The sequence below is a fragment of the Myxine glutinosa genome, chromosome 14 (genome assembly GCF_964187855.1).
Source record: "Myxine glutinosa chromosome 14, kmMyxGlut1.1, whole genome shotgun sequence".
NCBI lineage: Eukaryota > Metazoa > Chordata > Myxini > Myxiniformes > Myxinidae > Myxine > Myxine glutinosa.
The window spans coordinates 72,704,411-72,776,499 of record NC_136274.1 but is presented as its reverse complement, the minus strand read 5'-3'; the positions used below and the strand labels follow the sequence as shown (position 1 = coordinate 72,776,499).

Here is a 72,089-nt window from a genome sequence, read left to right as displayed (position 1 = left end):
CAGCTCCCGTTTATTGGTGCCAGTCAGCGAGATGAATAATGAATTACCAGGGTCAGACTCTGATGGTCGTTTTGGACAAGAGACAAAATCTCGTCTGTGTCTTCTTCGAGGTTAATACTACAGACAAAAAAAAGAGAAATTACCTCGTTGAAGGAAGCCAGACAAAACATGGCACATTCAAGGTAGCCTCATTTAACATCTTGTATCATACCTTAAACATGAATCTTCCAATCCCGTGTTCAGTTCGTGGTGAAACTTTTGTGGAACAACTTGAAATTCTGCCAGGACCTCATGAAAGTCATTCACAATATTTGAATTGCTGTAATGAAGAGGAAAATATATCATGAGTCATAAAATGAATCACATACAAAGCTCCCATTAACAGTTTAATTCCGAATGAACTTACCAATGTCCTGGCGAGTTGATATAATCTTCATCAGAGTAAAGACTGGAATAAGACAAGCTCATCCTCGTTCGCAATGTTTAAAACGGCACGGCAACATGGCTTAAATAAATGAACAAAATGTATTTCGGGGAAGTGAACAGCCTGTCAGCATTTGGGAAACTGAGGGCGTGTGAAAAACAGGAAACAAAACAATGAGAACTTCTGGGAAGTTATCCAAGTGAAACAACATGTCATTTCTCAAAAGTGAGCGATTAATTAGAAAAGGTTCGAGTATGGTAGCCTTCGTTTAAAAATGGTAAACATAATGAATGTGAAAAAATATCTAAAAAGTTAATGTTAATGTTAAAAAAAGTAAAAAGTAAAAAAAAAAAATTAATGTAAAAATTAAATTCTTTCCCATGCATAAACAAATATTTGTAGGATCATTGTTTGAGTGGTCTACTAGGGATATTAAGAGGGTGAGAGGGAGCAAATATTCGTAGGATCATTGGTTGAGTGGTCTAATGAACAACATTGAGGACAAGAGTAGGTTATCTTTTGCTATAGCTAGTATGTCAAAAGGCCAAAAGGTTCGTAAAGATCAGGGTGGCAGAAATAGAGGTGTTAAGGGGAGATGAGGGAAAGTGAGGATGAGAGGAAAATTTACATGTAAGTGAATGAAGAAATAGGGGTGGTCCAGGAACAACATTTTTCCTCTACTCAGGTCATTGGGAATCCGTGCTCCTGTATATAGGTACTCCTGGATATAGGTAAGCCAGGTCACTGGGAATCCGTGCTCCTGTGTTTAGGTAAGGCAGGTCATTGGGAATCCGTGCTCCTGTAGATAGGTAAGCCAGGTCACTGGGAATCCGTGCTCCTGTATATAGGTAAGCCATGTCACTGTGAATCCGTGCTCCTGGATATAGGTAAGGCAGGTCATTGGGAATCCGTGCTCCTGGATATAGGTAAGGCAGGTCATTGGGAATCCATGCTCCTGGATATAGGTAAGGCAGGTCATTGGGAATCCATGCTCCTGGATAAAGGTAAGGCAGGTCACTGGGAATCCGTGCTCCTGGATATAGGTAAGGCAGGCCATTGGGAATCCGTGCTCCTATATATATGTAAGCCAGGTCATTGGGAATCCGTGCTCCTGGATATCGGTAAGGCAGGTCACTTGGAATCCATGCTCCTGGATATAGGTAAGGCAGGTCACTGGGAATCCATGCTCCAATATATAGGTTAGCCAGGTCATTGGGAATCCACGCTCCTGTATATAGGTAAGCCAGGTCATTGGGAATCCGTGCTCCTGGATGTAGGTAAGGCAGGTCACTGAGAATTCGTGCTCCTATATATAAGTAAGGCAGGTCATTGGGAATCCGTGCTCCTGGATATAGGTGAGGCAGGTCATTGGGAATCCGTGCTCCTGGATATAGGTAAGGCAGGTCATTGGGAATCCGTGCTCCTGTATATAGGTAAGGCAGGTCACTGGGAATCCGTGCTCCTGTATATAGGTAAGTCAGGTCACTTGGAATCCGTGCTCCTGTATATAGGTAAGGCAGGTCACTGGGAATCCGTGCTCCTGTAGATAGTTAAGCGATGCGTCTGGCAATCCATCCTCCTGTATATAGGTAAGCCAGGTTACTTGGAATCCGTGCTCCTGTATATAGGTAAGCAATCCGTCTGGGAATCCGTGCTCCTGGATATAGGTAAGCCAGGTCATTGGGAATCTGTGCTCCTGTAGATAGGTGAGCAATGCACCTGGGAATCCGTGCTCCTGTATATAGGTAAGCCAGGTCACTTGGAATCTGTGCTCTTGTATATAGGTAAGGCAGGTCACTGGGAATCCGTGCTCCTGTGGATAGGGAAGGCAGTTCACTGGGAATCCGTGGTCCTGTGGATAGGTAAGGCAGGTCATTGGGAATCCATGCGCCTGTATTATAGGTTAGGGGAATCTGTGCTCGTGCATATAGGAAATGAGGTCAGCTGCTCAATGATGACAAAATGCACCTGTCTCAATAGCAGCACAATTTGAATTTCGATCCAGTGTAGCAACCTTGAGCTGGGAATGCCTTGGCTTTTATAAATGAGGAGGGGTTGGGGTTTGTGTTTGGAATGCCTTGGCTTTTATAAATGAGTAGGGGTTAGGGTTTGTGTTTGGAATGTCTTGGCTCTTTATAAATGAGGAGGGAATAGGGTTTGTGTTTGGAATGTTTTGGCTCTTTATAAATGAGGAGGGGTTAGGGTTTGTGTTTGGAATGTCTTGGCTCTTTATAAATGAGGAGTGGTTCGGGTTTGTGTTCGGAATGTCTTGGCTCTTTATAAATGTGGAGGGGTTCGGGTTTGTGTTTGGAATGTCTTGGCTCTTTATAAATGTGGAGGGGTTCGGGTTTGTGTTCGGAATGCCTTGGCTTTTATAAATGAGGAGGGGTTCGGGTTTGTGTTCGGAATGTCTTGGCTCTTTATACATGAGGAGGGGTTAGGGTTTGTGTTTGGAATGCATTGGCTTTTATAAATGAGGAGGGGTTTGGGTTTGTGTTCGGAATGTCTTTGCTCTTTATAAATGAGGAGGGGTTCGGGTTTGTCTTTGGAATGTCTTGGCTCTTTATAAACGAGGAGGGGTTCGGGTTTGTGTTTGGAATGTCTTGGCTCTTTATAAATGAGGAGGGGTTCGGGTTTGTGTTCGGAATGTCTTGGCTCTTTATAAATGAGGAGGGGTTAGGGTTTGTGTTTGGAATGTCTTGGCTCTTTATAAATGAGGAGGGGTTAGGGTTTGTGTTTGGAATGCCTTGGCTCTTTATAAATGAGGAGGGGTTAGGGTTTGTGTTTGGAATGCCTTGGCTCTTTATAAATGAGGAGGGGTTAGGGTTTGTGTTTGAAATGCCTTGGCTCTTTATAAATGAGGAGGGGTTAGGGTTTGTGTTTGGAATGTCTTGGCTCTTTATAAATGAGGAGGGGTTCGGGTTTGTGTTTGGAATGTCTTGGCTCTTTATAAATGAGGAGGGGTTCGGGTTTGTGTTCGGCATGTCTTGGCTCTTTATAAATGAGGAGGGGTTCGGGTTTGTGTTTGGAATGCATTGGCTTTTATAAATATGGAGGGGTTTGGGTTTGTGTTCGGAATGCCTTGGCTTTTATAATTGTGGAGGGGTTAGGGTTTGTGTTCGGAATGTCTTGGCTTTTATAAATGAGGAGGGGTTAGGGTTTGTGTTTGGAATGTTTTGGCTCTTTATAAATGAGGAGGGGTTAGGGTTTGTGTTTGGAATGTTTTGGCTCTTTATAAATGAGGAGGGGTTATGGTTTGTGTTTGGAATGTTTTGGCTCTTTATAAATGAGGAGGGGTTAGGGTTTGTGTTTGGAATGTTTTGGCTCTTTATAAATGAGGAGGGGTTAGGGTTTGTGTTTGGAATGTCTTGGCTCTTTATAAATGAGGAGGGGTTAGGGTTTGTGTTTGGAATGTCTTGGCTCTTTATAAATGAGGAGCGGTTAGGGTTTGTGTTTGGAATGTCTTGGCTCTTTATAAATGAGGAGGGGTTAGGGTTTGTGTTTGGAATGTTTTGGCTCTTTATAAATGAGGAGGGGTTAGGGTTTGTGTTTGGAATGTCTTGGCTCTTTATAAATGAGGAGGGGTTAGGGTTTGTGTTTGGAATGTCTTGGCTCTTTATAAATGAGGAGGGGTTATGGTTTGTGTTTGGAATGTTTTGGCTCTTTATAAATGAGGAGGGGTTAGGGTTTGTGTTTGGAATGTCTTGGCTCTTTATAAATGAGGAGGGGTTAGGGTTTGTGTTTGGAATGTTTTGGCTCTTTATAAATGAGGAGGGGTTATGGTTTGTGTTTGGAATGTTTTGGCTCTTTATAAATGAGGAGGGGTTAGGGTTTGTGTTTGGAATGTTTTGGCTCTTTATAAATGAGGAGGGGTTAGGGTTTGTGTTTGGAATGTTTTGGCTCTTTATAAATGAGGAGGGGTTAGGGTTTGTGTTTGGAATGTTTTGGCTCTTTATAAATGAGGAGGGGTTAGGGTTTGTGCTTGGAATGTTTTGGCTCTTTATAAATGAGGAGGGGTTAGGGTTTGTGTTTGGAATGTTTTGGCTCTTTATAAATGAGGAGGGGTTAGGGTTTGTGTTTGGAATGTTTTGGCTCTTTATAAATGAGGAGGGGTTAGGGTTTGTGTTTGGAATGTTTTGGCTCTTTATAAATGAGGAGGGGTTAGGGTTTGTGTTTGGAATGTCTTGGCTCTTTATAAATGAGGAGGGGTTAGGGTTTGTGTTTGGAATGTCTTGGCTCTTTATAAATGAGGAGCGGTTAGGGTTTGTGTTTGGAATGTCTTGGCTCTTTATAAATGAGGAGGGGTTAGGGTTTGTGTTTGGAATGTTTTGGCTCTTTATAAATGAGGAGGGGTTAGGGTTTGTGTTTGGAATGTCTTGGCTCTTTATAAATGAGGAGGGGTTAGGGTTTGTGTTTGGAATGTCTTGGCTCTTTATAAATGAGGAGGGGTTATGGTTTGTGTTTGGAATGTTTTGGCTCTTTATAAATGAGGAGGGGTTAGGGTTTGTGTTTGGAATGTCTTGGCTCTTTATAAATGAGGAGGGGTTAGGGTTTGTGTTTGGAATGTTTTGGCTCTTTATAAATGAGGAGGGGTTATGGTTTGTGTTTGGAATGTCTTGGCTCTTTATAAATGAGGAGGGGTTAGGGTTTGTGTTTGGAATGTCTTGACTCTTTATAAATGAGGAGGGGTTAGGGTTTGTGTTTGGAATGTTTTGGCTCTTTATAAATGAGGAGGGGTTAGGGTTTGTGTTTGGAATGTCTTGGCTCTTTATAAATGAGGAGGGGTTAGGGTTTGTGTTTGGAATGTCTTGGCTCTTTATAAATGTGGAGGGGTTAGGGTTTGTGTTTGGAATGTCTTGGCTCTTTATAAATGAGGAGGGGTTAGGGTTTGTGTTTGGAATGTCTTTGCTCTTTATAAATGAGGAGGGGTTAGGGTTTGTGTTTGGAATGTCTTGGCTCTTTATAAATGAGGAGGGGTTAGGGTTTGTGTTTGGAATGTCTTGGCTCTTTATAAATGAGGAGGGGTTCGGGTTTGTGTTCGGAATGTCTTGGCTCTTTATAAATGTGGAGGGGTTAGGGTTTGTGTTTGGAATGTCTTGGCTCTTTATAAATGAGGAGGGGTTAGGGTTTGTGTTTGGAATGTCTTTCCTCTTTATAAATGAGGAGGGGTTAGGGTTTGTGTTTGGAATGTCTTGGCTCTTTATAAATGAGGAGGGGTTAGGGTTTGTGTTCGGAATGTCTTGGCTTTTATAAATGTGGAGGGGTTAGGGTTTGTGTTTGGAATGTCTTGGCTCTTTATAAATGAGGAGGGGTTAGGGTTTGTGTTTGGAATGTCTTGGCTCTTTATAAATGAGGAGGGGTTAGGGTTTGTGTTTGGAATGTCTTGGCTCTTTATAAATGAGGAGGGGTTAGGGTTTGTGTTTGGAATGTTTTGGCTCTTTATAAATGAGGAGGGGTTAGGGTTTGTGTTTGGAATGTCTTGGCTCTTTATAAATGAGGAGGGGTTAGGGTTTGTGTTTGGAATGTTTTGGCTCTTTATAAATGAGGAGGGGTTATGGTTTGTGTTTGGAATGTTTTGGCTCTTTATAAATGAGGAGGGGTTCGGGTTTGTGTTCGGAATGTCTTTGCTCTTTATAAATGAGGAGGAGTTAGGGTTTGTGTTTGGAATGCCTTGGCTCTTTATAAACGAGGAGGGGTTCGGGTTTGTCTTCGGAATGCCTTGGCTCTTTATAAATGAGGAGGGGTTCGGATTTGTGTTTGGAATGTCTTGGCTTTTATAAATGAGGAGGGGTTCGGGTTTGTGTTTGGAATGTCTTGGGGCTTTATAAATGAGGAGGGGTTAGGGTTTGTGTTTGGAATGCCTTGGCTTTTATAAATGAGGAGGGGTTAGGGTTTGTGTTTGGAATGTCTTGGCTCTTTATAAATGAGGAGGGGTTAGGGTTTGTGTTTGGAATGCCTTGGCTTTTATAAATGAGGAGGGGTTAGGGTTTGTGTTTGGAATGCCTTGGCTCTTTATAAATGAGGAGGGGTTAGGGTTTGTGTTCGGAATGTCTTGGCTCTTTATAAATGAGGAGGAGTTCGGGTTTGTGTTTGGAATGTCTTGGCTCTTTATAAATGAGGAGGGGTTAGGGTTTGTGTTTGGAATGCCTTGGCTTTTATAAATGAGGAGGGGTTAGGGTTTGTGTTTGGAATGCCTTGGCTCTTTATAAATGAGGAGGGGTTAGGGTTTGTGTTCGGAATGTCTTGGCTCTTTATAAATGAGGAGGGGTTCGGGTTTGTGTTTGGAATGCCTTGGCTCTTTATAAATGAGGAGGGGTTCGGGTTTGTGTTTGGAATGCCTTGGCTCTTTATAAATGAGGAGGGGTTCGGGTTTGTGTTTGGAATGTCTTGGCTCTTTATAAATGAGGAGGGGTTCGGGTTTGTGTTCGGAATGCCTTGGCTTTTATAAATGAGGAGGGGTTCGGGTTTGTGTTCGGAATGCCTTGGCTTTTATAAATGAGGAGAGGTTCGGGTTTGTGTTCGGAATGCCTTGGCTTTTATAAATGAGGAGGGGTTAGGGTTTGTGTTTGGAATGTCTTGGCTTTTATAAATGAGGAGGGGTTCGGGTTTGTGTTTGGAATGTCTTGGCTCTTTATAAATGAGGAGTGGTTAGGCTTTGTGTTTGGAATGCCTTGGCTTTTATAAATGAGGAGGGGTTAGGGTTTGTGTTTGGAATGTCTTGGCTCTTTATAAATGAGGAGGGGTTAGGGTTTGTGTTTGGAATGCCTTGGCTTTTATAAATGAGGAGGGGTTAGGGTTTGTGTTTGGAATGCCTTGGCTCTTTATAAATGAGGAGGGGTTAGGGTTTGTGTTCGGAATGTCTTGGCTCTTTATAAATGAGGAGGGGTTCGGGTTTGTGTTTGGAATGTCTTGGCTCTTTATAAATGAGGAGGGGTTAGGGTTTGTGTTTGGAATGCCTTGGCTTTTATAAATGAGGAGGGGTTAGGGTTTGTGTTTGGAATGCCTTGGCTCTTTATAAATGAGGAGGGGTTAGGGTTTGTGTTCGGAATGTCTTGGCTCTTTATAAATGAGGAGGGGTTCGGGTTTGTGTTTGGAATGCCTTGGCTCTTTATAAATGAGGAGGGGTTCGGGTTTGTGTTTGGAATGTCTTGGCTCTTTATAAATGAGGAGGGGTTCGGGTTTGTGTTTGGAATGTCTTGGCTCTTTATAAATGAGGAGGGGTTCGGGTTTGTGTTTGGAATGTCTTGGCTTTTATAAATGAGGAGGGGTTAGGGTTTGTGTTTGGAATGCCTTGGCTTTTATAAATGAGGAGGGGTTCGGGTTTGTGTTTGGAATGTCTTGGCTCTTTATAAATGAGGAGGGGTTCGGGTTTGTGTTTGGAATGTCTTGGCTCTTTATAAATGAGGAGGGGTTAGGGTTTGTGTTTGGAATGTCTTGGCTCTTTATAAATGTGGAGGGGTTCGGGTTTGTGTTTGGAATGCCTTGGCTTTTATAAATGAGGAGGGGTTAGGGTTTGTGTTTGGAATGCCTTGGCTTTTATAAATGAGGAGGGGTTCGGGTTTGTGTTTGGAATGTCTTGGCTCTTTATAAATGAGGAGGGGTTCGGGTTTGTGTTTGGAATGTCTTGGCTCTTTATAAATGAGGAGGGGTTAGGGTTTGTGTTTGGAATGTCTTGGCTCTTTATAAATGAGGAGGGGTTAGGGTTTGTGTTTGGAATGTCTTGGCTCTTTATAAATGAGGAGGGGTTAGGGTTTGTGTTCGGAATGTCTTTGCTCTTTATAAATGAGGAGGGGTTAGGGTTTGTGTTTGGAATGCCTTGGCTTTTATAAATGAGGAGGGGTTAGGGTTTGTGTTTGGAATGTCTTGGCTCTTTATAAATGAGGAGGGGTTAGGGTTTGTGTTTGGAATGTTTTGGCTCTTTATAAATGAGGAGGGGTTGGGGTTTGTGTTCGGAATGTCTTGGCTCTTTATAAATGAGGAGGGGTTAGGGTTTGTGTTTGGAATGTCTTGGCTTTTATAAATGAGGAGGGGTTAGGGTTTGTGTTTGGAATGCCTTGGCTTTTATAAATGAGGAGGGGTTAGGGTTTGTGTTTGGAATGTCTTGGCTCTTTATAAATGTGGAGGGGTTCGGGTTTGTGTTTGGAATGCCTTGGCTTTTATAAATGAGGAGGGGTTAGGGTTTGTGTTTGGAATGTCTTGGCTTTTATAATTGAGGAGGGGTTAGGGTTTGTGTTTGGAATGTCTTGGCTCTTTATAAATGAGGAGGGGTTCGGGTTTGTGTTTGGAATGCCTTGGCTCTTTATAAATGAGGAGGGGTTAGGGTTTGTGTTTGGAATGTCTTGGCTCTTTATAAATGAGGAGGGGTTAGGGTTTGTGTTTGGAATGTCTTGGCTCTTTATAAATGAGGAGGGGTTGGGGTTTGTGTTTGGAATGCCTTGGCTCTTTATAAATGAGGAGGGGTTTGGGTTTGTGTTCGGAATGCCTTGGCTTTTATAAATGAGGAGGGGTTCGGGTTTGTGTTTGGAATGCCTTGGCTCTTTATAAATGAGGAGGGGTTGGGGTTTGTGTTTGGAATGCCTTGGCTCTTTATAAATGAGGAGGGGTTAGGGTTTGTGTTTGGAATGCCTTGGCTCTTTATAAATGAGGAGGGGTTAGGGTTTGTGTTCGGAATGTCTTGGCTCTTTATAAATGAGGAGGGGTTGGGGTTTGTGTTCGGAATGTCTTGGCTCTTTATAAATGAGGAGGGGTTCGGGTTTGTGTTTGGAATGTCTTGGCTCTTTATAAATGAGGAGGGGTTAGGGTTTGTGTTTGGAATGCCTTGGCTTTTATAAATGAGGAGGGGTTAGGGTTTGTGTTTGGAATGCCTTGGCTCTTTATAAATGAGGAGGGGTTAGGGTTTGTGTTTGGAATGTCTTGGCTCTTTATAAATGAGGAGGGGTTGGGGTTTGTGTTTGGAATGCCTTGGCTCTTTATAAATGAGGAGGGGTTAGGGTTTGTGTTTGGAATGTCTTGGCTCTTTATAAATGAGGAGGGGTTGGGGTTTGTGTTTGGAATGCCTTGGCTCTTTATAAATGAGGAGGGGTTAGGGTTTGTGTTTGGAATGTCTTGGCTTTTATAAATGAGGAGGGGTTAGGGTTTGTGTTTGGAATGCCTTGGCTTTTATAAATGAGGAGGGGTTAGGGTTTGTGTTTGGAATGTCTTGGCTCTTTATAAATGTGGAGGGGTTCGGGTTTGTGTTTGGAATGCCTTGGCTTTTATAAATGAGGAGGGGTTAGGGTTTGTGTTTGGAATGTCTTGGCTTTTATAATTGAGGAGGGGTTAGGGTTTGTGTTTGGAATGTCTTGGCTCTTTATAAATGAGGAGGGGTTCGGGTTTGTGTTTGGAATGCCTTGGCTCTTTATAAATGAGGAGGGGTTAGGGTTTGTGTTTGGAATGTCTTGGCTCTTTATAAATGAGGAGGGGTTAGGGTTTGTGTTTGGAATGTCTTGGCTCTTTATAAATGAGGAGGGGTTGGGGTTTGTGTTTGGAATGCCTTGGCTCTTTATAAATGAGGAGGGGTTTGGGTTTGTGTTCGGAATGCCTTGGCTTTTATAAATGAGGAGGGGTTCGGGTTTGTGTTTGGAATGCCTTGGCTCTTTATAAATGAGGAGGGGTTGGGGTTTGTGTTTGGAATGCCTTGGCTCTTTATAAATGAGGAGGGGTTAGGGTTTGTGTTTGGAATGCCTTGGCTCTTTATAAATGAGGAGGGGTTAGGGTTTGTGTTCGGAATGTCTTGGCTCTTTATAAATGAGGAGGGGTTGGGGTTTGTGTTCGGAATGTCTTGGCTCTTTATAAATGAGGAGGGGTTCGGGTTTGTGTTTGGAATGTCTTGGCTCTTTATAAATGAGGAGGGGTTAGGGTTTGTGTTTGGAATGCCTTGGCTTTTATAAATGAGGAGGGGTTAGGGTTTGTGTTTGGAATGCCTTGGCTCTTTATAAATGAGGAGGGGTTAGGGTTTGTGTTTGGAATGTCTTGGCTCTTTATAAATGAGGAGGGGTTGGGGTTTGTGTTTGGAATGCCTTGGCTCTTTATAAATGAGGAGGGGTTAGGGTTTGTGTTTGGAATGTCTTGGCTCTTTATAAATGAGGAGGGGTTGGGGTTTGTGTTTGGAATGCCTTGGCTCTTTATAAATGAGGAGGGGTTGGGGTTTGTGTTTGGAATGCCTTGGCTCTTTATAAATGAGGAGGGGTTCGGGTTTGTGTTTGGAATGCCTTGGCTTTTATAAATGAGGAGGGGTTGGGGTTTGTGTTTGGAATGCCTTGGCTCTTTATAAATGAGGAGGGGTTGGGGTTTGTGTTCAGAATGTCTTGGCTCTTTATAAATGTGGAGGGGTTAGGGTTTGTGTTCGGAATGTCTTGGCTATTTATAAATGTGGAGGGGTTAGGGTTTGGAATGCCTTGGCTCTTTATAAATGAGGAGGGGTTGGGGTTTGTGTTTGGAATGCCTTGGCTCTTTATAAATGAGGAGGGGTTAGGGTTTGTGTTTGGAATGCCTTGGCTCTTTATAAATGAGGAGGGGTTAGGGTTTGTGTTTGGAATGCCTTTGCTCTTTATAAATGAGGAGGGGTTGGGGTTTGTGTTTGGAATGCCTTGGCTCTTTATAAATGAGGAGGGGTTGGGGTTTGTGTTTGGAATGCCTTGGCTCTTTATAAATGAGGAGGGGTTAGGGTTTGTGTTTGGAATGCCTTGGCTCTTTATAAATGAGGAGGGGTTAGGGTTTGTGTTTGGAATGTCTTGGCTCTTTATAAATGAGGAGGGGTTGGGGTTTGTGTTTGGAATGCCTTGGCTCTTTATAAATGTGGAGGGGTTAGGGTTTGTGTTTGGAATGCCTTGGCTCTTTATAAATGAGGAGGGGTTAGGGTTTGTGTTCGGAATGTCTTTGCTCTTTATAAATGAGGAGGGGTTAGGGTTTGTGTTTGGAACGCCTTGGCTCTTTATAAATGAGGAGGGGTTCGGGTTTGTGTTTGGAACGCCTTGGCTCTTTATAAATGAGGAGGGGTTCGGGTTTGTGTTCGGAATGTCTTTGCTCTTTATAAATGAGGAGGGGTTCGGGTTTGTGTTTGGAACGCCTTGGCTTTTATAAATGAGGAGGGGTTTGGGTTTGTGTTTGGAACGCCTTTGCTCTTTATAAATGAGGAGGGGTTCGGGTTTGTGTTTGGAACGCCTTGGCTCTTTATAAATGAGGAGGGGTTCGGGTTTGTGTTTGGAATGTCTTGGTTCTTTATAAATGAGGAGGGGTTAGGGTTTGTGTTCGGAATGTCTTTGCTCTTTATACATGAGGAGGGGTTTGGGTTTGTGTTTGGAATGTCTTGGCTCTTTATAAATGAGGAGGGGTTAGGGTTTGTGTTCGGAATGTCTTGGCTCTTTATAAATGAGGAGGGGTTAGGGTTTGTGTTTGGAATGTCTTGGTTCTTTATAAATGAGGAGGGGTTAGGGTTTGTGTTTGGAATGTCTTGGCTCTTTATAAATGAGGAGGGGTTAGGGTTTGTGTTTGGAATGTCTTGGTTCTTTATAAATGAGGAGGGGTTAGGGTTTGTGTTTGGAATGTCTTGGCTCTTTATAAATGAGGAGGGGTTAGGGTTTGTGTTCGGAATGTCTTGGCTCTTTATAAATGAGGAGGGGTTAGGGTTTGTGTTTGGAATGTCTTGGCTCTTTATAAATGAGGAGGGGTTAGGGTTTGTGTTTGGAATGTCTTGGCTTTTATAAATGAGGAGGGGTTAGGGTTTGTGTTTGGAATGTCTTGGCTCTTTATAAATGAGGAGGGGTTAGGGTTTGTGTTTGGAACGCCTTGGCTTTTATAAATGAGGAGGGGTTCAGGTTTGTGTCCGGTTGGAATGGAGGAGGGTGGCTACGTGAGCAGCGCCAAATTGACACCTTTTGGCAAGAGAAAATATTTTATGTAGAAATCACTCACAAATTACCGAAGTCGATCCCAGATCCTAGATCAGGAAGGGTCTACACCTTCTGGAGTCATTCCTGGGCCAATTTGGTCAGTCGTGCTGGATTGAAACCTTAACAAAAGGAAGTCCAATTGGAGGATTTCATCATATAAACACCTTTTTTAATCAAGATTTTTTTTATACAAGGGTCGAGGCTCATGGAGAAGCGAAACGACCAAGGTAACTCGGGTTACAAACTACCAATGTTCCATAACCGTCTCTCAGGGTGCTGGAGATAGCTCACCTACCCTTCACCAAGTACACCATGCGATATTTAACGTCCACCAACTAATGTCGACAGACGGGACACCTAGTTTAACGTCCAACCCAGGGACCGCACACACATTGATGAATCACCATACCTGTAAAACACTGGGATGGCAGTTTATAGCTCGGTAGGGATTCAAACCCAGGTTAGTCAGCTCAGAGGTGAGTGTGTGTACCTCGAGGCCATTCTACCAGCCCGTGTACGTCATCCAGTCAACAATATTGCATTTCGAAATCCAGCAGAGGCATAACTTTCTTAACAAGCTTTTAGTGTTGATAGTATCGATTAAAGGATCTATAGTCGAGTGAGTCCATTTTGTGACGTAAGAAGCCGTTAAAGTAGTATGGTATTAAAGCTTCATAAGTGGTGAGCATCGTCTCATGCAAAGACGTTAGACACTGACATGTGGAATGTATCCGTGACATCGATTCATCCTTTCACATCGCCAAACAATTGCAGAACAAGATGGGAGATAGTGTGTGTGCCAATTACACATCACCTGTTATTAATTTGCACGGGGCAGGAAAAGGGTGGCCTCGCGGAAAATTGCGGAAAAACTAGGAAAACTAGAACGCCACTCAGTAGAGCGCATACTCCCGCCGTGGGTTTAGTTGGAATGATACGTTTTGTTTAACATCCCCTCTCCCCAAAACAATAAATGAAGTAGAAAGTAAGCCCTAACTGTCAGATAATTTATTTTGATATATCTCGGAATTAGAGGAGAAAAACATCATTTAAGAATAAGAATAAAAGCTTTAATGCAGTAAAACAGAAAAAATCTTTCCCTAAAAAATTTCCAAAATAAATTCCTGGATCACCAAAAACTAATCAATTCTTCCTTATCCCAAGGGCAATCATCCCACCAACTTTCATCCAAATCCGTTTAGAACTTTTCAGATATCTTGTTCACAAACACACGAACATACGAACACACACACACACACACGGACGGACACGATCGAATGCGTTACTCCCTGGTGGGAGTAATAAACCTGAAAATCGCAGAGCCAGAACCAGAATTATTTATTTGGTCTGGGAAGCCCATGCGAGGTTTCTTCTTCTTCAGCTCTCACAACCCTGGGTGAATATGCGATCTTTTTTTTTTTAAAGTTGGAATTTTGCCAAATCTGTTTTATTCGTTTGTTAATAGCCGGCGAAGCCGGTGTTGTCAATAAACGCGTACGTATTATGTCGAAAACCAGATTATGCCTTGGCTTGAGAATTCCGAAGCTCAATGGAGGCCGCCATCTTGCGGATGCGGAAGTATGCATAACAAATTGAAAAACGTTCAATAGGAGTTTCTTTCACCCGTCTTTGTTTGATTCACAATCTTATGCACCTCTAATTTAGAATTAAAATACTTTAAGACCAACCTCAGCCCGCACGGGCCTGGTTATCTTCAACGAAAAGCGTCACCAAACACCGGAACCAATGAGATTCGAGCATTTGAAAAAATATTTCAAAAACCAAATCGCTCAATGGAGGCCGCCATCAACCTGATGCGGAAGTTTGCATAAGACAATTGTGAAAAAGTTCAATAGGAGTTTGTTTCACCCGTCTTTCTTTGATTCACAATCTAATGCACCTCTAATTTGTAATTAAAATACGTTAAGACCAACCTCGTTATCTTCAATGAAAATCGTCACCAAACACCAGAACCAATGAGATTCGAGCATTTGAAAAATATTTTTTTAAAGCTTATTACGCGTTTCGGACGCTGAAAACGGCGTCAAATAATCTAAAATTGATGAAGAATTATTTTTTAGAAATCTCGCGGCCGTAGGGGATAGTTTTTCATGGCCAGAAATGCGGTATAAGCACTTTACATAAAGAAAGAAAGCTCGGTTTGATTAACGACAGTCACACATTGCCGGTGAAACAGCGCTATCGTCTGATCTGTCGGCACTGATCTTACTGCAAGCTAACTTCTTCTGGTGGAGGAAGCTGCCGTGCCCGGAGAGAACCAGCCCTGACAGCGACTGAAGTTATAAGACGACACACATACTGTGAAAACGTATGTTAAGCCCAGTTAAAATTTCTTAAAATAGGCCTTAAGCGAGCACATCGTATAGTTACTTCCTTAAGCTTCTTGTGACATTTATTGTATGTAGGTATTGGGGAGGACTGTCTGCTCTTCTCTTTTACCAAGTCTTACCAGGTTCGGTATCTACACCGACCTACTATCAACTACCTAACCTACTGATGCCATTGTGATGGGTAAAATAGTGGCAAGAGGCTTTGGCTTCGCTGGCTCATTGCGGCTTTGCAGTCGGGTACTTGTAGCCGGCGAAGCCAGTGTTGTCAATAAACGCGTACGTGTTATGTCGAAAACCAGATTATGCTGTATCCCTTGGCTTGAGAATTCCGAAGCGCAATGGAGGCCGCCATCTTGCGGATGCGGAAGTATGCATAACAAATTGAAAAACGTTCAATAGGAGTTTCTTTCACCCATCTTTGTTTGATTCACAATCTTATGCACCTCTAATTTAGAATTAAAATACTTTAAGACCAACCTCTGCCCGCACGGACCTGGTTATCTTCAACGAAAAGCGTCACCAAACACCGGAACCAATGAGATTCGAGCATTTGAAAAAATATTTCTAAAACCAAATCACGCAATGGAGGCCGCTATCGACCGGATGCGGAAGTTTGCATAAAACAATTGCGAAAAAGTTCAATAGGAGTTTGTTTCACCCGTCTTTGTTTGATTCACAATCTAATGCACCTCTAATTTGTAATTAAAATACGTTAAGACCAACCTCGTTATGTTCAACGAAAATCGTCACCAAACACCGGAACCAATGAGATTCGAGCATTTGACTGCATAACTCAATTGCGAAAAAGTTCAATAGGAGTTTGTTTCACCCGTCTTTGTTTGATTCACAATCTAATGCACCTCTAATTTGTAATTAAAATACGTTAAGACCAACCTCATTATCTTCAACGAAAATCGTCACCAAACACCGGAACCAATGAGATTCGAGCATTTGAAAAATATTTTTTTAAAGCTTATTACGCGTTTCGGAGGGTGAAAACGGCGTCAAATATTCTAAAATTGACGAAGAATTATTTTTTTGAAATCTCGCGGCCGTCGGGGATAGTTTTTCACGGCCGGAAATATCCGAAGTTGAGACGGAATTCACCGAATTAATCAAGAAGTAAATTTTATCAATTTTAATCTCATCCAGAATGCAAATAGTACCTACTACACCTACTACACCTACTACACCTACTACACCTTCTACACCTACTACACCTACTACACCGACGGTACCTACTACACCTACCTACTACCAACTACCTAACCTACTGATGCCATAGTGATGGGTAAAATAGTGGCAAGAGGCTTTGGCTTCGCCAGCTCATTGCGGCTTTGCAGTCGGGTACTAGTATACCTCAGCCATTGACAAATCTGGAACTAAGTCTTTATAAGTTCATCAAATACTGACACCGCGAATGTCTTTCGCTGAGCTAAATGTTGATATCTCTTCTGAGGTTAAAAAAAAACAAAAAAAAACAGTTTTGAAGCATTATACGTATCAAACGATACATTTTATTCAACGGGGAACCCTAATACACACTTTGGTGGTTTTAAAATGACAGAATATGTCTTTATTAGAAGAAAAAAAATGAACATTGAAGACGACATTGCTAAAAAAAATACACCGCTCTAACGCATAACCACGAGTTTAAACTATATTTACAACAAATATGAAAACTATTTTCATATCACAATGTTAAATATAGAATATATAGAAGATAATGTTTAAAAAAATGAGCGCTATCTTCCAATGGTAAAAAAATCCTTCAAAAAATTCCTGTATCGGGAATAATATCCTGAGCTTCACCAAAAACGAATCGATTCTTCCTTATCCCAAGGGCAATCATCCCACCAACTTTCATCCAAATCCGTTCAGAACTTTTCCAGATATCTTGTTCACGAACACACACACACACACGGACATGGGTGAATGTGTTGGAACCCATCTGTGGATCGGTCCCATCGGCCGATGGGTCTGACCCATCTGTGGATGCCTATGGGTCTGCCGATGGGTCTGCATTGTCATTTCTCGTGCATCCACAGATGGGTCAGACCCATCGGCCGATGGGACCGATCCACAGATGGGTTCCAACAAATGCATTACTCCCTGGCAGGAGTAACTAGAAAAGCAAACACCGAAATTGAGGAAAAACTAGAAAGAATCTGAAAATTCAAAGTCCATCCGCGTCCGCTTTGTATTCAGACTTATTATTCTTCTGTATGTGAAACATACCATAAACAGCTACACAACATATGTATAAAATTGACCATTTTAGGTGACCTTGACCCCTTGACCTCAAAAGCAGTTGGCTTCATTGACCCAATATACAACCCCTGATCAAATTTCAAGTCAATCAGATGAAAATTAAAAAAAAAATTATGAAAACTTCACCTTTGACCTTTTGATTTAAAAAAAGGAATCAACTTCTAGCTTTTGATTGGTTGACTAATTTATTGACGCAATATGCAAATTATGAAAATTTCAGGTCAATCGGATGAAAATTGACAATTTTAGGTGATGCTGACCTTTGACCTTTTGACCAAATTATTAACCTGTATTCTTCCATGTTCTCATAATGAAGCTGCATTAAAAATTTGATGACAAATCTCAAATGGTAAATTTCAATTTCAGGTATATTGGATGAAAATTGATTTTTAGGTGACACTGACCTTTTGACCTTTTGACCAAATTATTAATTTATCTTCCCCATATTATCATAATAAAGGTTTGTTGAAAATTTGATGACAAAGTTCAAATGTTAAAAAAGTTACAGCATGGGCAGACACACAGGAGTGATTGTTAAACCCGTCTCCTGCGCACGTGGGTTGGCCACTATATTTGAGGAAAGGAAGGGGAAAAAATAGGACCACTGGACATGTAGCTTATCTGGGCCCTCACCTAATGTTGCAACCCAAATTTGGTAGCACTCTGACTAGTGGGTCACATGACCAAAACGATCTTGGCAATCCCTGATACCAGTCAGGAGCAGAACCTTGCTGCCAAATTTCAGCCGGATCGGCCCAGCGGTTTGGCAGGAGAAGTTGAAATAGGAGACGGACGGACGGACGGACGGACGGACGGACGGACGGCGCACGATGACAATACCTTGTCTGGAATTCCAATTCCAGATAAGCTAATCAGTGCCCTTAGAGGAGGGAAATTTTTGCAACATCTAGGTAGGCAGGCCTGTTTCTGTTCCCACTCTAGCTCAGCATATAACGAAAGAACCCAAGTTCAAATCCCACACACCATGTATTTGTTCATTGTCTACTCGTGTCTTCCTTTTTCATTTGAAGGTACAGTAATCAGATATCTAGTGATGTCTTTGTGCTCTTAAAAATATATACACATATACATAAAAACATATACGTGTTGAAAAATAAAAATAAGACGCATGGAAAACACACACACACACACACACACACACACACACACCCTTCTGCTTCCACATACATTATTTCACCAAAGATCAATCAATTTTTGTTCAAGGGTTATAATTCTGTCCCATTAATAATTTCCATGTACTTTCGTCTCGGTCAATAACAATGACATGTTTCACGTTGCAAGCCGTTAGTGATGTACAGTCAGGACTGAGAGAGAGGATGGATCTACCTGCAGCTCTGTTATACAAGCTTACATGACTATTTCACAATACCTTATTAGTACCTGTATTTAGCGATACATTAGCGACCATCAATATGTTACATACGCATGGTGGCACAATCTTTACCTCTGCCACAGAAGGTGGACGCACGTTGTGTCCCCCCCCCCCCTCCCCCTTGTCTGTTTGTCTGTTTGGTACTTGAAAAATCTTCGACTTGGGGGTTATTCTGTCTGTTTGTTTGTCTGTTTGGCTGTCTGTATGTCAGTCAATCGCCTACAGGTCAATTTTGAACCGATCTTCACGAAACTTCACCAAATGGTAGATTTGGTCACTAGCCTATTTATTTTGAGGTTAAAGGTAATCTTGAGGTCACATCATCATACTAAAATATGCAGTTTCGCATCTGTCTGTCTGTCTGATGATTTTTTGACCCTGATACATTCCGTCGTTACTTATCCAATCTCAACCAAACTTGACAAGATGACAAAGGGTTACACAATGAAGGTTGTAGCGTATTCATTTGCCTCCCCTCCCCAAGGGGGTTTTCTCCCCCGAGTGGGTTGTCCCTGCCTTTGCCGTCAATGGGGTTGAGTGTTGAGGTGTATATCGATGTTAAGTTAGCTTTATCGTGGCGTTTTTCCAAGGCCGCGTCTAATAACAAAACTAACGATAATAGCATAAAATTTATGTTATTACAAAACAATATTAATATTAATAGCCGGGGAAGCCGGTGTTGTGAATGAACGCGTACGACGTACGTATTATGTTGAAAAGCCAGATTTTGCTGGATTCCTTGAGAATTTCGAAGCTTTGACGCACCAAATCGCTCAATGGAGGCCGCCATCTTGCGGATGCGAAAGTATGCATAAACAATTGCGAAAAAGTTCAATAGGAGTTTGTTTCACCCGTCTTTGTTTGATTCACAATCCTATGCACCTCTAATTTGTAATTAAAATAATTTAAGACCAACCTCGTTCCCCGGGCCCACGTGGGCCCTGGTTATCTTCAACGAAAATCGTCACCAAACACCGGAACCAATGAGATTCGAGTATTTGAATTTTTTTTTCAAAAACCAAATCACTCAATGGAGGCCGCCATCTTCCGGATGCACAAGTATGCATTAAAAAATTGCGAAAAAGTTGAATAGGAGTTTGTTTCACCCGTCTTTGTTTGATTCACAATCTTATGCACCTCTAATTTGTAATTAAAATACTTTAAGACCAACCTCGTTCCCCGGGCCCACACGGGCCCTGGTTATCTTCAACGAAAATCGTCACCAATTACCGGAACCATTGAGATTCGAGCATTTAAAAAAATATTTCAAAAAAGCTTTTTACCACATTTCGGAGGCTGAAAACGGCGTCAAATATTCTAAAATTGACGAAGAATTATTTTTTTGAAATCTCGCGGCCGTAGGAAATAGTTTTTCACGGCCGGAAATATCCAAAGTTGAGACGGAATTCACCGAATTAATCATGAAGGAAATTTTATAAATTTTAATCTCATCCAGAATGCAAATGGTGTCATTTTGAACTAGTTACGGTACCTACTACACCTACCTACTACCAACTACCTAACCTACTGATGCCATAGTGATGGGTAAAATAGTGGCAAGAGGCTTTGGCTTCGCCGGCTCATTGCGGGCTTTGCAGTAGGGTTGTGGGAGCTGTGCTCGCATGATAAAATCGGACAAAATGGACGACGCCAGGAATTAAGTTTCTCTGAGCTATTTATTCCAAGCTCACTCAAACGAACTCAAAAGCACTGAATCAGCCCATCAGACGGGCAGCAATATATATCAGAAACTCAACACACAAAAGCCACGCCTCTCAGGCGGGGCCTGGTATGCAAATAGATAAGCCACGCCTCTCAACGGGGCGTGGTATGCAAGGCAAGCGTTCGCCCGGTAAAGGCAAGTCTGAACACCCCCGGGCGAGTCCAGACACGTGACCGCTCGCCGGTCGCGTCATCGGCCGGTGCAAGGTAATTGTGTCATGCTACCGGTAACCGCTACATGCGCCCCCCCAGAATTAACATGCACCGGGAGAGTCAGTTTGAGGGGGGTCTTGATGACCCGGCCGAAACGACTCATGGCGATTCGTGTGGGGGTGGTCGGTGGCGTGGCGGTGCATGGTCGGGCGGGGGGCCTGGTTGATGGGGGACGGCCCCGTCGTGGAGGAATGGCCAGCCGTGGAGGTTGGTCGAGGTTCAAATGGGCCGGCTTGAGGCGGTCCACGGAGATGCGGTCCGGCTTGCCGCCGATGTCGATGGTGAACGACTTGTCGTCCCTCTTCAGGACCAGGAAAGGTCCATCGTACGGCGGCCGGAGCGGTCCCCGGTGTGCGTCGTGCCGGATAAAAACGTACTCCGCAGTGCGAAGTGCTGGGGGGACGTGGGGTTGGGGGCAGCCGTGGTGGGCACGGGGGCAAATCTCCTGGCGGCCTCCTGGAGGACCGAGCGTTGGCGAGCCGCGGACCAGGGGCCGGTGGCATCAGGGATGAATTCGCCCAGCACGCGCAGTGGCTGGCCGTAGACCAGCCCGGCGGTGGAAGCCTGGAGGTCCTCTTTAGGGGCCGTTCGGAGGCCCAATAGGACCCACGGGAGCCTGTCGGCCCAACTGTCATCCTGGAGGCTGGCCCTGAGAGCGGCATTCATCGAGCAGTGGAACCGCTCGAACAAGCCGTTGGCTTGGGGATGGTAGGTCGTTGTGCGGTGAAGCTTGACCCCCAAGGCCTGGGCGATGGCGCCCCAAAGCTTGGAGGTGAATTGCGGGCCTCTATCGGAGGAGATGTCTGAGGGGGCGCCGAAACGGGCAATCCAGGTGCCAATGAAGGCCTGTGCCATGTCGGCGGATGTTGTTGATGCCAGCGGGACGGCCTCCGGCCACCTGGTGGTCCTGTCCACCATTGTGAGGAGGTGGGTGAAGCCCCGCGAGGAGGGAAGGGGTCCCACCAGGTCCACATTGACGTGGTCGAAGCGCCGCGCGGGCACGTCGAATGGTGCCAACGGGGCCTGGGTGTGCCGGTGGACCTTCACACGCTGGCAGGCGACACAGGCATTGGCCCAGTCGCGGACGTCTTTATGGAGCCCGTGCGAGACGAATTTCGCTGCCACGAGCTTCTGTGATGCTTTCCGGCCCGGGTGGGAAAGGCCGTGGAGGGCGTCAAAAATGTGCCGCCGACATCCGGTGGGCACGATGGGGCGAGGTTGGCCCAGGGAGACGTCGCACAGGAGAACTGTGCCTGTGTCCTCGAAGGGGACGTCGGCCAACCGCAGGCCTGTGTCCGCTGTCCGGAGGGCTTGTACTGTGGGGTCGGCGGTCTGGTCGGCCGCCATGCAGGCGAAGTCCACACCCAGGTGGACGGCGTTCGCACCGGACCGGGAGAGGCAATCGGCCACAGCGTTGTCCTTGCCCGCCACGTGCCGGATGTCCGTCGTAAATTCGGACACGGCGGAGAGGTGGCGCTGCTGGCGGGCCGACCATGGCTCCATAACCTTGACCATGGCGAAGACCAGGGTTTTGTGGTCCACAAACGCCGTGAATGGGCGGCCCTCCAAAAGATGGCGGAAGTGGCGAACAGCCAGGTAAAGGCCGAGGAGCTCGCAGTCGAAAGCGCTATACTTGCGCTCGTTAGGGCGAAGCTGCCGGCTGAAGAAGGCCAGCGGTTGTCAAGCTCCGTTCACCCACTGTTCATGCACGGTGCCCACCGCGTAGTCAGAAGCGTCCATGGTGAGGGCGATGGGTGCGTCGAGCGCTGGGTGCGCCAGCATGGTCGCGTTGGCGAGGGCCAGCTTAGCGCCCGTGAATGCCACGTCCATCTCTGTGGTCCAGGCGATGTCGTGCTTGGCCAGCTTGCCCCGGAGGGCTTCGTACAGGGGGCGCATGAGATGGGCGGCGCGAGGCACGAACCGGTGGTAGAAATTTACCATCCCCAAAAATTCCTGTAGGGCCTTGATGGAGCGAGGGCGCGGGAAACTTGTGACTGCCTCCACCTTGGTAGGCAGCCGGACGGCCACGCGCTTTGTGATGTGGTGCCCCAGGAAGTCGACGGCCGTTACGCCAAACTGGCATTTTGCCGGGTTGATGATGAGGCCGTGCTGGCCGAGGCGCTCAAAAAGCTTGCGCAGGTGGACGAGGTGCTCCGCCCGGGAAGTGCTGGCGATGAGAATGTCATCCAGGTAGACGAACAGAAAGTTGAGATCGCGCAGCACACTGTCCATCAGCTGCTGGAAGGCCTGGGCCACGTTCTTAAGGCCGAACAGCATTCGGAGGAACTCGAGGAGGCCAAAAAGTGTAATTACAGCCATCTTCGGAACGTCGGCCGGCCGGACAGGTACCTGATGGTAGCCCCGAATCAGGTCGACCTTGGAGAAGATCACCCGCCCCGCCAAACGGGCGCAAAAGTCCTGTATGTGTGGTATCGGGTACCGGTCGTGGGTAGTGGCGTCGTTGAGGTGGCGGTAATCGCCGCATGGTCGCCATCCCCCACCCTGTTTGGGCACGATGGGGCGAGGCCCACGCGCTATTCGAGCGCCGCACAATTCCCAATCGCTCCAGCGCGTCGAATTCCGCCTTCGCTACGGCGAGTTTGGCCGGGTTGAGGCGGCGAGCCCTGGCATAGACCAGTGGACCTGTGGTCGGAATGTGGTGTTCGACGCCATGCTTGACGGCGACGGCCAAAAACGTCGGCTGCGTGAGGGCGGGAAACTCGGCGAGTAGGCGGGTGAAATCGTCCATGGCCAGGAGCGTGCAGGCTAGCTTTGTCGGAGCGGAGCCGCTCAATGAGCAAGCGAGCGAGCTGAAGGTCTCCACGTTGATGAGCCGACGCCATTTGACGTCGACCAAAAGCCCATGCGCGCAAATAAAATCTGCACCCAGCAAGGCCTTGGGCACCATGTTCGCCGTGATGAAGTCCCACCTGAAGCACTGGCCCCCGAAGCAGAATGCGACACTGCGCGAACCGAAGGTGCGGATGGAGGAACCATTTGCGGCGACCAAGGTGGGGCCGCAAAGCGCGGCCTGTTTGTCCTCCACCGAGGCGGGTATCACGCTCAGCTGAGCGCCGGTGTCACACAAAAAACGCTGCCCGGTCTCCGTGTCCATGATAAACAGAAGGCTGCCTGAATGGCCGACGCTCATGGCAGGCAGCGAGCGCCGGCCTGGTCGTTTCCCGACCCGCCGAAAGTGCATGGTGGGCGGCACGTTCTGGCCTTCTGCCCGAACCTGGCATGGTAATAGCACATGGTCCGCTCTGGTGGAGGCTCCGACGGTCGCGTCGGGTTCGGTCGACGGGGCGTCGCGGCGGCCGCAGCCGTCAGTGGCGTGGACTCGGCCGGTGGAGGCGCCGGTCGTGGCGCAGGCATTGCCTCGGTCGGCCCAGGGTCCCAGGCGGCCGCTGCGACGTGTCGCCTGGCTGAGAAAAATTTATCGGCCTCCTTGGCCAGGGCGCGAGGGTCCGTGATGGGCGAATTAGCCAAAGCTAAGCGTACCTGCCCGGGTAGCCGCTGGAGGAACAGCTCGCGAAAGAGGAAGTCCGGGCTGTGGTCACCGAGAAGAGCAAGCATGTGGTCCATGCTTTCGGACGGACGGGCCTCGCCCAGCTCCGGGAGGTGTAGTAGTTGTCGTGCGCGTTCGGTCTCCGTGAGTCCAAACGCACCGAGGAGTAGGCCTTTGAGCGCGCCGTATTTGTCGGCATCCGGCGGGTGCTGTAGGAAGCTCAGGACCCGGGCCGTGGCGGAGGTGTTGAGCGTGGAGACCACGTGGTGGTAGCGCGTCGTGTCCTCCGTAATGTTCCACAGGGCGAATTGAGAATCCGCTTGAGCAAACCAAACGGCCGCGTGAGATTCCCAAAAGCCCGGGAGCTTCAAAGCTACAGCTGACTCCATCGCCGTGTTCGTAGAAAGGGGTCACCAATTGTGGGAGCTGTGCTCGCACGATAAAATCGGACAAAATGGACGACGCCAGGAATTAAGTTTCTCTGAGCTATTTATTCCAAGCTCACTCAAACGAACTCAAAAGCACTGAATCAGCCCATCGAATGGGCGGCAATATATATCAGAAACTCAACACACAAAAGCCACGCCTCTCAGGCGGGGCGTGGTATGCAAATAGATAAGCCATGCCTCTCAACGGGGCGTGGTATGCAAGGCAAGCGTTCGCCCGGTAAAGGCAAGTCTGAACACGCCCGGGCGAGTCCGGAAACGCGACCGCTCGCCGGTTGCGTCATCGGCTGGTGCAAGGTAATTGTGTCATGCTACCGGTAACCGCTACAGGGTACTAGTCATGTCCCACCTCCCCAAGGGGGTTTTTCTCCTTGAACAAAAGTTGAGTCAATGTTTATAAATATCTTATCATGGCGTTTCCATGGGAGCAACGGCCAAACGTCCTCCACCAGAGGTAAAAAAAATATTATAAACCGCAAACACACATGATTAGCTTTTTTAACAGCCGCTAATGCAGTTTATAACACTAAACAAAGGAATTTGAAGGATTCGTGACATCCGTGGGGTAGGTTTTACTAACAGAACTGAGTGAAGATCTACTGTACTCTATATACCCCACAAGGGTTGGGTAAATAACATGACCCTTCCTGCCTCTTATGTGGCGTTTTCCGTAGTGAACTTTTGAAATTTGCTTCTGCTGTTTAACACAAAACTGAAAGGGAGGAAGCCCAGGTTGTGCTCCTTTCCCAAGCAGCTAGCTAGCAATTGCCAAGCCAGCCGTTCCTTCACGGTTTTGAATGGAGTGCTTGCTCAAATGCTTAAACCACTTGGCGATCTCTCCACAAGAAACTTGGTGAATGAACACACACCCAATGTTCTTGAGACCCGACCATAGATCGACTGTAATCTATATACCCCAAAGAGGAAGGACCCTTCCTGCCTCTCCCGTAGTGAGCGGGTGTACCAGTCGTACTAAAATATGCAATTTGGATTCTGTCTGTCTGATGATTTTTTGACCGCGATACATTCCGTCGTGTGTTATTCAATCTCAACCAAACTTGACAGGATGACTTAGGGTTACACAATCAAGGTTGCAGCACATTCATTTGCCCCCTCCTCAAGGGGGTTTTCTCTGCGAAGGGGGTTTTCCCCACCATTGCCACCAATGGGGTTGCGTATTGAGGTGTATATCCGTGTTAAGCTAGCTTTATTGTGGCGTTTTTCCAAGGCCACTTCTAAAGCAAAACAAATGATAATACCAGTGGCATAATATTAATGTAATTACAAAACAATATTAATCTTATTATAATGGAGCAAACGTATATGGTTCGCTATGTATGTATGTTTACATGTTTATATGCGACGAAAACGTCTTCTTCTTCAAATAAAATTACCACCCTCTTAATTAACCCTCTTAATTGCGTTAAGACTGCTGAGACCCCTCAGATCTTTGATGACCCTTTAATTCCCCCAAGACCCTTCAGACCACCAAAGACCCCTAAAGACCCCTAAAGACCCAAAATACCCTGAAGACCCCCAAAGCCCCAAAATACCCTTTGAGGCCCTGAGGCTCAAAAAGACCCTGAATACCCAAAGACCCTGAATACCCAAAGACCCAAAACACCCTGAAGACCCAAAACATCCTGAAGACCCAAAAAACACCGAAGACACAAAACTCCCCGAAGACCCAAAACACCTCGAAGACCCAAAACACCCCAAAGACCCACAACATCCCAAAGACCCAAAAGACCCCGAAGACCCAAAACATCCCAAAGACTCAAAACACCCCGAAGACCCAAAAGACCCCGAAGACCCAAAATACCCCGAAGACACAAAACATCCCGAATACCCAAAACACCCCGAATACCCAAAACACCCCGAAGACCCAAAACACCCTGAAGACCCAAAACACCCCGAAGACCCAAAACACCCCGAAGACCCAAAACACCCCGAAGACCCAAAACACCCGAAGACCCAAAACACACCGAAGACCCAAAACACCCCGAATACCCAAAACATCCCGAAGACCCAAAACACCCCGAAGACCCAAAACACCCCGAAGACCCACAACACCCTGAAGACCCAAAACACCCCGAAGACCCAAAACACCCCGAAGACCCAAAACACCCCGAAGACCCAAAACACCCCGAATACCCAAAACACAACGAATACCCAAAACACCCCGAAGACCCAAAACACCCTGTAGACCCAAAAAGACCCAAAGACCCTTAAAGACCAAGAAGAACCAAAAGAACCTGAAGACCCAAAAGACACCGAAGACCCTTAAGACCTAAACGCCTCTGAAGACACCAAAGACACAAAAGACCCTGAAGACCCAAAACACCTCAAAGACCCAAAATACCCTTAAAGACCCAGAGGATCCAAAAGACCCTGAAGACCCAAATGGCCCTGAACACCCAAAACACCATGAAACCCAAAAGACACCGAAATGGTCAAAGATGCCTACCCCTCTGAAACGACGTGTGGTGAGGCGCGCGGAGCGCGCCGAGTCACGCTAGTACTAATAATGTCCTACCTACTGAATGGTGTTTTTCCTCCTTGAATAAAAGCCGTGTCAACGATTATAAATAGCTTATCATGGCGTTTTTGTGTGAGCAACGGCCCAACAGCATCTACCAGAAGTAAAAAGTATTATAAACCACAAACACATATTATTAGCTTTTTAAACAGTCGCTAATGCTGTTTATAACACTAAACAAAAACATTTGGAGGAATCCCGACATCCTTGAAGTACGTTTTACTTACAGAACTGAGTGAAGATCTACTGTAATCCATATACCCCACAAGGGTTGGGTGAATAACATGACCCTTCCTTCTGCTAATGTGGCGTTTTTCGTGGCGGCCTTTTGAAACAGTTGCTCCTGCTGTTTAACACGAAAGTGAAAGGGAGGAAGCCTGGGGTGTGCTCATTTACCAAGCAGCTATCTAGCACTTGCCAAGCCAGTTGTTCCTTAACCGTTTTGAATAGAGTGCTTGCTCGAAAGCTTGGACCACTTGACGATCTCAACACAAGAAACTTGGTCAATGAAGACTACACCCAATGTTCTTGAGACCCGACCATAGCTCAACTGTAATCTATATACCCCAAAAAGAAATGAACCTTCCTGCCACTCCCGTAATGAGTGGGTGTACTAGTTTCTAAAATTGACATTTTCATCTGATTGACTTGAAAGTTGAACAGCATTTGCATATTGACTCACTAAATTGGGAAACCAACTATTTTTGAGGTCAAATGGTCAAAGGTCAACTCAAGGTCAAACTTATAATATAATCAATTTTCATCTGAAAAATAATCAATTTTGATCTGATTTACCTGAGCTTTGATTAAGATCGTCAATTTTAATCTTAATGAAATGGACAATTTTTTATTTTTTATTTTTTTTGTATACTGAATCGAGGCTCGTGAAAGAGCTAACATTTACTTCACAAACAAATCAACCAGACAAACAAAATATATAAAAAGAGGGAGCGGAAGACAAGATGGGGAGAGAAGGGGAAGCACACAAACACAACATTTGAGAGCAGGGAGATGTGTGGAAGGGAGAGGGCTTGGGGGGAGGAGGCGTGGGAAGTGGGGGGGAGGAGGGAGAAGTATAAAACCCAAGGACACCAAGGACTTCCAGGACAGAAGTTGGTATTTCAAAAAAGTGGAATTGGGGTGAAATTAGCGGGGGTAGAAAAGATCAAGGTTTTGGATGGGAGATGGTGGTGAACAGCTGTTTTAAAGACCTGGAGGGAAGTGAGTGAGGGAGTTTGTTCCAGAGGCGGGAGAAAAGAGGAATGAAGGAGTGAAGGTGAGCAGAGAGTCTTGATTTTGGCAGTTTAACCATAAGAGGGTTGCAGGCAGATCTTGTGCCACCTGTAGGAATATTTGCGGGACAGAGCCCAGAGAGAGCTGGGGGGGCAAGGCCAGAGAGGAGTCGGTAGAAGACGGAAAGACCACCAACCTGCCTGCGGTGAGTGAGTGAGAGGCCCTTGGAGTTAGCTTCATCGCGGGAGATGCCAATGATTCTGAATGCTTTGGTTTCAACAGCGTGAAGACGAGCTAGGTGTGAGGCAGGAGCACCAGCCCAGAGGGGAGAGCAGTATTCCATTGAGCTGCGGATGAAAGGCTTGTATGTGGTGAGGAGCTCAGGTGTGCCAAGGAAGGACTTCGCACGACGGAGGATGCCCAGTCGGCGACTGGCTTTGGGGGCCACATTTGAAATGTGGTTTTCCCAGGAAAGATCATGGCAGATAGTGAGACCCAAAAGCTTGAGTGACAGAACTTCTTGGAGAGGATTATTCAGAAAGTAGATGGGAGGGTTTTCCAGTCGGTCTTTTCGGAGAGACATCGTAAGAGTGTGAGATTTGTCAGGATTGAAAGACATGTTCCACTTGTTTGCCCAGTCTGTGATTTTGTCCAGGTCTGCAGAGAGTGAGGAGGCTGCAGACTGCCGATCTGAGGGATGAAGAATGGAGCGACAGAGAGTAGAGTCATCAGCAAAGAGATAGAGAGGATTTTCAAGAGAGTCAGTATTTTAGAATATTTCAAGTATTTTAGAATCTTTATAACGGCATTTGATGTATCCATAGCAACTTTTTTTGGAGAGTGGTGGATTTTGCAAATATCGTGCTCTGCATTACGTCTTTCTCGTGCCTTTGTCTGCCCGTGAGTATGATATCTCAAAATAGTGTGGAGGATTCAACAAAACTTGGTGGACAGGTTTTATGTGTGACAAGGATGAATTGATTTGATTTTGGTGAAGAGCCAGATCCATATCCGGATCCAATGCTTTTTTAAGTGATCTTTATCTTTGAGTAGGAGCGCCAAAAACGATATATAGCACAATATCTCAGAGTTATAGATGGATTATGACAAAACATGCTGGGCAGGTTGGATGTGTAACCAGATTGGTGAAGAACCGTATCCGAGTCCGGATTTATAACGGCATTTATTTTTATTTTTAAAGTAATTCTTCAACATTAAGAGATGGTGTCAATGACGATATATAGCATGATATTTCAAAAAGTTGTGGATGAGTTGATTAGGTGACAAAAACAAGCCGATTCGATTTTGGGTCACGTCCGGATCCATATCCTGTCTATCAGTTGTCGACAAAACGTAAACTGTTCAGCCTGGCAGAGAGAGGTATGTGCTCCACCGAGTGCCACTTCTAGTTCCACTTGTGGTCCTGTTCCACACAAAAATATGTATATTTATAACGGCACTCACAGCCAACGTCCCACCACGCCTCTCCCACTACCACTCCCACCCCTCCCTTTCCCACCACTCCCTTTCCCCCTCATCTTAAACATAAATAATAGTAAATATCATAATTTTCTATTTATCCTGTGCATTGACAAGCCCACTTATGACGTTCCCTCACTGACAGGGATCATTGGAGTGGTAGGGGTGATGGCACCATCCGCAGGCCTTGCATCGGTCCACATCCTCAGCAGTTGGCAGTATGTGCTGAGAAAGTTCTCCAACTCTTTCGTTGTGCAGAGGCATAGCCCTTTCTCTCGGGTTCTTTTTGAAGTATTTTTGGCTTATTTTAGAATCTTTGTGAGACATTTTAGGTAACAATCCTTACAGAGCCTTCGCAAAGTATTCACACTCCTTGACTTTTTTACATTTTGTTGTGTTAGAGCCTGAATTTGAAATGGATTAATTGAGATTTTTTGTCACAAATCTACACATAATACTCCATAATCACTTACACATGCACTCTCTCTCTCTCTCTCCCCCTCCCTCTCCCTCCCTCTCCCCCCCCTTCTCTCTCTCTCTCTCTCTCTCTCTCTCTCTCTCTCTCTCTCACACATGCACCTCTCTCTTTCTCTCTCCCCCACGCACATTACAAAAGTGATGGGTTTTTTTTATTGGTTAATGGACCAGTCTTGTGTTTTACCGGATTTACCTCGCTGCCATCTTGCTTGCTTGTCAATCACGCTCAATTCCATTCTAGAGGTCAGGGCCTTGACTTTCATTTCAATCAAGGTTCCCCCTGCAAATGCAAGTATAAAACATTAACATTCCTCTCTCGGCATCTGTGCAAGTTTGCACAACCACTGCCCGGCGGATTCATGCGTGCAGGTGCACAGGCTCTCATGGTGATGCTTTTCAAATTGGGTGTTCCATTTGAGATTTTTTTCCTCCTCCTGCTGGTTTTCTCTTTCCAGCACATGCTGCGCTCCAAAGCAATGTCTTCCTTCAAAGACAATACACTGGGATGAAGAGCTCTTCTATTGCCTTTGATTAACGATTAGTAAACACAGCTTTGGGTACAGCTCAATGACTTCCGTTTCAATAAGCACCGTTTAATGGAGACGGACGTCACGAGACATTGTTTGATGGAGAAAAACCTCACTAGACACTGTTTGATGGAGAAGGACCTGGCCAGACACCGTTTGGTGGAGACGGATCTCATAAGGCACCCTTTTATGGATACAAACCTCACTAGGCACCATTTGATGGAGACGGACCTCACTAAGAGCCGTGTGATGGAGACTGACCTCACTAGGCACTTTGATGGAAATGGACATCACTAGGCACCGTTTGGTGGAGACGGACATCACCAGGCACGATTTGATGGAGACGGACCTCACTAAGGGCCGTGTGATGGAGACTGACCTCACTAGGGCCTTTGATGGAGATGGACATCACTAGGCACTGTTTGGTGGAGACGGACATCACTAAGCACCATTTGATGGAGACGGACCTCACTAAGGGCCGTGTGATGGAGACTGACCTCACTAGGCACTTTGATGGAGACGGACATCACTAGGCACCGTTTGGTGGAGACGGACATCACCAGGCACCGTTTGGTGAAGACGGACATCACCAGGCATCATTTGGTGGAGATGGACCTCACTAGGCACCGTTTTGTGGAGACGGACCTCACTAGGCACCGTTTGGTGGAGACGGGCATCACCAGGCACCGTTTGGTGAAGACGGACATCACCAGGCATCGTTTGGTGGAGACGGACATCACTAGGCACCGTTTGGTGGAGACGGACATCACTAGGCACCGTTTGGTGGAGACGGACATCACTAGGCACCGTTTGGTGGAAACGGACATCATGAGGCACTGTTTGATGGAGACGGACATCACTAGGCACCGTTTGGTGGAAACGGCCATCATGAGGCACTGTTTGATGGAGACGGACATCACTAGGCACCGTTTGGTGGAGACGGACATCACTAGGCATCGTTTGGTGGAGAGGGACATCACTAGGCACCGTTTGGTGGAGACGGACATCACTAGGCACCGTTTGGTGGAGACAGACATCACTAGGCACTGTTTGGTGGAGACGGACATCACGAGGCACCGTTTGGTGGAGACGGACATCACGATGCACCCTTTGTTGGAGACTGACCTCGCGAGGCACTGTTTGGTGGAGACGGACATCACTAGGCACCGTTTGGTGGAGACGGACCTCACTCGGCACCGTTTTGTGGAGACGGACATCACCAGACACCGTTTGGTGGAGATGGACATCATCAGGCACTGTTTGGTGGAGACGGGCATCAACAGACACCGTTTGGTGGAGACGGACATCACTCGGCACCGTTTGGTGGAGACGGACATCACTCGGCACCGTTTGGTGGAATCGGACATCAAGAGGCACCGTTTGATGGAGACGGACATCATGAGGCACTGTTTGATGGAGACGGACATCACTAGGCACCGTTTGGTGGAGACGGACATCACTAGGCACCATTTGATGGAGACGGACCTCACTAAGGGCCGTGTGATGGAGACTGACCTCACTAGGCACTTTGATGGAGACGGACATCACTAGGCACCGTTTGGTGGAGACGTACATCACTAGGCACCGTTTGGTGGAGACGGACATCACAAGGCACCTTTTGGTGGAGACAGACCTCGCTTGGCACTGTTTGGTGGAGAAAAACCTCCCTCGGCACTGTTTGGTGGAGATGGACCTCACTAGGCACCGTTTGGTGGAGACGGACCTCACTCGGCACCGTTTGGTGGAGACGGACATCACCAGGCATCGTTTGGTGGAGACGGACATCACTCGGCACTGTTTGGTGGAGACGGACATCACCAGGCACCGTTTGGTGGAGATGGACATCACCAGGCACCGTTTGGTGGAGATGGACATCACCAGGCACCGTTTGGTGGAGACGGACATCAACAGACACCGTTTGGTGGAGACGGACATCACTAGGCACCGTTTGATGTCGTCACATGGAGCAGGAATGATTGCATCGGTATCACGAATTGCTAGCGCCGAACGGCGATTAGCCGCCATGATGCTGCATTCTCATTGCAGAACTATCGGGCGTCCACCATTCAAAATGCTCAATCAGCCAAAGTCATGACCACGCCCGGTCTCCCAGTGGAATGCGCCTCGGATTTGGCATGGGACATTCGTCTCGCCGGAGGTGCAACCAAAGCATAATGTGCTTTATCTCCACACAAGTACCACTTGCATCTCAGATGTGCAGATGGGAGGGATTTTGTGCATACATTTGATCACGAGGATGAACCCGAGTGCGTTGGGACATCTCCTCCATCAAGGATTCTCTGTCGATGATTTTTAAAAAACCAACACATTGGAATTTCCATATCTAATCATAATCAGTGTGTTGGCAATTCATATAATTAACAATACTTTTGATACTTAATACTTTTAATACCAAGAATAGCTGATAAAAGAGATGTGCCAACACACCCCGGTTTCCCCGACATCAAACACCAATAGGGAACGTTACCTGTACATAAAGGCCCATATGGTTGAGCTCTAATTTATCAATCCCTGTGTACCTGGATTTCAAAATGAACCTTTTTGTATGAAATCATCCTGGGCTGAAAACTTTTTCCAACATGAAATCACCTAAAATATTGAATTGAGTATCCAGCAGAGTGGAATGAATTACAGAATTAATTTTCTATAACCTCGAGGACATACCCGAATTATATTGACACAGCATTGCTGAAGAGGTTTGTAAAGTCAACTCTTATTTTGTTGTACACGCTCCTTTCCTATGACATCTCCAGGCACTGCATAACATCATTGCCGGGCACTGAAGGGGGCTCGGCAATGACGCACGCTGAAAGGGAGTACTCAGTTTTCACTCTGGTTGTTACTTGCAAAATCGAAGATTTTTCAAGTATATTGGATCTGTCTGTGGTTCTGTCTGTCTGTCTGTTTGTTACTTGCCGGAAGAGATTCCGGCAAGTATGTTCATCGGTTGATTACTTGCCGGAAAAGATTCCGGCCACTTGTTGGAGACCTCACTAAGGATTGTTGATTGTTGATCACTAAGGATTTTCCTCACTAAGGAAAAGATTCCGGCAAGTATGTTGATCTGTTCGTTTGTTACTTGCCGGAAAAGATTCCGGCAAGTATGTTGATCTGTTCGTTTGTTACTTGCCGGAAAAGATTCCGGCAAGTATGTTGATCTGTTCGTTTGTCTGTTTGTCTGTCTGTCTGTTTGTCTGTCTGTCTGTTTGCAGCACTGCGTCTACACCGTTGCACGGAGAATCGCCAAACTTTGCACACATATTGGTCTTGCCCTGGAATAGACTGTGCCCAATTGATGACGTCATCGGTGTCGTGGTTCGGCCGCCATCTTGGAAAAACCGAAAAAATTTGCACCGCTATATCTCTGAAAGTACTGAACAGAAAAAATTGAGACATGGCTCATTGTGAAGAACTCTCCATGGGGAATAAAATGTGTTAATGATGACGTCATCAGTCACGTGGTCGGCCGCCATCTTGGAAAAACGGCAAAGATTTGCACCACTATATCTCCAAAAGTGCTGAACAGAAAAAATTGAGACATGGCTCATTGTAAAGAACTCTCCATGGGGAATAAAATATGTTAATGATGACGTCATATGTCACGTGGTCGGCCGCCATCTTGGAAAAACGGAAAAACTTTGCTCCACGATATCTCCAAAAGTGCTGAACAGAAAAAATTGAGACATGGCTCATTGTAAAGAACTCTCCATGGGGAGTAAAACATGTTAATGATGACGTCATCAGTCACATGGTCGGCCGCCATCTTGGAAAAACGGCAAAACTGTTCACCACTATATCTCCAAAAGTGCTGAACAGAAAAAATTGAGACATGGCTCATTGTAAAGAACTCTCCATGGGGAATAAAATATGTTAATGATGACGTCATATATCACGTGGTCGGCCGCCATCTTGGAAAAACGGCAAAAATTTGCACCACTATATCTCCAAAAGTGCTGAACAGAAAAAATTGAGACATGGCTCATTGTAAAGAACTCTCCATGGGGAATAAAATATGTTAATGATGACGTCATCGGTCACGTGGTTCGGCCGCCATCTTTGAAAAACTTTGCACCTCGATATCTCCGGAAGTGCTGAATAGAAAAAATTGAGACATGGCTCATTGGAAAGAACTCTCCATGGCGAATAAAATATGTTAATGATGACGTCATCGGTCACGTGTTTCGGCCGCCATCTTGGAAAAACCGAAAAACGTTGCACCTCCATATCTCCGGAAGTGCTGAATAGAAAAAATTGAGACATGGCTCATTGGAAAGAACTCTCCATGGGGAATAAAATATGTTAATGATGATGTCATCAGTCACGTGCTTCGGCCGCCATTTTGGAAAAACTGCAAAACGTTGCACCACCATATCTCCAAAAGTGCTGAATAGAAAAAATTGAGACATGGCTCATTGTAAAGAACTCTCCATGGGGAATAAAATATGTTATTGATGACGTCATCGTTCACGTGTTTTGACCGCCATATTTGTCCAAAATGGCCGATAAAAAAGTACATTCCGGCAAGTCCTCGGTCTCTGACCGATTTTCTGTTTGTCTGTCTGTTTGCAGCACTGCGTCTACACCGTTGCACGTAGAATCGCCAAACTTTGCACACATATTGGTCTTGCCCTGGAATAGACTGTGCCCAATTGATGACGTCATCGGTGACGTGGTTCGGCCGCCATCTTGGAAAAACCGAAAAGCTTTGCACCTCTATATCTCCGAAAGTACTGAACAGAAAAAATTGAGACATGGCTCATTGTAAAGAACTCTCCATGGGGAATAAAATATGTAAATGATGACGTCATCAGTCACGTGGTTCAGTCGCCATCTTGGAAAAACGGCAAAACGTTGCGCCACTATATCTCCAAAAGTGCTGAACAGAAAAAATTGAGACATGGCTCATTGTAAAGAACTCTCGATGGGGAATAAAATATGTTAATGATGACATCATCAGTCACGTGGTCGGCCGCCATCTTGGAAAAACGGCAAAACTTTGCACCACGAAATCTCCAAAAGTGCTGATCAGAAAAAATTGAGACATGGCTCATTGTAAAGAACTCTCCATGGGGAATAAAATTTGTTAATGATGACGTCATATGTCAGGTGGTTCGGCCGCCATCTTGGAAAAACCGAAAAATTTTGCACCTCCATATCTCTGAATGTGCTGAATAGAAAAAATTGAGACATGGCTCATTGTAAAGAACTCTCCATGGGGAATAAAATATGTTAATGATGATGCCATCGGTCACGTGGTCGGCCGCCATCTTGGAAAAACGGCAAAACTTTGCACCACTATATCTCCAAAAGTGCTGAACAGAAAAAATTGAGACATGGCTCATTGTAAAGAACTCTCCATGGGGAATAAAATATGTTAATGATGACGTCACCAGTCACGTGGTTCGGCCGCCATCTTGGAAAAACCGAAAAACTTTGCACCTCCATATCTCCGAAAGTACTGAATAGAAAAAATTGAGACATGGCTCATTGTAAAGAACTCTCCATGGGGAATAAAATATGTTAATGATGATATCATCGGTCACGTGGTCGACCGCCATCTTGGAAAAACCGAAAAACTTAGCACCTCTATGTGTCCAAAAGTGCTGAATAGAAAAAATTGAGACATGGCTCATTGTAAAGAATCCTCCATGGGGAATAAAATATGTTAATGATGACGTCATCGGTCACGTGGTTCAGCCGCCATCTTGGAAAAACCAAAAAACCTTGCACCTCGATATCTCCAAAAGTGCTGAATAGAAAAAATTGAGACATGGCTCATTGTAAAGAACTCTCCATGGGGAATAAAATATGTTAATGATGACGTCATAGGTGCCTCCCTTATGACGTCATAATTACATTTAACTCTGTCTGCAATATAACAGATGTTCTCAGCTTCATCAGTCGTAATTTCTTTGTAATCGTTGATCCAAACACCACTCATTTTGGTATTTAACTAAAAACAAGTCACATCCAGGAATCAAGATCGACCTGACAAAGAACAATACTAGAGATACTTTCTGACCAGTTTCAGCCATTCTAGAATGTCATTGAACTTTCAACTGAGTCGATTGAATGTTATGAAGGCTGTGTCCACTAGCACTGAGGAGAAAATCAAAGGTTGTGAAGAGTAAGATCACACAAGTGCATTATATGCAAGATGAGATACTATCTTTAATACAGATGCTCAGAACACATGTGCACAACATACTACTCTGTACCAGAGATGTGAAATGTGATATTGAGTGTATGTCAAAACCATATTCTGATTCCCACCGAACTAAAATCACCATGCTGGACGTGTAAAATGTAAATCACATGATGTAAAATCACAAATGATGTAAAATCACACTCATTTTCAGGTATTTTAACAAAGGGTAGTCAACATTGTACAACACTAATCAAGTCACATACAGTATAGTATCACACCAGAGGTCATTGGTGTTCCAAGATTCAGATGACGAGATCATTCACTGGTCATGATTGACACCATTGGGTTTAGCAGTTCTAGAGAATTTGATATAGCTTCTGATGAAGAAGTGTATCCAATTTGAAGTGTTGCTGTTCATGTATTTTGAACTCATCTTTCCAGAGACAACCATTCAACCTTTATTGGATCACATACAGATTGATAGACTTGTGACTGTCTCACTGGAGGAAGTTCACATGTATCAATATTTAATTACTGATGTTAATTACAATCAGGTAAATATTTGATAATGTAGCTCTGTCTGGGCTAAGATATGTAATGTACTGTTTGAAATCATAGTATGCTGTCATATATGTCATGCTTGCGGAGAATATCTGCTATAACAACTTACAACGACATCAATTATGTCTCATGAACCATTCATGTACAGTCTGTGGTGACAAAAGTCATGTCATGATCAGAATAGTACGTATCATGCACGTCCATGTGAACTTGTTCCGGTTCATTTTTATTGAAATATATGTGATCTATCATTGTACCTCTATCTGTTGTTGCCTGGTTAATACATTGTTTGAATCCATAGCGTTGCATGAGCTTTGTCAACTCTGTTTGTCTTTCGTTTGTCAAATCATCATTGAAGTCACCAAGTATGATTGTTGGCACATGTAACGGCATCAAATCAAGAAGTCTACTTAGTTGTAGCAAGAAGGTTTTCATTGGGAATGATGGTTTCCTATAAACTACAGCAACAACAAAACGTGATTTCTGCGTTTCTAAAACTATCGCTTTTGACTCCAATCCTTTCACAGATATCAGTTCTAGTTCTTTAGGTTGCAGATCAGTCAGTGCACATATCATCACTCCGTGCAAATTACCATGATCATGCATGCTTGGAATATTTTGTCTGAAAACTGTATATCCATATTTCTCAGCAAATTCATCAACATTATGATCATCTGTCAGATAGGTTTCAGTGAAACACATAACATCTGTTTCAGCTAAAATTTGATTTTCTCTATGACTCATCAGGTCTGCTAATTTCTCTAGGAAATAATGGATATTTAAGTGACCCACTGTTATCCAGTCAGGTTTGTGCAAGGTCAAAAGATTTAACTCTTCCATTGACAATGTATTAACACGCATTTCATTAATTTCATGTTCCAATTTATCATTAGCTTTTATTCCAGCTGAATCAAAGTCAAGTATATGCAAACCAAGCAGAGTCTTCACTCGACTGAATGCCACATATGCTTGTCCTTTTCCAAATCGTTTTGCACCCTTCATGCTGACAACAATTTCATCCACTGTGAGACCCTGACACTTATGAATTGTTACTGCCCAAGCCAGTGTAAGCGGGAATTGTCTTCTGGAGATTTGCGCTGCCTTCCTGTTTCCTTTTTCAAATTTCCCTTCGTGTCTTTTGATTGGAACTGCATTGGGATATCGGTCTTTCCACTGACTTCCAGAAATAGCACTTGTACCTACATTTTCGTTGTCAAATTTCACCAGAACTATAGCAACTCCTTTGTTTGTATTTTCTATGATACTTTCAACAGTTCCAATTACACCATTAACAAGTCCATCTCCAGTATCCACATTATATGTGAGCATCACTCGTGCACCAATTGCCAAAATGAGAGTCGTATGAAGACCAGCAGTTTCAGAACGTTTCTGTGAAGTTGGTATTCTTTCCAAATTTAGTTGTCCTGTGCTGTCCGTTTTGTCATCTGATGCATGAATGTAAATACGCTGTTTAGGACTTGGTGCAAGTTTCTCCAATTTTGCCATATTCCTGTCATCAACATCACAGTTGAATGCAAATACGTGGAGTACATCGTGTGGGTAATTTGGATCATCTAAACTGATTTCTCTAGATTTCAATACATCCAGATCTCTATTTGTACATTTCCCAACTCTAACACGGCAAAGCAATTCTGCAAATGCACAGTCATCTTTCTGACGCATAACTTCATCCAACTCATGTATTTTGAACTCTTCTTTCCAGAGACAACCATTCAACCTTTCGACTGGATCACGTACAGGTTGATATATTTGTGACTGTCTCACTGGAGGAAGTTGATACAAATCTCCAACTGCAAGAATACACACATTACCAAAATATATTGAATCTCCAGTAACTCCTTTAATTTCCTCTAGACGCTTGTGGATGTTCAACAACATATCTGATCCAACCATGGAAATTTCATCAATGATAACCAAGTGCAGATGTTCCAGCTTGGATCGTAGAGAATTCAGTTTCTCAAATGACAGATGGTCACCTTCTTTCCCATACTTAGTTGTTCGGAGAAGCAGCGCTGAGTGAACGGTCATTCCTCCAATATTAAATGCAGCAACTCCTGTAGGAGCAGTCAACAACACCGTGACATCTGTTGGTTTTATCCCACCTGACAGTGCTAACAACTTTCTAGTGTCTGAATGTATCAGTTTTATCACATGACTTTTTCCAACACCACCAGGACCACTCAAGAAAAGTCTGTATGGTTTTACAGTTTTACCCTGTTTCATTGCTATTACTGCAGCTTTGCACCACTGTCTGTGATAAAAAACGATCTCTGACTGTTTCACATTGAGTCTACGAATCATTTTTCGATATTCTGAGGGTGACATAAGCTCTCGGTCAGCTTCAGCTTGATAACGTGCTACAAGTTCTGATGTCTGGATACATTTTGGCGATTCAATCATGTTGGCATTTGCATCAAGATCTTCCTGGTCAATATCCCTCTCCACATCAATGTCTTCATTTATATCTTGCAAATTGTTATGCTCAGCACCGGGTGCAATGTTTGCCCATGCGTGTTCTGGTGGTCCATATTCTGCATGATCATGCATAGCTTGATCGATTAGTTCCAAATTTTGTGTGAATTTTGCCTCATTTTCACATATGGCATCGGCAATGGCAAAATAATGAGAAGCATAATCAGGAAAGCCTGCAGTCAGATCAACATCCTCATTTCTCCATGGTAAATATAGCATCAGTTTTGCTCGATAGAAGTTACTGGAGTCTTTTTCAAAACTAAACTTTCTAAATCGAATTACTGCTTCACATCGACGTTTATGCATTGTTCCTTTGCCATCTTTCAACTTGATGTACTTCGGGAGTCTATCTCTGTCAGCTAATCCTGCCTGTTCTTGATCCATTTCTAATACCACAGGAACACTGTCATCTATCTCTTCACCTCTGTCACAATGACTAACCGTATAATTGGCAGCAAAATCAGCAAGGCACAGGTTTTCCAATATGTTAGGTCTTGAAGCATATCTTATGATGATGTTACTTTGGAATATATCCTCATCTCCATCATCCAGATCATCAAGCTCTTTTTGTGGTTTCAGCACAGCTGATCGTTCTGTTTTTGCATCAGTATTGACAAACAACACCTGTCTACTGAATTTCTTCATTGGCATTGACAAAATTCGATACACAGCTTCTTGTGCACTTACTTCACGATGGTTCAAGAATACTGATCCCACACGTCTCAACATTGTTTTGATGTCCTGATCTTTGTATTCTTTGCACACTTGTTTCAATAGCTCTCCTATACCTTTTTCATTCTTGGTCATGTAAGCAGCTACATACATAACACATGCATATGCATCAACAATGAACTGGATATCAATGTTTGCTTGCCATGCTTTCAATACAGTAGGATTGTATGGATTAATATTAACTTCAGAAGGGTTTCTCCTCAGCAGTATATGTTTGCCTTTCTCAGAAACTGGCAACGCATTTGCATAAAGTTCTTCTGGTACATTCGCCATATCCAACAGTTTTGTCATACTAACATTCTTTGGGGTACTTTCATCGGACAATACCTCTTTCACTTTGCTGAGAACACACTTGGCACTTTCCTTGACCAGTTTTGAATTTTGTTCATCTGGTTCTCTGGCAATGATAGTTCTTGAACTCGGTGGTTTTGGGTATTTGAATCGACAACAACCCTTTTTTCTACAGTAAGACGAGTGACTATGGACTTGCAACCTTTCAACTAATGTGTGTAGCACAGGATCATCATCTGGCAGAGCACAAGATACATGTTTGTCCATGAAAGATGCAACAGCTTCATCAGATGCAACATCTAATTTTGGTGCATTTTTTACCCAAAGTAATGTGTGAGCATGAGGAGATCCACGAGCTTGAAATTCTATACGGATTACATAGTCAACAATCTCACCTAGTGGATGAGCATTCGATTTCAGTACATCTCTGAACAAAAGCTCTAATCTGTATTGAAACTGGCGTGCAGCAGTGACAGGGTTTGATCTCAACCACATTGATCTATCTGCAAATGACATAATTTTCACATCATCGTCACTCAGTATTGTACCATACTGTCGAGCTATTGGTTGAATTACATCAGGCCATTGCATGTCGGCAGCAGATACTGTGAAAAACCATGTAGGATTACCTACTTGTCGAACCATGGCGAGTACATCATAAAATACAGTTTGAAAGTAGGCCTGTGTCCCTCTAACATTCTTCAGGATTCTATATGCATGGTCAGATTGTATAAGTCTACTCATGTGTTCAACACTTTTCACCATACCAGCTGTGAGTCTTTTGCCACGAAAGTGTTTGCCACTAGCTCTACGAAACATGAAGTGATTGATATCACTCTGAACTTGTTTGCTTTCAGTAGCATATTGTGCACTAAGGAGATATTCAATTGATTTCGCAAATCGTCCATCTACATCAAGTAGTCGTTGGTTGAAGTATTTTCGTGGAGTTAAATGAATTGGTCGATCAGTTGTCAGTGCATTTGATCCATCTGGATATTTATCTGGATGTGACAATTCCTCAAAATTAGGATCACTCAGAAGTGGCATTGGCTTCTCGTTATCTCCTGGTGCAACACTTATCAATTTGTTTACTAATTCTGGATTTTCATTCATCATGCTGGTTTCATATGGCAAGCCGCAAACTTTAGAAGCTTCTTCAAAAGCATGCTCATCTTCAGCAACTAGTTCCTCATCAGAGTCATCACTTTCTGTGTTTTCCTTAGTCACAGTTGTCTTTCCATCACACGTTTCAGTCTCCAAAGATGATGCCACTCTACTCGTGTCAGACATATTAACATGTTTTTCAAGCACTTCGTCATTTGACAAGGATACACTTGTACCATCGCATACAGAGTATGGCTCAAACACAACATAGTGAGATTGACCAATCAATCCAACATGAAATTCCTTATCACTGTGATATCTGGAACATACAGTGTGCATGGTAGAGCTTGACGTTGCATGAACATAAACAGTGAATGAAAACATATCTGCCAGTGCCTGTAGTGTTACGTGGTCTCCCCATTGATTTCCATATTGAACTTCATCAATGTACCTTATCCATTGCAACTCTCTTTGTGTTTCGATATCCTGTATTTCCCTGATAGCTCTATCATGTTCCGTTGGTTGCTCAGTATCAGCATTAGACAAATTTTCTGTTGCTATCCTGGCTGATATAAAGTCACGATAATTCTCAGCATTTGTGCTCATGAAATCAGCAACTTGTTCACGCAACAAAGCTGGGTTACATGTAGTCACTCCTAGCCTGTCAAGGTGGTAACAAACAGAATAGAACATACAATTGCCATCACGTGGAACGTCAACAATATTCATCCTGTTTTTCCTAGCTAAGACATTCAACTTTGCATAGTCTGTCTGACAATGTTGTGGCAGATCTGACATTGATACATCAATCACAAATGTTGGTTGCTTTTCTTCTGAACAGCCCTGTGCTACACTTTCTGAACTATGGTCAGTAGAGCCAGGTGTTGATTGTGTTTCACACGAACTTTGTTTTCGTTTCTTCAAGCTAGGATCATCACAGCTAATTGCTTGCCAAAGCTCAACGTCATCATGTGCAGCATCACAGGCCCAGTTTTCATTGATTTCAATATTTGTGTAATGAGGGTTGTCTAACTTTAACCTGCGCAAAGCATTCAAAACTCTATCAGCATGTACATAATCATACATATAATGAGAGGAATGTTTCAGACTCCGTTTCAACTTCATGGGCACTATCTGTGATTCAGATGGCAATCGTGGGAACAGTTTACAAACAGCATCTAACTTTGATGGCACGTTAACTGCAGGACCATGTATACCATGTTGTTTTCCTCTTGGTAAACCAACCATTTTCATGAATGGGATTCTTTGCGATATCAATCTTAGTTCCAGCGCATTTAGGTCTTTCAGTTCACGTGGCTGTTGTTGTAGCGACAAGTTATTAGCCTTTGATTGTGCAGGCATTTTTCCTGTCTTCAGAGTCAAATCACATGTTCTACATATCCACTCTTGGCCATCATGCGACTTTAATCTATATGAAAGTACATCATTGAGCAAACTGCTGGAACACTTCTTGTATCTATCTTCATTCAAGTGTATAACTGTCATTCTGTACATTAAACGGTGACATGAACAACATATATAATTTGCAGAATCCTTAACATTTTTCAAAAACTCTGAAATCACTGTTTCATTTTCTGGGATTATGTTAATCTTCACTTCTCTAATGATTCTCATTGATTTTTTCACATTTTCCTGTCTCTGTTTTCTATTCTCTGGTGTTTCGTTTTCCCTTGATTCTGTATGTTTCTCTTGATCTGTGTTCTGCCTCAGGTTTCTCTTCTCTGGTGTTTCATTCTCACGAATGTGTTGCATTGAACTTTTCACTGTTCTCTGTCTTTTAACTCTCTTCTCTGTTGTTTCGTTTTCCCTTGATTCTGTATGTTTCTCTTGATCTGTGTTCTGCCTCAGTTTTCTCTTCTCTGTTGTTTCGTTTTCCCTTGATTCTGTATGTTTCTCTTGATCTGTGTTCTGCCTCAGTTTTGTCTTTTCTGTTGTTTCGTTTTCCCTTGATTCTGTATGTTTCTCTTGATCTGTGTTCTGCCTCAGTTTTCTCTTCTCTGGTGTTTCATTCTCACGAATGTGTTGCATTGAACTTTTCACTGTTCTCTGTCTTTTAACTCTCTTCTCTGTTGTTTCATTTTCCCTTGATTCTGTATGTTTCTCTTGATCTGTGTTCTGCCTCAGTTTTCTCTTCTCTGTTGTTTCGTTTTCCCTTGATTCTGTGTGTTTCTCTTGATCTGTGTTCTGCCTCAGTTTTCTCTTCTCTGTTGTTTCGTTTTCCCTTGATTCTGTGTGTTTCTCTTGATCTGTGTTCTGCCTCAGTTTTCTCTTCTCTGGTGTTTCATTCTCACGCGATTTTCTCATTCTTAACTTAGACTCTTCTCTTCTTTGAGCAGTGCTTTTGCCTTTTGGTTTACCCATGATAAACTTCCGAATTTACAAAAAAATTGGAAGATATTTATATCGATGTGTGCTTAAAATGTAATTTGTGCAGTAAATCAACAAAATCAGACTTTATTTAAAGTCGGTTTTTTTCGTAACTTTTCGTTTTTCTTTAAACCTTTTGTTTAGGACAAAGATGATGTGAAATTTGCTATGGATTTTGGTGACTTTTCTCTTTTTGATGAGGTGCGATGGAGTTTGATAATGGCAGGACCACGCGTGATAACGATATGAAGAATGATACCAGGAACAGCACCTGAAAAGAGAAAAAAAACACAAATAAGAATATTTGTAAGTTTATATTAATTTCTGAATTGGTATTTATTTTACGACGTTTGGACGAAGGCAATTCTACCCGTCATCTAACGCCCTTGCATCGGGTGACACAATTGTGAATTCAGAATTCAGTAAACATGGTTCAGTAGGGAAAACCTCAATTTTTCAACCAGGATGAAAAACAAAACTTGCTTCATGCCGGGCCTGGGTTTGAACACACGGCCCTCCAGTTAGTCTGCTGTATCCGGTTTATAGGAAAATCAGATATGATTTCTTTCATTGCCCTATACCACAAACATGTTATACCTAATAATGAAGCCTGCAGAAGTAATGGTAACTTCGCCCCCAAAACTGTCATTTTAGATCATATAAACCGCCCTAAAATTGGCCCTTTGGATCTGTACGAATGTGTAGCATTCGTACCATGTTCTGTCCCTTTGGATGATTCAACAGCACCCATACTGCTTGGGTACCTAGTAAGGTCCTAAACCTGCTACATGCAAGATTAGAAAAGATGATTTTCGAGAAATGATAGAGTTTGAAATTCCAATGATAAAGTCCAATTTGAAGTTTCAGAAAATTCAAAAGCAGACAAATTCCAAAAATTATCTACTACTTTGAGGGGAGGAGCCCATACAATCAGTGTAACAAGTATTGAAAGAATCCACAATGAGCTCTTTGAGAAGATACACTTTGAAAAAAGTTGATAAGACACCGGCAGACAGATGACAGACGATGCCGGACGAATGAGTATCGGAAAAGCTCTGCTGACTATCACCACAGCAGATCTAAAAACTCTCACCAAAGTCAGCAGGTGATGTCAAGCGTTCGGCAAACAACTGTTCGGCAAACAAGTACAAAACTGCACCTGCAAAGAAAAAGTGAATATTCTCATCACCAAAAAACAATATTTTCCATTAAGATCAACATTGAAACAATTGAACTAATCATTCGAGCAGTTCCAACCGCTTGAATATTATTTACACAACTGTATTTATTTGCAAATCGCAGATGTAACTTTTGAGATATCAATTAGCTATTTCATAGGTATATTTATACGACAGGGGAACTAAAAATATAACATACAAGCATAGACACATTCAAAGTACATCGCCCCCACTTCAAATAAATAAATATCCTCCAGCGCGGCATTGCCGGGGCACCTTCGGCCTTCGGCGCCCGGCAATACCGCCGTGCAGCTCATAGACACTGTATTGGGATATCATATCTGATCATATCGGATATCATATCATAGACATATATCAAGAAAGACAAAAACCTCTCCGACATCCCCCCCTCCCCCCTTCACATGCCCCCCCCCCCTTCACATGCCTCCCCCCCAAAGCCCTCTCCCTCCCACAGATCTCTCGATGTCTCCATGTCTCTCGGTCCCTGCTCTCAAATGTTGTGTTTGTGTCCTTCCCCCTCTCTCCCCATCTTGTCTACCACTCCCGATGTTATTTGTTTTATGTGTCTGTTTGTCTTTCTGTGTGATTAATGTTCGCTCTTTCACGAGCCTCGATCTTGTATACAAAAAAAAAAAAAAAAAAAAAAAAAGACAACATATCATAGACAACATATCATATCATAGACAACAGCGGGATATCATAGACAACATATCCTTTGGCGTCCGCTGATGCTGCACCGCGTGCATTGTGTACAAATGCACTTCTGAGGTAAATGTGCACAAATAATACTTCGGAGAGTGACATCGGCGGGCAATGAGATATCGTGTTATATATCGATTTTAGCCCGACAACTCAATGGTGAAAAATCACTTTAAAATTATCTGATCCGGATCCGGATTCGAAACGTCATCAAAATTGAATCACTTCTTTCTTGTCAGACACCCAACCAGTCCACCAAGTTTCGTCCAAATCTGTCCACAACATTTTGAGATATCCCGCTATGTATCGTTTTTGGCCCTATCTCCCAATGGTGAAGAATCACTTAAAAAATGATAGCAGCCGGGTCCGGATCTTCACCAAAATCGAATCATTTCGTCCTTGTCATATATGACATATGCTACCTCTCCGACAGATTCCGTCCAAATCCGCCCACAACTTTTTGAGATATCTTGTTCACAGACAAACAGACAAACAGACATGGGTAACACAGACACAGACACATAACACATCCTTCACCCACCTTCGATAGCAGGGGTAAATATGATTTATGGGTGAATATAATTTATGGGTAAATATGAATTATGAGTGAATGTTATGCCAGTAAATATGGGTAAATATGGCTAAATATTATGCAAGTGACCAAGCGGAGTGTGGGGGAGGGGGGGAGAGGGTGGAGGGGTTGTGGGGAGGGTGAGGGGAGATTTGTAATCGCATCTTTTTGAACTTCTGAATGAAGTGAATGTGTATAAAAAAAGCTTTTCTAAGGTGTATGTGTATATAAAATCTCAGTCTCACAATTTCCTCGCGTGCTTTAGTACGGAGCTCCACCAGGGTTAAGACCGAGTGTCTCAGTAACGTCCTTTCCGGCGTCACCATAGCTACGACTGGGTGGTGTCAGCAACGTCATTTCCGGCGTCACGGTCACGTGCACCAGCGTTTTGCCTCGTTCGGGGCGGGGTGTAATCGATTTGCGTTTCCATGTATAATGCCAGAGCCCGAGGCTGCGTTATCCAAAATATGATGAACGAGAACGGCACTTGGAACATCGCCCCCGCCAGGCTAAGCAGTTTATGTTTGTATGCACTGATAGACCAGATCTGGATTCGGACCTGAACCAAAATCGAATCGGCTTGTTCCTGTCACCGAACCAACTCATCCACCTAGTTTAGTCATAACTCATCCATTAATTTTTTAAATATCATGTTATATATCGCTTTTGGTTTGATCTCTCAATGGTGAAGAATCACTGAGGAAATTAAATAATTCTTGTAGCCGAATCCATGTCCACATCTTCACCAAAATCACATCGATTCTGCCTTGTCACACCCAACCTGTCCACCAAGTTTCGTCCGAAACTGTCCACAACTTTTTGAGATATCCTGCTGTGCATCGTTTTTGGCCCCATCTCCCAATGGTGCAGAATATTTTTTTTGCACCTCCATATCTCCGAAAGTGCTGAATAGAAAAAATTGAGACATGGCTCATTGTAAAGAACTCTCCATGTGGAATAAAATATGTTAATGATGACGTCATACGTCACGTGGTTCGGCCGCCATCTTGGAAAAACCGAAAAACTTTGCATCATCTATCTCCAAAAGTGCTGAACAGAAAAAAATTGCGACATGGCTCAATGTAAAGAACTCTCCATGTGGAATGAAATATGTTAATGATGACGTCATCGGTCACGTGGTTCGGCCGCCATCTTGGAAAAACCGAAAAACTTTGCACCTCCACATCTCCAAATGTCCTGAATAGAAAAAATTGAGACATGGCTCATTGTAAAGAACTCTCCATGGGGAATAAAATATGTTAATGATGACGTCATCGGTCACGTGGTTCAGCCGCCATATTTGTCCTAAATGGCCGATAAAAAAGTAAATTCCGGCAAGTCCTCGGTCTCTGACCGATTTTTCATCTGTCTGTCTGTTTGTCTGTTTGTCTGTCTGTCTGTCTGTTTGCAGCACTACGTCTACACCGTTGCACGGAGAATCGCCATACTTTGCACACATATTCGTCTTGCCCTGGAATAGACTGTGCCCAATTTATGACGTCATCGGTCACGTGGTTCGGCCGCCATCTTGGAAAAACCGAAAAACTTTGCACCTCCATATCTCCGAAAGTACTGAACAGAAAAAATTGAGACATGGCTCATTGTAAAGAACTCTCCATGGGGAATAAAATATGTTAATGATGACGTCATAGGTCACGTGGTTCGGCCGCCATCTTGGAAAAACGGCAAAACTTTGCACCTCCATATCTCTGAAAGTACTGAATAGAAAAAATTGAGACATGGCTCATTGTAAAGAACTCTCCATGGGGAATAAAATATGTTAATGATGACGTCATCAGTCACGTGGTCGGCCGCCATCTTGGAAAAACAGCAAAACTTTGCACCACGATATCTCCAAAAGTGCTGAACAGAAAAAATTGAGACATGGCTCATTGTAAAGAACTCTCCATGGGGAATAAAATATGTTAATGATGACATCATCAGTCACGTGCTTCGGCCGCCATCTTGGAAAAACCGAAAATTTTTGCACCTCCATATCTCAGAAAGTCCTGAACAGAAAAAATTGAGACATGGCTCATTGTAAAGAACTCTCCATGGGGAATAAAATATGTTAATGATGATGTCATCAGTCACGTGGTTCGGTCGCCATCTTGGAAAAACGGCAAAACGTTGCGCCACTATATCTCCAAAAGTGCTGAACAGAAAAAATTGAGACATGGCTCATTGTAAAGAACTCTCCATGGGGAATAAAATATGTTAATGATGACGTCATCAGTCGCGTGGTCGGCCGCCATCTTGGAAAAACCGAAAAACCTAGCACCTCCATATCTCCGAAAGTGCTGAATAGAAAAAATTGAGACATGGCTCATTGTCAAGAACTCTCCATGTGGAATAAAATATGTTAATGATGACGTCATCGGTCACGTGGTGTGGCCGCCATCTTGGAAAAACGGGAAAAAAAATCACCTCCATATCTCCGAAAGTGCTGAATAGAAAAAATTGAGACATGGCTCATTGGAAAGAACTCTCCAGGGGGAATAAAATATGTTAATGATGACGTCATCGGTCACGTGGTTCGGCCGCCATCTTGGAAAATCCGAAAAACGTTGCACCTCTATCTCCAAAAGTGCTGAACAGAAAAAATTGAGACATGGCTCATTGGAAAGAACTCTCCAGGGGGAATAAAATATGTTAATGATGATGTCATCGGTCAGGTGGTTCAGCCGCCATATTTGTCCTAAATGGCCGATAAAAAAGTAAATTCCGGCAAGTCCTCGGTCTCTGACCGATTTTTCATTTGTCTGTCTGTTTGTCTGTTTGTCTGTCTGTTTGTCTGTTTGCAGCACTGCGTCTACACCGTTGCACGGAGAATCGCCAAACTTTGCACACATATTGGTCTTGCCCTGGAATAGACTGTGCCCAATTGATGACGTCATCGGTGACGTGGTTCGGCCGCCATCTTGGAAAAACCGAAAAACTTTGCACTTCTATATCTCCGAAAGTACTGAACAGAAAAAATTGAGACATGGCTCATTGTAAAGAACTCTCCATGGGGAATAAAATATGTTAATGATGACATCATCAGTCACGTGGTCGGCCGCCATCTTGGAAAAACGGCAAAACTTTGCACCGCTATATCTCCAAAAGTGCTGAACAGAAAAAATTGAGACATGGCTCATTGTAAAGAACTCTCCATGGGGAATAAAATATGTTAATGATGACGTCATCAGTCACGTGGTCGGCCGCCATCTTGGAAAAACGGAAAAACCTAGCACCTCCATATCTCCGAAAGTGCTGAATAGAAAAAATTGAGACATGGCTCATTGTAAAGAACTCCATGGGGAATAAAATATGTTAATGATGATGTCATCGGTCACGTGGTTCGGCCGCCATCTTGGAAAAACCGAAAAACTCTGCACCTCCACATCTCCAAAAGTCCTGAATGGAAAAAATTGAGACATGGCTCATTGTAAAGAACTCTCCATGGGGAATAAAATATGTTAATGATGACGTCATCGGTCACGTGGTTCGGCCGCCATATTTGTCCTAAATGGCCGATAAAAAAGTACATTCCGGCAAGTCCTCGGTCTCTGACCGATTTTTCATTTGTTTGTCTGTCTGTCTGTTTGCAGCACTGCGTCTACACCGTTGCACGTAGAATCGCCAAACTTTGCACACTTATTGGTCTTGCCCTGGAATAGACTGTGCCCAATTGATGACGTCATCGGTGACGTGGTTCGGCGGGTTTAGGTGGGGGTGCGGGGCCTGTCACGGAACGTCAAAACAAACGGCCTGCCGGGGCCGCCCAAAAGTCGGGCGTGAGGGGCGCGTCCACTAATGGAACGCCTCTCGCTTCCCAGATCGAGGGCCACGTGGTCAGGAGAACCTCGTCCCTTCTGGTTGCCCTGCCGTCCCGCCGTGGGCGCTGGCAGGGTGTACTTCAAACTAAGCTTAAGTGTCAAGTGTTAAGTTCCTCCTTGCCCTCGCAAGGGAAAGGCTAGGGTCAAGCTCTTCCAAATTTCCAAACACTAGAAATCGGACGTCTCAAATTAATTAACTAATTTGTTAATACATCTCAGTCGCCCGCGACCTCTCTAGCACGGGCGTCGAACCAGTTCATTTCCGGTGCGACCGGGCCGAGTATCGGCCCGGCCGTGGCCGAAGCCGTTGATTCCGCCGTAGCACGCTAACGCGTAGGCTCGCGCGTCCCTGGTCCGCCGGGGCTCCGCGGGTGTCCTACCATGCCTGGCGCCGCTATTCTCTCGATTTCCGGGAGTAGGTGCCGGTGCCCGGGGACGGATCTCGCTGTCTAAACATGGTAGCGCTAGGCCAGTGGGACCGCCGGGACCCACGTGCACTCACACGTTGATATGCACGTGGGCGGCAGTATCAGACCGGGGCGCCCAAATGCGCCACGCGCCCAAACGCTCCCCGGCTAAAGTTCATCCTGATGCGCCCACGTTGTGCGGACAAACCCCACCGAGTCGAGGGCCACGCGGTCAGGAGAACCTCGTCCCTTCTGGTCACACTGTGCCTATCGGCCGGCCTCGAAGACCGAAAAAGTGACTATGTCACATATTTGTCTTGCCCTGGAATAGACTGTGCCCAATTTTTAACTCTCTCAGCCCAAGGCCTCCATGATGACGTCATAATTTGATAATTCGACAAGTACAAAACTTCATCCAATCAACATGCAATTTCTTGAGCGACATGACGGCATAAACTGGTGAAGAAAAAAAATAATGATGACGTCATCGGGCACGTGGTTCGGCCGCCATCTTGGAAAAACGGGAAAAATTTGCACCTCTATATCTCTGAAAGTGCTGAATAGAAAAAATTGAGACATGGCTCATTGTAAAGAACGCACCATGGGGAATAAAATATATTAATGATGATGTCATAGGTGCCTCCATTATGACGTCATAATTCGACAAGTACAAAACGTCATCCGATCAAGACGAAATTTCTTGAGCATCATCAAGGAATAAATTAGTTTAGAAAACAAATAATGATGACGTCATCGGTCACGTGGTTCGGCCGCCATATTTGTCCAAAATGGCCGATAAAAAAGTGCATTCCGGCAAGTACTCGGTCTCTGACCGATTTTTCATCTGTTTGTCTGTTTGTTACTTGCAAAATCGACGATTTTTCAAGTATATTGGTCGGTTGTGTTTGTGGTTCTGTCTGTCTGTCTGTTTGTCTGTTTGTTTTACACCGGCCTACAGGTCACAATTTTCAACCGATCTTCACGAAACTTCACCAAATGGTAGAGTTGGTCAAAAGCAAGAAGCCTATTGTTTTTGGGGTCAATAGGTCAAAAGGTCAACATAGGCCAAAGGTCACCAACTTTGCTAAATTACTAAAATCCTCAATTTTCTTCCGATTGACTTGAAATTTGAAGAGGACTTGCATATCTGGTCCCTGAATTCAAACACCAAGTATTTTTGAGGTCAACATCGGCCAAATGGTCAACATAGGCCAAATTTCTAAAATCCTCAATTCTCATCCAATTGACTTGAAATTTGAAGAGGACTTGCATATCTGGTCACTGAATTCAACCACAAATTATATTTTAGGTGAACATAGGCCAAAAGGTCAACATAGGCCAAAAGGTCAACATAGGCCAAATTTCTAAAATCCTCAATTTTCATCCAATTGACTTGAAATTTGAAGAGGACTTGCATTTCTGGTCACTGAATTCAACCACCAAGTATATTTGAGGTCAACATAGGCCAAAAGGTCAACATGGGCCACATTTCTAAAATCCTCAATTTTCATCTGATTGATTTGAAATTTGAAGAGGACTTGCATATCTGATCACTGAATTCAACCACCTTCTATTTTTGAGGTCAACATAGGCCAAAAGGTCAACACAGGCCAAATTTCAAAAATCCTCAATTTCCATCCAATTGACTTGAAATTTGAAGACGACTTGCATATCTGGTCACTGAATTCAACCACCAAGTATACTTGAGGTCAACAGAGGCCAAAAGGTCAACATAGGCCAAATTTCTAAAATCCTCAATTTTCATCCAATTGACTTGAAATTTGAAGAGGACTTGCATATCTGGTCACTGAATTCAACCACAAATTATATTTTTGGTGAACATAGGCCAAAAGGTCAACATAGGCCAAATTTCTAAAATCCTCAATTTTCATCCAATTGACTTGAAATTTGAAGAGGACTTGCATATCTGGTCACTGAATTCAACCACCAAGTATACTTGAGGTCAACATAGGCCAAATTTCTAAAATCCTCAATTTTCATCCAATTGACTTGAAATTTGAAGAGGACTTACATATCTGGTCACTGAATTCAACCACGTATCATATTTTAGGTAAACACAGGCCAAAAGGTCAACATAGGCCAAATTTCTAAAAATCACCAATTTTCATTTGATTGACTTGAACTTCTAAGAGGATTTATATATATGGTCACTGGATTCAACCACCATCTATTTTTGAGGTCAACATAGGCCAAATTTTTAATATCCTCAATTTTGATCTGAATGACTTGAAAATTGAACAGCATTTGCACATTGTCACTAAATAGGGAAACTAACTATTTTTGAGGTCAAAAGGTCAAAAGTCAACTCAAGGTCAACCTTCCAAAATCATCATTTTTCATCTGAAAAATCGTCACTTTCATCCTGTTGACCAGAGCTTTGATCAAGATTGTAAATTTTGATCTTCATGAAATGGACATTTTGCTGTATCATTGGAAAACTTTTTGGGGGGGGGGGGGGCGGATTTTGCAAGTATTGTGCTCCGCATGACGTCTTCTTGTTTGTCTGTTTGTTTGTCACCGGCTTACAGGTTACAATTCTAAACCGATCGTCACGAAACTTCACCAAGTTGTGTAGGTCATCCCATTTGAGCCTATTGTTTTTGGGGTCAAAAGGTCAAAATGTCAAGATAGGCTAAAGGTCACCAACTTTGTCAAATTTCTAAAATCCTCAATTTTCATCTGATTGACTTGAAATTTGAAGAGGACTTGCATATCTGGTCACTGAATTCAACCACCAAGTATATTTGAGGTTAACATAGGTCAAAAGGTCAACATAGGCCAAATTACTAAAATCCTCAATTTTCATCCGATTGACTTGAAATTTGAAGAGAACTTGCATATCTGGTCACTGAATTCAACCACCAAGTATTATTGAGGTCAACATAGGCCAAAAGGTCAACATAGTCCAAAAGGTCAACATCGGCCAAAATGTCAACCACTTTTTTCCAATTTCTAAAATCCTCAATTTTCATCCAATTGACTTGAAATTTGAAGATGACTTGCATATCTGGTCACTGAATTCAACCACAAATTCTATTGTAGGTGAACATAGGCCAAAAGGTCAACATAGGCCGAATTTCTAAAATCACAAATTTTCATTTGATTGACTTGAAATCCTTAGAGGATTTACATATATGGTCACTGAATTCAACCACCAACTATTTTTGAGGTCAACATAGGCCAAGTTTTTTAAATCCCCAATTTTCATCCGATTGACTTCAAAATTGAACAGCAATTGCACATTGAGTCACTAAATAGGGAAACTAACTATTTTTGTGGTCAAAAGGTCAAAGGTCAACTCAAGGTCAACCTTACAAAATCATCATTTTTCATCTGAAAATTCTTCACATTTTTTCCTGTTGACTCGAGCTTTGATCAAGATTGTCAATTTTAATCTTGATGAAATAGACAATTTGCTGTATCAATGGAATTATTTATCTTGGGGGTGGGGGCGGATTTTGCAAGTATTGTGCTCCGCATGACGTCTTCTTGTTTGTTTGTTTGTTATACACCGCTCCTTTCCTATGACATCTCTAGGCGCTGCATAACGTCATTGACGGGCACCGGAGGGGGCTCGGCAATGACGCACGCTTAAAGGGAATACTCAGTTTTCACTCTGGTTGTTTTCTTGTTTGTTTGTCTGGGCGATATTTCAGCCATCCTTTGAGCTAGGAAGCTGAAATTTCGGCACAATAGTGAGCAAGTACTTTGTCAAAAACAATATTTTATGTTTTTTGATTAATCAATTAATTGATTAGTTATTTAATTATTAGCGATTAATTAAGTACTTATACATTTCCTTTCTCTTCTGGCCATGATCTCAGGCACCTTTTGAGTTAGGAAGCTGATATTTGGACATGACAATGACCAAGTGATTTGGCTGCAAAAGGATATTTTTGATTTACTGATTAATCAATTAATCGATTAATTATTTAATTATTCAATTAATGACTTAATTTTAAAAAATTTAAGTTACAGATTCGGATGAAATGGTGGTGGTTTATGTGTTCTGTTAGCCAATTGATTAATTATTTAATTATTTTACAATTATTATTTATTTATTTTCATTATTAATCATTTATTTATTTATTTCCTTTCTCTTCTGGGCAATATGTCAGGCACCTTTTGAGCTAGGAAGCTGATATTTGGACATCACAATGACCAAGTGATTTGGCTGTCAATGCTATTTTTGATTTACTGATTAATTAATTAATCAATTAATTATTTAATTATTCGTTTAATGACTAAAAAAATTTTTTTAAAGTTACAGATTCGGATGAAATGGTGGTGGTTTATGTGTTCTATCAGGCAATTAATTAATTCTTTAATTTTTTAACGATTATTATTTATTTATTTTCATTATTAATCATTTATTCATTTTCTTTCTCATCTGGCCAATATCTCAGGCACCGTTTGAGCTAGGAAGCTGATATTTGGACATGACAATGACCAAGTGATTTGGCTGCAAAAGGATATTTTTGATTTACCGATTAATCAATTAATCGATTAATTATTTAATTATTCAATTAATGACTTAATTTAAAAAAATTTAAGTTACAGATTCGGATGAAATGGTGGTGGTTTATGTGTTCTGTTAGCCAATTGATTAATTATTTAATTATTTTACAATTATTATTTATTTATTTTCATTATTAATCATTTATTTATTTATTTCCTTTCTCTTCTGGGCAATATGTCAGGCACCTTTTGAGCTAGGAAGCTGATATTTGGACATCACAATGACCAAGTGATTTGGCTGTCAAGGCTATTTTTGATTTACTGATTAATTAATTAATCAATTAATTATTTAATTATTCGTTTAATGACTAAATTTTTTTTTTTAAAGTTACAGATTCGGATGAAATGGTGGTGGTTTATGTGTTCTATCAGGCAATTAATTAATTCTTTAATTTTTTAACGATTATTATTTATTTATTTTCATTATTAATCATTTATTCATTTTCTTTCTCATCTGGCCAATATCTCAGGCACCGTTTGAGCTAGGAAGCTGATATTTGGACATGACAATGACCAAGTGATTTGTCTGTAAAGGGTATTTTTGATTTATTGATAAATCAATTAATCGATTAATTTTTTATTGATTAATAAAATAATTATTTAAATTTTTTTATTAATGACTTATTTAATTACATTTCTAAAAGTTACATCTTCGGATGAAGCACAAGTGGTTTAGTTATGCTAATAGCCAATTGATTAAGAAAATATTTTATGACAATCTTGTATTGATTTTAATTATGCAATTAATCAATCAAATATTGTGCACCTCTCCCTCCAAATACAATCTCTATGAGCTGCACAGCGGTATTGCCGGGCGCCAGAGGCGCCCCGCAAATGCTGCGCTGCAGGATATTTAATTATTTGGCATGGGGGCGGTGTACTTTGAATGTATCTATACTTGTTGTACACCGCTCCTTTCCTATGCCATCTCCAGGCGCTGTATAATGTCATTGCCGGGCACCGAAGGGGGCTCGGCAATGACGCACGCTGAAAGGGAGTACTCAGTTTTCACTCTGGTTGTTTGTTTGTTTGTTTTCTTTCTTGTTTGTTTGTTTGTCTGGGCGATATCTCAGCCATCCTTTGAGCTAGGAAGCTGAAATTTCGGCACAATAGTGAGCAAGTATTTGTCAAAAACTGCATTTTTTGGTTTTTTGATTAATCAATTGATTGATTAGTTATTTAATTATTAGCGATTAATTAAGTACTTATACATTTCCTTTCTCTTCTGGGAATTATCTCAGACACCTTTTGAGTTGGGAAGCTAATATTTGGGCATGCCAATGACCAAGTGATTTGGCTGCAAAGGCTATTTTTGATTTATTGATTAATCAATTAATCGATTAATGATTTAATTATTCGATTAATGACGAAAAAAATTTTTTTTCACTTACAGATTCGTATGAAATGGTAGTGGTTTATGTGTTGTATTAGGCAATTGATTAATTATTTAATTTTTCATGATTATTATTTATTTATTTTCATTATTAATCATTTCTTTATTTTCTTTCTCATGTGGGCAATATCTCAGGCACCTTTTGAGGTAGGAAGCTAATATTTGAACATGACAATGACCAAGTGGTGTGGCTATAAAGGATATTTTGGATTTATTGATTAATCAATTAATCAATTAATTATTTATTGATTAGTCAATTAATCGATTACTTATTTAGTTTTTGATTCATTATTTAATTCGTTTTCAAAAAGTTACAGATTCGGATGAAACACTGGTCGTTTCGGTATACTAATAGCCAATTGTTTAATAAATTAATTATTTTACGACTGTTATTTATTGATTTTAATTTCACAATTAATCAATCAATTATTGTACATCTCTCCCTCCCAATACCGTCTGAATGTGCTGCATGGCGGTATTGCCAGTCGCCTAAGGTGCCCTGGCAATGCCGGACTAGAAGATGTTATTTATTTATTTGGCATGGGGGTAGTGTACTTTTAATGTATCTGTTCTTGTTTTTGATTTATTGATTAATCAATTAATTGATTAACTATTTAATTATTCAATTAATGGCTTGATGAATTAATTTTTTTCAAGTTACAGATTCAGATGAAATGGTGGTGGTTTAGGTAATATATTAGCCAATTGATTAATTATTTAATTATTTTTGGACTATTACTTATTTATTTTCATTATTAATCATTTATTTATTTTCTTTCTCATCTGGGCAATATCTCAGGCACCTTTTGAGCTAGGAAGCTAATATTTTGACTCGACAGTGACCAAGTGATGTGGCTATAAAGGATATTTTGGATTTATTGATTAATCAACGAATCGATCAATTATTTATTGATTAGCCAATTCATTCTTTAATTTTTTCAATTAATGGCTTATTTCATTAATTTTCAAAAAGTTACAGCTTTGTATGAAGCACTGGTGGTTTGGGTATGCTATTAGCCAATTGATAAGAAAATATTTTATGATTACTATTTATTGATTTTAATTATGCAATTAATCAATCAATTATTGTACACCTCTCCCTCCCAAAACCGTCTCTATGAGCTGCATGGCGGTATTGCCGGGTGCCAAAGGTGGCGGTGTACAAGAGTATTTATTTGTTTGGCATGGGGGTGGTGTGCATTGAATGCATCTGCACTTGTCTTCTTTTGTTTTTTGCTTTGAATGGCAATGCTGACCCTCATATCTATTCTGATTTACGTTTCGCTGATATAGCAAAAAAGAAAAAGTATTAATGCTTCCTGAATGCTGAAAGAAGTACATAAATGATCAAAGCAACGACAAATTAAATGGACCAAGGAGGCTGAGGTTCAGTGGAAGTTGTGAAGATGAGCTTTGTTACAGATGGATTAATCTGTTGAACCTTTAAAAATGCTCACTATTCCATATCCCCAGTGAGCAATGCGGTAGACTCGTGACTTGGTCTTTTTCAGCCTCCAAGCTGCACACAATAGACACACACATATACACACATATACACACATATACACACACATACACACACATATACAAACAATCTACACACAATATACACACACATATACACACATATACACACATATACACACACATATACACACATATACACACACATATACAAACAATCTACACACAATATACACACACATACACACACAATATACACACACATATACACACATATACACACACAAGCACAGAAATGTCCATGGAAGAAAAATGGAAATTGCGAAGACATATTGATGTCTTTTCAGGGACACGTTCAAGTATTCCTTTGTTCTTTGAAGATGTAAATGTGTTAGAAAGCAAAAGAGGTCAAGGAGACGGAGGCGTCAAACTGATGCACCATGTGCAGGGTCGGAACGAGGCGTCGAACTGATGCACCATGTGCAGGCTGAGAATGTAGTACCAATGAGTGTGTAATTACTTTATTGGGCCCGGGCAGCCCGTGCTTGATAAACAGTCTCGCGGGGAGTGAGGGTGGGGGGGGGGAGGGAGGCGAGAGGGGAGGGGGAGGGGGACTCCGGGGACCTTCTTCACCCAGGTGACCTTTTCACTGTAGTCTTTGACAAAATATGAAATACACATGATCTATACCTAATGATGTTTCAATAAGCAGGTTTAAGTAGCCAGATGTTTGCCTTTTATAAACCCTTGCTATTCACGGACCATTTTCTTACAAATAAATCAATTGGACTGAATACCAAATATGGCTGACAGGTGTTTTATCGTCCAGGTTATATTCCCTGGTGTTGCATCAAGCATGAAATCTCGCCATGATATCGTCACAATGAGCAATCTTTGAATTATTTTAAGTCGATGACATCGTTGGCTGTGACAAGTGTTTTAACCTTGGACCATGACCCCATGATCCCCGATAAATGATCCTCTATAGGCTATAACTGATCCCCCATAAATGATCCCCTAAAACTGATCCCCTATAAATGATCCCTTTTAACTGCTCCTCTATAAATGATCCCCTATAACTGATGCCCTATAAATGATCCCGTGTAAATGATCCCTTATAACTCATCCCCTATAACTGATCCCCTACAACTGATCCTCCTTAACTGATCCCCTATAACTGATCCCCTATAACTGATCCCCTATAACTGATCCCCTATAACTGATCCCCTATAACTGATCCCCTATAAATGATCCCTTATAGCTGCTCCCTTATAACCAATCCTCTATAACCGATCTCCTATAACTGATCCACCATAAATTATCCCGGGTAAATGATCCCGGATGACTCATCCTCCATAACTGTTCCCCTATAACTGTTCCCCTATAACTGTTCCCCTATAACTGTTCCCCTATAACTGTTCCCCTATAACTGATCCCCTATAACTGTTCCCCTATAACTGTTCCCCTATAACTGATCCCCTATAACTGTTCCCCTATAACTGTTCCCCTATAACTATAACTGATCCCCTTTAACTGATACCCTATAAATGATCCCCTGTAAATGATCCCATATAACTGATCCCCTATAAATGATCCCCTAAAACTGTTCCCCTATAACTGATCCCCTTAACTGATCCCCTATAACTGATCTCCAATAACTGTTCCCCTATAACTATAACTGATCCCCTATAACTGTTCCCCTATAACTGTTGCTGATCCCCTTTAACTGATACCCTATAACTGATCCCCTATAACTGATCCCCTATAAATGATCCCCTATAAATGATCCCCTACAACTGTTCCCCTATAACTGATCCCCTTAACTGATCCCCTATAACTGATCCCCAATAACTGTTCCCCTATAACTATAACTGATCCCCAATGACAGATCCCCTATAAATGATCCCCTATAAATGATCCCCTACAACTGTTCCCCTATAACTGATCCCCTTAACTGATCCCCTATAACTGATCCCCAATAACTGTTCCCCTATAACTATAACTGATTCCCAATGACTGATCCCGTACCTGCACCCACATTCAACTTTCTCACTCTATTCACCAATCGTACCTTATACTGTCCTATACCTGTACTCACTTTCAACATTCTCATGCTATTCACCAATCGTACCTTATAATGTCCTATAGGCCTACCTGTACCCACCCTCAACATCCTCACTTTATTCACCAATCGTACCTCATATTATAATGTCCTATACCTGTATTCACCTAAAACATCCTCACTCTATTCACAAATCCGATGATGCATCAACACAAATCTTTTGGGTAAAGCAATCTTAAACCATGCACTGCAAATCACTCAAAGCTGTTCCAGTCGGATGATTATGGGATGGTGGGGTGGGGTGGGGTAGAGTGGAGAGGTGGGGAGGATGAGGGAAGAGGGTGGTGTGGTGGAGAGGATGAGGGAGGATGAGGGAGGAGGGTAATGTGGTGGAGAGGGGAGGGCGGAGTGGTGAGGAGGATGAGGGAGGAGGATGGTGTGGTGACGAGGGGAGGGTGGAGAGGGTGATGTTTTTGGGGGTGGAGAGGGGATGTTTTTGGGGGTGGAGAGGGGATGTTTTGGGGGTGGAGAAGAGGAGAGTGGAGAGGGTGATGTTTTGGGGTGGAGAAGAGGAGGGTGGAGAGGGGGATGTTTTGGGGGTGGAGAAGAGGAGGGTGGAGAGGGGGATGTTTTGGGGTGGAGAAGAGGAGGGTGGAGATGAGGATGTTTTGGGGTGGAGAAGAGGAGGGTGAAGAGGGGATGTTTTAGGGTGGAGAAGAGGAGGGTGGAGAGGAGGCTGTTTTGGGTTGGAGAGGAGGAGGGAGGATGGTGGGATGGAGAGGAGGAGGATAGCAGAATGGGCAGGAGGCAGCTGTGGCGGGGTGGTTGATGCATCATCGGGAGGCTGAGGACAGAGGATGGTGGGGAGAGGTGGAGGAGGGTGGCGATCTGGGGAGGATGAGGGAAGGTGTGGTGTGGCGAGGTGGGGAGGTGGACGGTGGTGTGGCGGAGAGGAGGAGGAGAAGGGCGGTGAGGTGGGGAGGATGCGGGGGGCGGTAGGGGTTGGGGGGCGTAAAGCTTGAAGAAAAGCAATTTACTTCGTTAAATGAGCTGTTTTCGCCTCAAATAGCCACAGATTGCTCCATTAGAGATTTCCCGTGCGGTCAGTCCCTCCAGGTCGGTGCGAGATTGTCACAAAGTTTCCACTTCTCAAGTGGGTAATGTGGAGCTCTGTGTCTGTTCGTCTCCAGGACGACCGGAGATCATGAAGCGGAGTCGGTTCCAATGTGTGACCAGCCGTGAGCCCTTCCGGCCGAGGGCAAATCTTTAGGCCTACCGATTAGCCCTTGCCCTCAGAGGAAAATGGCGGAATTTGTCAAAACAAAAGCCTCGCAGCATTAGCAACCGCGGTCCAAGGCGTACATCTTTATATATCTCCATCCAGCAGGTGCACTCGGCCCATTTACCACACATCTCCAACTTGTACCATGAAGCTGACGCCTCTCAAATCCACACATGTAGCGGCTGCCGCTGGGGTTACACAATCGCCTTGCACCTATCAAGGACGCGGAGCGATCACCAGGCCGGGCTCGTCCAGGACGCCCGGGCAGGCCCGCGCTCGACTTGCCAGGCCTCGGTCGGGACGCCCGGGCAGGCTCGCCCTCAACTTGCCAGGCCGCAGCCGGGACGCGGGGCCACGCCCCCTGGCGCCAGGCCTGGGCAAACCCCCTGGCGGAATAGATATATATTGCTGACCGTAAAACGTTTTTCCCAGAGTGCCTGAGTGTTTGATTCGAATAAAGCAGCTCAGATGAATTCAAGCTTTTTGTCGCGTCCATTCTTTCGATCGACGTGGGAGCCACAGCTCCTTCATTGGTGACCTACCGACATGGACACGGCAGTGACGCTTAAACTGCCTACCTTCTGGGAGGCTCACGCGGCTGTTTGGTTCGCTCAGGCGGACTCTCAGTTCGCCCTGCGAGGCATCACCGCGGACGACACCCGCTTCCACCATGTTGTGGCGGCGCTTGGTTCCGCCACCGCGGCCCGCGCCTTGAGCCTCCTCGAGCACCCGCCGGCTGCTGACAAATACGGCGCGATTAAGAAGCTTCTACTCGATGCTTTCGCCCTCCCAGCGGCGGAACGCGCACGGCGCCTGCTCGATTTGCCCGAGCTCGGCGACACGCGCCCTTCCGAGCGAATGGACTACATGCTTTCGCTGCTCGGCGAGCACTCTCCGGCATTCCTGTTCCGGGAGCTGTTCCTCCGTCAGCTGCCTAACCCGGTACGCCTCGCCCTGGCAAGCACGACGATCACAGATCCCCGGGCCCTTGCCAGAGAAGCCGACAAAATCTCCGCCGCGGGACAGCGCATCGCAGCGGCGACATGGGACCCGCCGCCGCCTGATGCACCATCCATGGCGCCCGAGCACCCGGCGCGTTCGACGGCCGAACTGCCGACGCAATTGGCGGCCGCTATACCGAGCCGACCACGTCCAGCACGACGTCCGAAGCCTCCACCCGACCAAGCGTGGTGTTCCTATCATGCCAGGTTCGGACAGAAGGCCCGGACATGCCGACCCCCGTGCACCTTCGGCGGGTCGGGAAACGGCCAGGCCGGCGTTCATTACCTGCCATGAGCGCCGGCCACAGTCACACGGGCAACTTACTGTTCATCACGGACAAAGCGTCCGGACGGCGCTTCCTGTGCGACACCGGCGCCCAACTGAGCGTCATGCCCGCCTCTGACCAGGACAGGCAATCCGCGGTTTGCGGCCCCTCCTTGGTTGCGGCCAACGGATCGACTATCCGCACCTTCGGCCCGCGCAACGTCACCCTCTGCTTCGGCGGCCAACGCTTTGCTTGGACGTTTGTAACCGCCAACGTGCCCATGGCTCTGCTAGGCGCCGACTTCCTCTGCGCACACGGACTGCTGGTGGACGTCCAACGGCGTCGTTTAATCAACGCTGAAACCTTCAGCTCCCTGGTATGCACATTAAGCAGCTCCGCGCCGACCGAGCTGGCATGCACCGTCCCGGCGGCGAACGAGTTTGCTCGCCTGCTCGCGGAGTTCCCGGCCCTCACGCGGCCGACGTTTTCGGCCGTCGCAGTACGGCATGGGATCGAGCACCACATACCAACCACGGGCCCGCCGGTCTACGCCAGGGCCCGCCGCCTCGACCCAGCCAAGCTTGCCGTTGCGAAGGCCGAATTCGACGCGTTGGAGCACCTCGGCATCGTGCGGCGCTCCGATAGCGCGTGGGCCTCGCCACTGCACATCGTGCCAAAGCCGGGGGGTGGATGGCGCCCGTGTGGCGACTACCGCCGTCTTAATGACGCTACAACACCCGACAGGTACCCGATCCCGCATATCCAAGACTTCTCCGCCCGTCTGGCGGGACGGGTCATTTTTTCGAAAATTGATCTCATACGGGGATATCACCAGGTACCTGTCAGGGCGGCCGACGTCCCTAAAACGGCAGTCATCACGCCGTTCGGCTTATTCGAGTTCTTGCGGATGCCGTTTGGTCTCAAGAACGCGGCTCAGGCGTTCCAGCGCTTGATGGACGGCGTGCTGCGTGACCTGCCGTTCCTTTTCGTTTACCTGGACGACATCCTCGTCGCCAGCACGTCCCGGGCCGAGCACCTCCTCCACCTCCGAACACTGTTCGGGCGCCTCAGCGAGCACGGCCTCATCGTCAACCCGGCCAAATGCCACTTCGGCACGACGGCCGTTGATTTTTTGGGCCACCACATCACCAAGAACGGGGCTGTGCCGCTGCCAACCAAGGTCGAGGCCATCACCACTTTCCCGCGTCCCCGCACCATAAAGGCCCTGCAGGAATTCCTGGGAATGGTGAATTTTTATCACCGCTTCGTGCCCCGCGCTGCTCAACTCATGCGGCCCCTCTACGAAGCCCTCCGGGGCAAGCCGGCCAAGCACGACATCGCCTGGTCCGCAGCAATGGATGCGGCCTTCCAAAGCTCAAAGCGGGCCCTCGCCGACGCAACACTGCTCGCTCACCCGGTGCTCAACGCTCCCATCGCCCTCACCACGGATGCCTCCGACTACGCGGTGGGCGCCGTACATGAGCAATGGGTGAACGGGGTTTGGCAGCCACTCGCTTTTTTCAGCCGGCAGCTCCGGCCGAACGAGCTCAAATACAGCACGTTTGACCGGGAGCTCCTCGGTCTACACCTGGCCGTCCGCCATTTCCGCCACCTCCTGGAGGGCCGACCTTTCACGGCGTTCGTCGACCACAAGCCGTTGGTTTACGCAATGGCCAAGGTCACGGAGCCATGGTCGGCCCGCCAACAGCGCCACCTCTCCGCCGTGTCGGAGTTTACCACGGACATCCGGCACGTCGCCGGCAAAAACAACGCCGTGGCCGACTGTCTTTCCCGGGCCAGCGCGAACGCGGTCCACCTGGGCGTGGATTTTGCGCTTATGGCGGCGGACCAAACCACCGACACCACGGTGCAAGCCCTCCGGGCGGCGGACACGGGCCTCCGCCTGGCCGACATCCCCTGCGCGGACACTGTCCTGCTCTGCGACGTCTCCCAAGGCCGGCCTCGCCCCATCGTGCCCGTCACCTGGCAACGCCGCATCTTCGCCTCCCTCCACGGCCTTTCCCACCCGGGCCGGAAAGCTTCCCAGAAGCTGGTGTCGGCGCGTTTCGTCTGGCACGGCCTTCGTCGGGACGTCCGCGATTGGACCAGCGCCTGCACCGCCTGCCAACGGGCCAAGGTCCACCGACACACCCAGGCCCCGCTGGCACCTTTCACCGTGCCCGAACGACGTTTCGACCACGTCAACGTGGATCTGGTGGGCCCCCTTCCCCCATCACGAGGGTTCACACACCTGCTCACCATGGTGGACAGGACCACCAGGTGGCCGGAGGCCGTTCCCCTCGTCTCCACCACCACCGCCGACGTGGCGCAGGCCTTCATCGCCACCTGGGTCGCCCGCTTCGGCGCACCGGCGGACATCTCGTCAGACCGCGGACCACAGTTCACCTCCGAGCTGTGGGGCGCGGTCGCCCGCAACCTGGGGGTCAAGCTCCACCGTACTACGGCCTACCACCCCCAAGCAAATGGGTTGTGCGAGCGATTCCACCGCTCCATGAAGGCCGCGCTCATGGCCGGCCTTCAAGACGGCGGTTGGGCCGACCGGCTGCCGTGGGTCCTTTTGGGCCTTCGCACGGCCCCCAAGGAGGACCTCCAGGCATCCACCGCCGAGCTGGTCTATGGCCAGGTGCTACGCGTCCCGGGCGAATTCGTGCCCGACGCTACCAGCCCCTGGTCCGCAGCTCGCCAGCGCTCGGACCTCCAGGAGGCCGCCCGACGGTTTGCCCCCGTGCCGACATCCCACCACGGTGACCCCCAGTCCTACGTCCCCCCAGCACTCCGCACCGCGGAGTATGTTTTTGTGCGTCACGACGCACATCGGCGGCCACTCCAGCCGCCGTACGACGGGCCCTTCCGGGTGCTGCGACGGGACGACAAGTCGTTCGTCATCGACATCGGCGGCAGGTCAGACCGGATTGCAGTGGACCGCCTCAAGCCGGCGCACGTGGACGTCGACCACCCACCACGGGTGGCCCTCCCGCCGCGGCGAGGCCGCCCCCCGTCCACGGTGCCCCCCACTCGACCGCCCACCACCTCACCGGACCCCCTCCCACGACCCGCCAGGGGTCGCTTCGGCCGGGTCATCAGGACCCCCCTCAAGTTGACCCTGCCGGTGCAAGTCGATTCTGGGGGGACGTGTGTAGCGGCTGCCGCTGGGGTTACACAATCGCCTTGCACCTATCAAGGACGCGGAGCGATCACCAGGCCGGGCTCGTCCAGGACGCCCGGGCAGGCCCGCGCTCGACTTGCCAGGCCTCGGTCGGGACGCCCGGGCAGGCTCGCCCTCAACTTGCCAGGCCGCAGCCGGGACGCGGGGCCACGCCCCCTGGCGCCAGGCCTGGGCAAACCCCCTGGCGGAATAGATATATATTGCTGACCGTAAAACGTTTTTCCCAGAGTGCCTGAGTGTTTGATTCGAATAAAGCAGCTCAGATGAATTCAAGCTTTTTGTCGCGTCCATTCTTTCGATCGACGTGGGAGCCACAGCTCCTTCACACACATGAATTACTGAGACACGCTGTGGCTAATTTAGTTCTCCCACTCCTCATCCCCATCTGTCCCGCAGATCCTTCCGAGTGGCTCGGCATTGGGGTGGATGGTGGTTACCAAGGAAACAACCAAATCCCTCAGCACCGTCATGTCTGGAAGAAGAGCAAAAGGTGAAGGCCCCACAATTGGGCCTGCTCGGTGAGGCTTCTTGGCCTAAAGTCACAGGCTCACACGGGCAGGTATGAAAACACGTGGTTGGTGGGGCCAGCGATCGGCAAAGCACAAGATTAACTGTGTGGCCAGGTGACCTTGAGATGAGACTTTCGCAATGTCGTGTACGCACGGTATTCTTTTTGATTTGAATCTCAGCTGCTCAGGCAACATGCAGGCCTTCTGGGCGATCGAGCGTCCATTTCTGGTCGTTAATATAGTTAGGCCTATCCTCTCTCGACCTATTCACGCCCGCACACAAAAAGGTGATTCTAGCTCGGCTTTTCTTCCGAACCACTTTAAAATCGAGCCAATCACACGAAGAGGACTCTGATTGGCACCCATTTTGTTTCGGCGCCATTTGTAATCTGACCGAGCAGTGAGCTGACATGAAATCGTTCTTTTATCCCATCCGATTTTTATTTTTGAATCGTCATTAATTATAAATGCAATTCTGAATGGCCCTCACCCCCAACCTCACCTGCCGACTTCTGACCATGTCACTCACCCTCGACACAGCGTCGTCCACATTGCGGTCGTCATTGAAGGCTCACTCTCCGTTTTTCGTGATTAATATGACGAGACAAACCATACCTACTCAAATGCCAAGTTGAGGTAGTTTTGGATGAAGTTTGAATTTTAATGCATTTTCAATCCCTTCCAATCTCCGCATTAAGAGCCACCCAGAGTTTCACTTTGCTGAAACGATCAACTTCTATGACGTGTGGACATCCTCCACGTGCGATTTCAAAATGAATGCCATACCCGACCGAAGCTTGGCTGGTCAGGGTATACTGCCTGAAAGAGACCATTGCATCTCTATATGTCCGCAGTGCAGAGAGGACAGCCGGCTTAACCACAATCCTCCAAATGATGGTGTGCCCTCTTGAGGCATAGTTCCCTGTGCCGCTGTGCTCAGATCTGATTTTCGACCTTCTCACCCATCTCCCACCCACCCAAACCCCACCCGATGTGCACCCTGCACAGACACATCCTGTACATACACATCCTGTACATACACATCCTGTACATACACATTCTGTACATACACATACTGTACATACACATACTGTACATACACATACTGTACATACACATCCTGTACATACACATCCTGTACATACACATCCTGTACATACACATACTGTACATACACATACTGTACATACACATACTGTACATACACATACTGTACATACACATCCTGTACATACACATCCTGTACATACACATACTGTACATACACATTCTGTACATACACATACTGTAGCTACATACACATACTGTACATACACATACTGTACATACACATACTGTACATACACATCCTGTACATACACATCCTGTACATACACATCCTGTACATACACATCCTGTACATACACATCCTGTACATACACATACTGTACATACACATCCTGTACATATACGTCCTTACGACTTATCTCTCTTAATTCCTCCCTCCTCCTAAACTCCTCCCCCATCCTAAACTCTCTGCCCCACTCCTAAACTCTTCCCCACTCCTAAACTCCTCCTTCCTCCTAAACTCCTCCACCTCCAGCCTCCTGAACTCTCCCCTCCTCCTAAACTCCTTCCTCCTCCAAAACTCCCCCCCCCCCTCCTAAACTCCTCCCCCCTCCTAAACTCCCCCCCCGCCTAAACTCCCCCCCCCTCCTAAACTCCGCCCCCCCTCCTAAACTCCCGCCCCCTCTAAACTCCTCCCCCCTCCTAAACCCCTTCCTTCTCTTAAACTCTCCCTTCCTCCTAAACTCTTCCCTCCTCCTAAACTCTTCCCCACTCCTAAACTCCTCCCCACTCCTAAACTCCTCCTTTCTCCTAAACACCTCCAATGTCCTAAACTCTCCCTTCCCCCCTTTCCCCTAAACTCCTCCCTCCTCTTAAACTCCTTCCTTCTCTTAAAGCCTCCCTCCCCCCCTAAACTCCTCCCTCCTCTTAAACTCATTCCTTCTCTTAAACTCTCCCTTCCTCATAAACTCCTCCCCCCTCATAAACCCCCTCCTCCCTCCTAAACTCCTCCTCCCTTCTAAACTCCTCCTCCCTCCTAAACTCCTACCCTCCTTTCACTTCGCTTTCCACTCTTCCCACATTCACCTACAGGGCCTACCTTCTTTTCTTTCTCCTACCCATCTCCCACCGTTCCGCTCTTCCTTTTCTCAATTCTAAGTCTCGTTGAATCCCCCCACCTCCACCTGTGCGTACCGTACGTGATAAATCCATGGGCCCCGAACAATCTCTCCAACGCTGACATGCGTTAGTAATAAATGGAAGTTCAGGATGTGGTGGAAGTGGAAACAATTACAAAGTCCTCTTTTTGAGGAGATAAAGCGGCACCGTAACACTTCAAGGTTACACCTGTGCAGGCAGACACGCCATGTCGCTATCTCGGGACGTGATTGTTAGCTCACCAGACACAATGTGCTATCCTTACGACTGACAGATGATCTATATGGTAATGGCGACCTTTCATCCCGGTATGGGCTTTCCAAAAAAACCCGCGTGAATTCACCCCTTTGTCTGCGTGCCTCCGTCGCCGCAAAAGTCTCTCTCGACATTGAGCGGACAAAGGACGAATCGGCAGACAACAGCCAAACTGACTTGAGCAGACATCGGACATTAATGGTATTAGTCGGGCTGTTTGTTTGTGAACCCGTCGATGAGGAATCCATACTGGTGCTTTGGTCAAAGCAAACTGGACATTTCCCCCCAGATCTTGAGGGGGGGGGGGGGGGGGGGGAAGAGTCGTGATTCGCCTTCAATCCAGCCAGAGCTGGGAAGCACCGATCAGAGACATATCTCATTTATTTTTTCCTTTTCTCTGTATCCCTCAAAGGATTGCCAAGCTCAGAGAAGCCCATGGGAGACGGTGAGCTCCACAGGACTTCGGAGCGACAACTCGTATCAAGTAACCGACAGACAGAGAGGACTGCGGAACCTTCCAAGCTTTCCATGTCCATTGGCACATCGAGTCCCGTCAATCACACTGCAACTGTGTATATCCTTTGTTTACGTCACCCACCACCCACATCCCCCATCCGCGCCTCGTCCGCCCCCCATCGTGGAAGGTGGACAACCAGAAGGGTGAGTGGGAAAACTTAAGCTTTCCAACTTAGAAAGTTTCAATAAACTGCATATTATGGATTTACATTCTTGGTGGACAAGTAACTTGGACATTGGAGCAGGCCATTTTGGCCCAACACGCCCGTGCCAGAACCATACCCCATGGTATCCACATAATATTATTGAAACGTGCATTTCGTACTTTTATTGTTACTTTTACATTTCATCCGAATTCTTACAAATCAACAAATATGCAAAACCACTCCCCAAAATGAACAATGGTGGGGTTCTCCTTCTGTCTCCATGTTTATCTTTCCTTCCCTCTTCCTCTTGCTCTGTAGTCGCTTCTAAGCCAATATATTCGTTCGGGAGAAGTTCAAGTAAAACTGAAAATGATGGCCTGGGTAGCATTTGCTCGAGTACCACGATAGCAGTGTTTCCATGGAGACCGCCATGTTGTTAAGCGGTGCCGAGCACTCCGTTCCGTTGGAGTGCCAGCTTCAGCATTTTGGATCAAGCAAGTCGCTTGTCAAGCGATAGCAAGCCGCTTGCTAACTAACGGAACACACCCCAGATATTTACATTCGACTTGGTATCTGATACCGATAAATCTTGCTTCAATTTACCTTTTACCTAGATATGGAATTGGACAAATCTTAATGGCATCTGGGATTTGAGTCTCCGAGTGAGTTTTGAGCACGTTTGAGCAATTTGTCCGTAAAGTTGGTTCCTGTGACTGCTTTTCACCTTACCATGAATCCTAAATAATTGGACATTTTGCAAGGTGTTGATCCCTCTGTACCTCTGAGCGTCTTATTTAACTCCAAGTACCAATGATCAACTTCAAGCAAGGCTGTCATTTCGTTTGAAAAAGCGTTTATTTTTACTTGTCTGCCTGGGACATGTACAAGGGATGTTTGGGAAGTTCTCGGAACGAGATACTCACGGAAGTTCAACAAGACATGGCAACTTTTTTAAATGCAAGTCTTGGACTATTGTGAGTATCTTGTTCGCAAACCTTTTTGAAGCCCCACGTATGGTACATGTAATACATGTTTTGAGAGGCAAACTGTCGTTTTCGAGTCACTTCTGCCTTATGCTTCACCGTTATTATTAGATGAGGTGGAAATCTCGAATGCGATTGGCTGTGAGTCATCTGTGCACGTGACGAGGCGGCGAGGAATCGGTTGTGGCGTGATGATGCAATTTATTGATGCATTGACTCAATGAGCAAGCTTGGTTGGTTTGGAGAAGCACCTTGGACCTTGAACCTTTAATCTTGCATCTTGAATCTTGAATCTTGAACCATGAATGTTGAACCTTGAACCTTGAACCTTGAATCTCGAACCTTTTATTTTGAATCTTGAACCTTGAATCTTGAAACTTGAATCTTGAACCATGAATCTTGAACCTTGAACCATGAATCTTGAACCTTGAACCATGAATCTTGAACCACGAATCTTGAATCTTGAACCACGAATATTGAATCTTGAACCACGAATCTTGAATCTTGAACCACGAATCTTTAATCTTGAACCATGAACCTTGAATCTTGAACCATGAATCTTGAACCATGAATCTTGAACCATGAATCTTGAATCATGAATCTTGAATCATGAATCTTGAACCATGAATCTTGAACCACGAATCTTGAACCATGAATCTTGAACCATGAATCTTGAACCATGAATCTTGAACCATGAATCTTGAACCATGAATCTTGAACCATGAATCTTGAACCTTGAATCTTGAATCTTGAACCATGAATGTTGAATCTTGAATCATGAAACTTGAATCTTGACCCATGAATGTTGAATCTTTAACCATGAATCTTGAACCATGAATCTTGAACCATGAATCTTGAACCTTGAATCTTGAATCTTGAACCATGAATGTTGAATCTTGGATCATGAAACTTGAATTTTGACCCATGAATGTTAAATCTTTAACCATTAATCTTGAACCATGAATCTTGAACCATGAATCTTGAACCTTGAATCTTGAATCTTGAACCATGCATCTTGAACCTTGAATCTTGAATCTTGAACCATGAATGTTGAATCTTGGATCATGAAACTTGAATTTTGACCCATGAATGTTGAATCTTTAACCATTAATCTTGAACCATGAATCTTGAACTATGAATCTTGAACCTTGAATCTTGAATCTTGAACCATGAATCTTGAACCTTGAATCTTGAATGTTGAACCATGAATGTTGAATCTTGGATCATGAAACTTGAATTTTGACCCATGAATGTTGAATCTTTAACCATTAATCTTGAACCATGAATCTTGAACCATGAATGTTGAATCTTTAAGCATTAATCTTGAACCATG

At 44.8% G+C, this 72,089-nt stretch overlaps 1 long non-coding RNA gene across 2 annotated transcripts; it reads left to right on the top strand.

Annotated features, from left to right (window-relative positions):
* Positions 1-66,577: 66,577 nt before the first annotated feature.
* On the top strand, positions 66,578-71,300 carry LOC144888813 (uncharacterized). Of its 2 annotated transcripts, none has more exons than XR_013621340.1 (2): positions 66,578-66,632; positions 69,524-71,300. It is a non-coding gene; the product is annotated as an uncharacterized LOC144888813 (long non-coding RNA). The 2 variants fall into 2 exon arrangements; XR_013621341.1 differs by lacking the exon at positions 66,578-66,632 and adding an exon at positions 69,279-69,312.
* Positions 71,301-72,089: the final 789 nt, after the last annotated feature.